Source organism: Spinacia oleracea, chromosome 4 (genome assembly GCF_020520425.1).
Source record: "Spinacia oleracea cultivar Varoflay chromosome 4, BTI_SOV_V1, whole genome shotgun sequence".
In the NCBI taxonomy this organism is placed as follows: domain Eukaryota; kingdom Viridiplantae; phylum Streptophyta; class Magnoliopsida; order Caryophyllales; family Amaranthaceae; genus Spinacia; species Spinacia oleracea.
The window spans coordinates 54,029,367-54,101,455 of NC_079490.1; the positions used below are offsets into that span (position 1 = coordinate 54,029,367).

Sequence of the window (72,089 nt, forward strand, 5' to 3'; positions counted from 1 at the left end):
TCCCCACACCAGGGATCACAAGGGAACCTATAGCCGTCGTGGTCAAACATAATTGCACTCCCTTTATGTCACGATAACCGGGTTTTGTCAGTTTTTCTCATTGTCGTTAAAAACTGAATGGCGACTCCTATATTACTAGTCAATTGGGTGTAAACTTACAGAAAATCCAATTACACTTGATTTGACAAAAAGAAACGTCACGCCAACGAGGGACGAGGTCACGTATTAGCCTCGTGCTTTTTCGACCCCCTCACAGATACTGTTTCTAAAGTTACCCCTCTAGTTAGTTAGTTTTTTGGTTCTCTAAGAAAATTCTCGGGGGTTGTATCAGAACCTAAAAAAGGTTACTCATTTCCTATAAAAGCGTCTTTGGAGAATCGTGAATTTGTGATGTTCGGCTTTGTCATATGCATGTGGATAAGAACTGAGAGGAGTCAAATACAATTGTGAATATAATGATATGGCTTACCTTAATACCGGTATTTGTGACTCATTTATTTAATAATATCGTATAAAGTACTCCGTATAGTAGTGAATGGACTTTAAGATGAGAGAGAAAAAGAAAAAAAAGACTCCTAAGAATTCAAGAGAGAGAGTAAACCTAAAAACTAGCCACTGTCTTGTTAACTTCGCCCCCCTTCGTTTTCCTTGCTCCCTACTATTGCTACCATGCCCTTTAGGCTTTAGATCTACTATTCTAAGAAATTATTACTGTCTATTACCTATGTTAATCATGGATTTATCCACTTTCGATTTCGCCCTTTTTCAAGAACAAGTTTGGGTTTTCGGTTGAGAATCTTTCTCAAACTTCTTCTGGTTCGTTTTATCTTCTCTAAAAGAGCTAAGCCTAATCTCATCGAAATCTACGAAGGTAATTATGACGGAAATCCTACTAATTTGGTTTTATTTAACGGTGAGTATCTTTTCCTCATATAGCTGGCCAATCGAAAAAATAAGAGGGCTTCAGAAATAGGCTCTAACTACTGCTTTTATTGAACTACTACAACCCCTTCGGATTCAAAACCAGGGAAGTGTCTAATCTTCGTTTTTACTGGTAGTCTTATTGTTTTAGTTTATTTAAATTATAATTTCTGGTTGCATGTTTACTTTTGGTTGTGTTGTTGATTGATCTTTCGTGTCGTGAGTTATACGCTCTTTAATTTGCAATTACTTGTTGTGTTCCTGATAATTTTCTTGTACTTGACCCCCAAGTTATTGTCTATCCTCCAAATTTTGCCCCTTATGTTAATGACCATAAATATAGGCCTTACTATTCCGGTTTCGATCACTCCACTTCCCTTTCTTTCCTTTATACAACCCTTCTAGCCTTGCCTAACCATAATTTTCATCACTTCTTGTCTCTTTCTTCATGTCTGATATTTCTCCTAAGAAAAACTATGCCGCAAATCTTAAGTCGAACCCTGCCGCGTTTCCCGCTGGACCTTCATCTCCCAATTAGGATTACCATATTATTAGTAGTATTATCTCAATATATCTAAGAATTGTTAGGTTAAAAATAGTTAGGTATTGTAATATATATATATATATATATATATGTATATTCATTAATTTAATAAGAAGAGGTGTCTCTTTGCGTCATATATATTTGTCATGGTATCAAGAGCAAGGTAAGAATTTTTTTTCCGCAAAATTGAGGAGAGAAACACGGTGAGTTTTGAGATCGTGTAATGGCGAAGGATGATGAGGAAACTCCGCCACCGAAGGATGAACTCGCGAAGGAATACTATCTAGGATAATCTGATGGTCCAGGAAATATAATTACACCAATTAAACTTAGAGGTTCCAAGAACTACGATGAGTGGTCTACATCGGTTCGTAGAGCTTTGATTTCAAAGAGAAAATTTGGCTTCATTGGTGGAGCAATCAAAGAACCAACCAAAAGACCCGGACAGACTTGCAGATTGGATTGTTGTCCAATCTATGTTGGTATCATGGATCACACACACGTTGGAGTAATCGTGGAGATCAATCGTAGGAGATTATGATAATGCATGAACTTTGTGGCTTCACCTGAAGAAGTGCTTCTGCGTGGTCAGCGGCACACGTGCTGCAAATTAAAAATAAGCCTCGGTGAATGCAAGTAGGGAGGTAATGAGACAGTAGCTGAATATTATGGTAAACTGTCAATTATCATGAAGGAACTTGTGAATTATGCAAGGGTACCTAAGTGTGATTGTGGAGGTTGAACGTGTGGTGTTGCAGCGCTGGTAGCAAAGATTAGAGAAAAGGATCATCTACATTATCTTTTGATTGGGCTTGACAAACCTTACGAAGCCATTCGAGCCCAATTACTAGGACAGACGCCTCTACCTTCTATAGATGAAGCATACCAATCAGTGACTAATATTGAGGATTTACGAATAAAGGAAGTGTTAGGTTATGATACATATGACAATTCATAAATCATGCGGAAAAACCATAAAGCCAGGAAAGCATATTATTTACACATAATCATTTAGCATAGTTTAGATGCATACTCTTTGTTGCGTGCCTTCCCTAGCTGCGCCCGAACCGAACAAGAACAAGTCTCTAGGACTCCAAGCGTCGTCCCTCCGTAGATAGTCCACAACACGTCCGGATCCGCCTTAAGCTTGATCAACTAGGATCGCCCTTAAGGTACTTAGAATTTTCGGCACTTTATAGGCAATTGTATGACTGAATTTTTGCTCTCAAAAATCACTTTTTAATACTTGAAATCTCTATACAAAATAATGACCCTAGGCCTTTATTTATAGAGGTATGGAAAGGGAATCGTAATCCTATTAGGATACGAATTAATTAAACTAGAATTCTAATAGAGTTCTTATTTTAATTAATTCATCCTTTTAGTTTAGGAATTTAATCATTAGTTGAAACCTGATAGCTTTAGGATTCGTACAGCACACCAACACACACGCACGCACAGCAGCCCACGAGGGGCGCCATGCGCGCGCGCGCAGCCCGCGAGCTCGCAGCCCATTGCTGCGAGGCCCACACGCTGCCGCAGCCTTGGCGCGCGCTGGGCCTGCCTTGCGGTGGGCCTGGCACAGCCTTGGCTGGTGCGTTGTGGCGCGCTGGCTTGCTGGGCGATGGCCCGGCTTCGTGCTGGGCCTTCGTCTGGCAGGCCTCGTCCGATGCTAATTCGTACGATACGCTTCCGATTAATTTCCCGATTCCGGAATTCATTTCCGATACGAACAATATTTAATATTTCCGATTCCGGAATTAATTTCCGTTTCGAACAAATATTTAATATTTCCGTTTCCGGAATTATTTTCCGATTCCGGCAATATTTCCGATTCTGACAATATTTCCGTTTCCGGCAATATTTCCGATTCCGGCAATATTTCCATTTCCGATAATATTTTCCGATATATACCATGTTTCCGTTTCCGGCAACATCTACGACTTGGATAATATTTATATTTCCGATACGATCCATATTTCCGTTTCCGGCAATATCATCGTTTTCGGAGCATTCATTTCTTGCCTGTGACGATCTCAGCTCCCACTGAAACCAAGATCCGCCGATTTCCGAATATCCATAGATGGAGTATTTAATGCCATTAAATACTTGATCCGTTTACGTACTATTTGTGTGACCCTACGGGTTCAGTCAAGAGTAAGCTGTGGATTAATATCATTAATTCCACTTGAACTGAAGCGGCCTCTAGCTAGACATTCAGCTCACTTGATCTCACTGAATTATTAACTTGTTAATTAATACTGAACCGCACTTATTAGACTTAACATAGAATGCATACATGGACCAAGGGCATTATTTCCTTCAGTCTCCCACTTGTCCTTAGGGACAAGTGTGCATTTCCTAATTCCTTTGTCGCTCGATGCTTGCTCTTGAACATAAGGTAAGAGTTGTCATCCTTATTGTGTCCAGAGGTGTTCCTCGGTTTCAGAGTTCAACTGATCAAATAAACAGATAATCATAGCCTATGATTCATCCGAGCACGGCCATGCATTTCACAGTTTCTAGCTCTCCGAGTGGCCTTGTACAACTTTTAAGCATCTCATCCCGATTTATGGGAGGACAATCCCAATCTTGCGATCTTGAGATTAGACTTCGTTTGATAGGTGATTACCTGAGCGTTGACTTTATAGCCTCCTTTTACGGTGCGACGGTTGGTCAACGTCAAAGCAACCAGTTCTCAAACAAGTAATCTCAAATCACTCAGGTATTGAGGATTTAGTGTCTAATAATTTTAATGAAATTTACTTATGACAGATTTTCATCTCTTACAGTAAAGTTTCATAGGTCTTGTCCGATACTAGTCTTCCCAAAGTAAGTATCTATGCAAATGATTATGACATTGCCATGTCCACATAGTTCAAGAAACAGAACTACTAGTCATCTTGCATTCTAATCGTCTAACGTTTTCTATGCGTCCAATTTTATAGAAAACTCCGACTAGGGACCACTTTCAATCTTTGACATTCAAGTTCACTTGATAGACATTTCTTAGTCACAGGACTGGTCCTGACAGTCTATCTTGAATATTTCGTCAAATTGAAGGGACTCATAATTTAATACTAAACCAAGATTAAATGGAATATGAAAATACATTTCATATATTATAAATGTTCAACCCCAATGTTTTACAACCATGGGCCTCGAACCCATCTTTAAAACAATTAGTGGAATTCAAAGCTATGCTTGATTTCCAGTGCTTCAATGTGAGTGTTGCTTCTCACTTGTTGCATAGGTTTAGTTATCATGCTTTGCCAATCTTAATATCCTTTTCATCGAATGTTCTTCGAAATAGATGATAAGATCTTTTGAGTATGTTTATTTTGTGATCTATTCTTTCTAGCTACAAGAGTGGTTCTACGCATTTTGCAATGAAGAACCATCAAGTCAGCAGACATGTGATCCACCCAGTTCAATGAAGAACTCTTTAACATAAACAACCCTGTTTTATTGCTTCTTAGGCAATAAGTACTTTTACTTCAACTGTATAGGTTGCTAGTGATGCTTTGTTTGGATTTACCTATCCAAGCAGTTCATAGATATGTGGAAGACTTTCGAACTGTATCTTAGAACATAAAAATTAATATTTTAATTTCCCACGCAACAACTCATGGTCTCCAATCCATGTTGCCATTTCAAAACACGATTCTTTATAGCTCGTCCTTTCCAATGGTTGACTTCAAAGGGATCTTTCTTGATCCTTTGCCAGTGTTTATGCGTGTAGCATCAATATTTAGCATATCTTTATTTCCTTGAATCAAGAACTAATTCTATGTACCTTTTTTAAGTACCATAAGTTTTTCTTGATCTCAATCTAGTTGATCTTTACTTAGATCAATAGAGATTGGTATATGTTCGTCATGCCTAAAGTCATACGATACATTTTTGGCGATCCTCATATTATATCATACATGATAAATTCTTTTGCAGAATAATTCTCAATTGAATTGTATTCATGTAACTTTAGCTCATTCAATTTCAGTAGATACTGAATCCAGCTAAATTCTTTGACATATAATATAGGTTAAGAATCTCACTTAGATCCTTTGATGCTTTAACTTAGTAAATGCTTATACATAGTTCAAACATTCTTTTACTTAGATTTATTCACATGGGTCGAATATCTCCAATGGAGTATTTCGTGTTTGATTTAGTAAATGCCATTACTTAATCCAAAACATTAATATAAGATCTTTGTAAATAGATCTTAATACCCAGTATGTTCTAAGTTTCGCCTTGGTCCATCATTGATGAATAATTTCAAACCTAAGTTATTAGCATTTGAATGTTATTTCACAATAGAGAGATATGTGTGTGATACACATAGGACCAATTAAGTTTTATGTACTCCCACTAAACTTCTTATATATCTATAAGAATCATGTACATTTTATGAAACTAAAATGCTTATTAGCTTCACTTAAAATACAGTTCCAATTCCCAATTGCTTGCTTAAATCTGTACTTACATTTTATAAGCTAGCTTTCCTTTTCAAGCATTTTTTTGGATCCACAAATCCTATGACATATCATGTACATAGTTTATTCCAACATTTGATTGAGGAATACGTTTTGTCATCCAATTGCCATATGTACCAATATGCAATCATTGCTTGAATTATAGACTTTAGCATTACGATTATGCATGAGGTTTCAACATAATCCATGCCATGAATTTGCTTGTAACCTTTAGCAACTAATCTAGCTTTGTGTGTGAACACAATTCCATGTTTGATGGTTTTTATCCTTAAAACAAACTTGCAACCAATAGGTGTGAAACTATTCTTGCAAATCAACAAAATTTCAATTTTGTCATCAAAACATTGGTTATGTTTTATGGCCTTTAACCATCTAAAACATTTGAGTCTATATATGGCCTCTAACCATTTTAAGGAATCTGGGTTTCGTCATAGCTTTCTTACAGGTCACAAACTCATTAATCTACATGATAATAGTTTGACTGTAAGTTGTAGGTTTCTTCACTATCTAATAGAAGAATTGCATAGTTTCCGTGACCTGAACTCCATGTTTCTTCACTATCTAATAGAAGAATCTCATAGTTTCAGTGACTTGAACTCTATGCCTACTTTGGTATAGAACATCAAATAATAGAATATCAATAGCCACTTGAAAGTCCTTTGAATATTCTGTTCTCCTTAAAGCACTTGTAAAGTCTTCTAAGAGATGTCTATTCTTTAAAGTCACTTCTAAAGTCTTTAAAGAATAAGTTCGGATTATCTGAAGCACTTCGAAAAGCCTCCGGAATGTCCGTTTATGTTTGTTGTTTGCCTCGAAGACTTTCGAGGTCTATTTTCTCCCACTTGTCATTTTGCAAACGAATCTCCAAAAGTACATCATTTCGAGCAAGCAAACATTATGTTCTCAAAAATTCGTGTTAGAAACAATACCCTTGTGTATCATTTGAATAAATCACAATGAAACATATATCTATATTTGGGCCTTAGTTTGTCGAATGACAAACACTAAGCTCCCACTGAGTTTTGCAACTCTCTAGATATATTTTATGAAAAGATATTCTTAAATTACTTTTCAATAGCTTTGACGAATTTGGTTTAGTTTGGTGGTAGTTGAGCATTTTGTTTTAGAAATTATAGGAAAAGTCTTTATGATCCATCATTGATCGAATCAAGTACTAATTGACTTCGATTATTCCAACTAAGATATGCCATATCTTATGGACCTAGATTGTGAAATTACAACACACAATCATTGATGATCATTCTTGACTTAAGTAATCATCAACATGATCTAACCTAGATCTTTATGATTTCTTGCCAAGTGGGATTTATACTTCTGAATATTTGAACGAGCCAAACAGATTCAAACTTATATCACATTGAGTAAATAAACCTATATTCACTCAAATCTGTGTGAAATAATAAAGTCATAAAATCGTTTTTAGCTTTGAACTCTATTGTCTAGGCGTTCTAACAATAGTTCATATTCTTTGTTACTTTCAACAAGTAAGACTATCTTGTCTTAAATTGATCTAGAAATCAACCAACTTTCAAAAGTCCATTAAAATAGAGCTTTTGAATGTTAACTTGTTGATATGGTCTAAGCAACAATGCCAAAGATTAGTGGAACTCAAATCAAGGGGTTAATTTGAACCTAGTAAAGTTCTTATTGTTTAAAGAGTTGTTTGTTTTAATCAAGCATATTGACTCAACCCGTAAATGACCATTTCATTCAAATAAACAAACAAACATTGTTTTTGTTCTTCTTGAATGTGAGTCTTTCTGTGTTCGAAGCAGAATTTTAGGTATGCTGATTATGGAACAAAATAGCCATTAAGTTCCAGCCTTTGAAAGGACTTAAAATAAACTAGATGACCCTACAACTAATGTAGCATTGCCATGCTTCATTTCCCACTTGTAGGTCATTAGTGTAGCCTAGCTTCCATTGTTTGAGTTATTACCGAAGTAAGAACCTCAAGCGGTATATGATACCAAGGAAGTTTGATTGCTAGGTCACTTCTCTTTAAACATAAACTTATAGGTAGAAACGGAATCGTAAATTCCTTTCATTTGTTCCTCGTTTTCCTATTTCTTGTACCCTTTCTTATAGTCTTAAGAATTGAATTCTTTAGTGTTGACTTTTATACTTTGTTAGACATGTCCAATGTCACTCCAACAAGGTTCTTACCATTTAATTTATGTTGAATATTCTGTTTCAACTAGATGATCTTACCAGAAGCTTCTAAAGTTCTCTAAGCATCGATCTATTCGAATGTCTAGGGACTAGACTCATTCGAGAATTAAATGGACAAAGATATTAGGTTGTTAACCATTGGTAAAGCTGAGTGTTTAATTCTTTATGATCTCAAAACTACCTTGTATTTTGAATTCACAAGCACCAATCGGTTTGCCATTCGATTTTGATACTCGAAAACAACCATAAAAGTCATTAAAAGAAACGTACATTTAAATTGCTCATTTTCTCTCATTTTCGTGAATCGTTCTTGGATTCATTACCAATCGAGGAAATTTACTGTTACCTTTCTAAAAGGATTTATTGCAGTGCAAGATATTTAATTATAAACAATAATTAAAACATTCATTGAAGCATGCAAAGTCTAAACATTTATCATGAATAATAACTTGAAAATTAAAGCAATCATGCAATTTAAACAAGTCATTAGCATTTTATTCGAATTATGTGTTCCGGCAGGTGTGAATAAAATGATTCCAAGACCCTAAAACCATTGAAAAATTAAGCACAGTTTGTCGACTCAATTCTAAAACATTTTAGGTGAGCAAAAGCCTTTTGCTAATAGTCTAGAAACTACTCTTGGTTGATAGGCACGTCTAAGAACTTATTAGGTAAACCTATCGATTTTGCCACGACATAAAAAGACTCCTTACTTATATCGTTGAGTTTCACCAAAACTAACATGTACTCACAATTATTGGTGTACCTTACCCCTTTAGTATCGATAAGTAACACCTCGCTATGGCGGAAAACTATTACTAAGATCGATGAAAAAAGGATATCCAAGTAAGTGTTATTTTGGCATGGCACCTTTTAACTCAATTTTTAAGTTTGGAACTTAAGGCTCTTACTATGTTGGTTAGATTTTAAGTGAACTAAAATCCTTAATCATGCAACATAATCAAGCTTTGATCTCATGCATTTTAAGACATATTTAAAAGCAATAAATAACTTAAAACATGCATAAGATAAATGTGATCTAGTATGGCCCGACTTCATCTTGAAGATTTAACTTCAAAGTCCGTCTTGAAAATCTCCGTGGGAGGCACCATTTTCTTCAAATAGAATAAATTATAATTAAAACTAATTACAACTATTTGATGGTACGCAGACCATATTTGAATTGAAAAACAACTTTGGTACTTTAGACCAATTACATTCAAATTAATGGTACGCAGACCATATTTTCTATCCTATTTGGGCCATACTAGTCACTTCATAACCTGCAAAACAGTACATATACAATATATTGAAGGAAATAATGCCCTTGGTCCAAGTATGCATTCTATGTTAAGTCTAATAAATGCGGTTCAGTATTAATTAACAAGTTAATAATTCAGTGAGATCAAGTGAGCTGAATGCCTAGCTAGAGTCCGTTTCAGTTCAAGTGGAGTTAATGATATTAATCCACAGCTTACTCTTGACTGAACCCGTAGGGTCACACAAATAGTACGTAAACGGATCAAGTATTTAATGGCATTAAATACTCCATCTATGAATATTCGGAATCGACGGATCTTGGTTTCAGTGGGAGCTGAGATCGTCACAGACAAGAAATGAATACTCCGGAAACGATGATATTACCGGAAACGGAAATATGGATCGTATCGGAAATATAAATATTATCCAAGTCGTAGATGTTGCCGGAAACGGAAACATGGTACGTATCGGAAAATATTATCGGAAATGGAAATATTACCAGAATCGGAAATATTGCCGGAAACGGAAATATGGTCAGAATCGGAAATATTATCGGAATCGAAAAATAATTCCGGAAACAGAAATATTAAATATTTGTTCGAAACGGAAATTAATTCCGGAATCGGAAATGTTAAATATTGTTCGTATCGGAAATGAATTCCGGAATCGGAAATTTAATCGGAAGCGTATCGTACGAATAAGCATCGGACGAGGCCTGCCGGACGAAGGCCCAGCACGAAGCCAAGCCATCGCCCAGCAAGCCAAGCGCGCCACACGAACAGCCAAGGCCACGCCAGGCCCAGCGCAAGGCCAGGCCCAGTAGGCCGTGGCAGCGCGCACAGCGCGCGCAGCGTGCGCAGGAGCTACGTGGGCTTGTAGCTCGCGTAGGCCTCGCTGCGTGGGCTGCTCGCACGCACGCGCATGGGCGGCCCATCGTGGCTGCCGTGTGTGTGTGCGTAAGTGTTTGTGTTCATGCACGATTCCTAAAACGTGCAGAGTTCGGTTAATGATTAAATTCCTAATTCTATTTGATAAATTAATTAATTAGAGTTCTTGTAGGATTCTAGGTTTAATTAATTTGTATCTGAATAGGATTCCAATTCCCTTTCCATACCCCTATAAATATGTGGCTTGGGCTCACAATTTATAACGAGTTTCAAAGTATTCAAAGTGAGTTTTTGAGAGAAAAATTCAGTCACACATCTTGCTCAAAAGTGCCGAAAATTCTAGTACCTTAAGGGCGATTCTAGTTGGTCAATCTTAAGGCGGATCCGGACGTGCTGTGGACTATCTACGGAGGGACGACACTTGGAGTCCTAAGGACTTGTTCTTGTTCGGTTCGGGCGCAGCTAGGGAGGGCACGCAACAAAGAGTATGCATCTAAATTATGCTATATGATTATGTGTAAATAATATGCATTCCTGGGTTAATGGTTGTTTCCGCATGATTTATGTAATATCATATGTATCATAACCTAACATATATACCATTCACCCATTCATTATCATGAATGGCCCACATAGCTGGTGAGTAAAACACATTATGCATCACATAAACATTTGCAGCAATTAATCAAGGGCACCAATAATCTACAAATTATTCAGTCCTTATTAATTCTAATCAAGTTGTTTTAACCTTAAGGATTTGTAGACCTAATCAAGAGTTTATGACTAAAAAGGGCTCCCACTCAAACCAATAAATTCATATGCTTTACTAGTTTTAAACATAAAAATGTATTTCTAGTCTAACCGGAAACATACAAATTTAATTAAAATTTAAAGCTCATATAAATTTATAATTGAATCCAAAAAGTTTAATTTAATTTCAGTCGTATTTAAATTAATTCATGATTTTAATTTTAGTAAAATAATTAGAATAAATAAACTTTATTATAATTACAATATTCAAAATTAAAATCCAAGAAAATATTTTATATTATTAATTTTAAAATTAATTAAAATTACGTAAACTGAAAATTTCAAATTAAAATTTCAAAACGATCTAATCGCAACGCAACAATCCCACGCAACGCACGCCCATGGGCCACACGCACACAGCCATCGCTGGCCATGTGCGCGCAGCCCATGCGCTGCGTCGCATCGCTGCTGCTCACCATCGCAAGGCATCACGCGAGCTGGTGCTCGCTGCGCGCGCCAGCGCTAGACGCACGAGCATGCTGCCGCAGCCCATCGCTGGGCGCAGCACTCGTCGCAACAAGCACTCGCACGACATCGCTGGGCGCAGCGCTTGTCGCATGTCGCAACAAGCACTCGCACGCCATCGTTGGGCGCAGCGCTCGTCGTACGCACAACAGCGCTCGCTACGCGCGAGCAATCGATGCTTGGCGCAGCACTCGTGGCACGCGAGCTTGCGCTCGCTGCGCGCGAGACTCCGCACGCTTGCGCGAGGCAGTGCGCCCTGCGGCGCAGCTCGCTTGCTGCCCACACGCGACTGCTCGTGCCTTGCTCTCGCCCTCACCCATTCGCCCATCGCACACAGCCCACGACACAAGGCAGGGCTGCTGCCTTGTGCTCGTGCACCATGGCCTTGCTCATTGCAGTCGTACCGCATGGGCGACGAGCTCCCTTGCTCGTCGTCACATGTCCGCACTATACAACACCCCTTAAGGGTAACACGTAGCGTCCATTGCTTTGTGCGTGCAAGTTATATGAGCGAATCGCATAAAATTTTAAAATTTATATTCAAAATTAATGACAAATTAATAAATAATATTAATTTCATAATTTTAGGGCGAAAAATCAAAAATTTATTATTCAATTGATTTCCGATTAACATGGATTCAAGTCTTGGTCATAAAAATTTAAAATTTAACATAAATTTACAATTTTTATGGTGGTTTTTAATCATAGGTATCTAATTAAATTATTACTAATTATGAAAATCAAATTAATTCTAAATTATTCCAATTTTCAACAAATTAATCATAATTACAAATTAGATTGCATAATTAACAAGGCTAGGCATTCAAACTTGTTAAACATATACAGTAGGTCAATCAAAAATTCAAGATTTATCAACAGCAATCGCAAATATTTAATTTAACATCTTAAATTTACGAAATTTTGCATTCGAAAAACTAAAACCTCCGAAAAGTCATAGTTAGGCTTCGAATTTGAGAATTCTGGGTTCGGCCGAAAAATATTTGTTTTTGTCAAAATTTTAGAATGCCTTTTACATGTGGAATTGACACAAAAATCACTCGATTTGGATGAGTAACGAAAAAACTGCCGAAAAACTGCGTACGTATAATTAAATAAACGCAATTTGCAATTAATTAACAATTACGAAAATTAATCACCCCTTTTAATTCTTTCAAATTTGTAATATTTAACCATGTTCATGCAATTTAGATTATGAAAATAATAAGAGGCTCTGATACCACTGTTAGGTTATGATACATATGACAATTCATAAATCATGCGGAAAAACCATAAAGCCAGGAAAGCATATTATTTACACATAATCATTTAGCATAGTTTAGATGCATACTCTTTGTTGCGTGCCTTCCCTAGCTGCGCCCGAACCGAACAAGAACAAGTCTCTAGGACTCCAAGCGTCGTCCCTCCGTAGATAGTCCACAGCACGTCCGGATCCGCCTTAAGCTTGATCAACTAGGATCGCCCTTAAGGTACTTAGAATTTTCGGCACTTTATAGGCAATTGTATGACTTAATTTTTGCTCTCAAAAATCACTTTTTAATACTTGAAATCTCTATACAAAATAATGACCCTAGGCCTTTATTTATAGAGGTATGGAAAGGGAATCGTAATCCTATTAGGATACGAATTAATTAAACTAGAATTCTAATAGAGTTCTTATTTTAATTAATTCATCCTTTTAGGTTTAGGAATTTAATCATTAGTTGAAACCTGATAGCTTTAGGATTCGTACAGCACACCAACACACACGCACGCACAGCAGCCCACGAGGGGCGCCATGCGCGCGCGCGCAGCCCGCGAGCTCGCAGCCCATTGCTGCGAGGCCCACACGCTGCCGCAGCCTTGGCGCGCGCTGGGCCTGCCTTGCGGTGGGCCTGGCGCAGCCTTGGCTGGTGCGTTGTGGCGCGCTGGCTTGCTGGGCGATGGCCCGGCTTCGTGCTGGGCCTTCGTCTGGCAGGCCTCGTCCGATGCTAATTCGTACGATACGCTTCCGATTAATTTCCCGATTCCGGAATTCATTTCCGATACGAACAATATTTAATATTTCCGATTCCGGAATTAATTTCCGTTTCGAACAAATATTTAATATTTCCGTTTCCGGAATTATTTTCCAATTCCGGCAATATTTCCGATTCTGACAATATTTCCATTTCCGGCAATATTTCCGATTCCGGCAATATTTCCATTTCCGATAATATTTTCCGATACGTACCATGTTTCCGTTTCCGGCAACATCTACGACTTGGATAATATTTATATTTCCGATACGATCCATATTTCCGTTTCCGACAATATCATCGTTTCCGGAGCATTCATTTCTTGCCTGTGACGATCTCAGCTCCCACTGAAACCAAGATCCGTCGATTTCCGAATATCCATAGATGGAGTATTTAATGCCATTAAATACTTGATCCGTTTACGTACTATTTGTGTGACCCTACGGGTTCAGTCAAGAGTAAGCTGTGGATTAATATCAATAATTCCACTTGAACTGAAGCGTCCTCTAGCTAGGCATTCAGCTCACTTGATCTCACTGAATTATTAACTTGTTAATTAATACTGAACCGCACTTATTAGACTTAACATAGAATCACTACTACAAAATAGAGAATAGAAAATGCTGAATAGAGGACGGTTAGGTTTGTTAAGCGTTGTCTAGGAGTATAGAGTACGCATTTCTCTCAAAACAGTTGTGTGAAAAAAGAATAGAGTACAGTTACCTTACCTAACCGTCTTATATTTTTTACCATAATAAAAAAATATATAAAATATAAAAATACTTAATAAAATATAAAATTGTTTTCAAGATAACTGTTTCATATTCTTTTACAAAACTATTTTTACAATAAAAAATAAACCTTAATTAAACCAAGTCAACCATTTATTTTAAAATAAAAAAGAAAATAACAAAGCAATTAAAATTTTAAGCAGTACTCCCAAAAGTTAGGCAGCAGATCGAAAATGAATTCCCAAAAGTTATGAGTTAGGCGCGCGAATTTAGAAAATTAACCCTAACACGTGCTCCAACCTCTACTCGCAAGAAAAACCGAAAACCTCTACACCGCCGCTTCTCACTCTGCCGTCGCTCCTCACTCTGCACCGCCGCTCTCTTGCACCCCTTTCCGGCCGCCTCCCAACCGCTGGTAAAACCCTCAGAAAAACACTCCAACCTATGCTCGGAAGAAAACCCGCAACTCCTCTGCACCGCCCCTCCTCACGCTGCACCGCCTCTCCCTTTCACTGCTTTCCGTCCTCCTCCCAACCTCCGGTAAAACCCGGCTGCCCCACTGCTGCCTTCAATTTCTAGGGTTAGTATGTGCTTAATTATGTTTCTCTTTAATTTTATTTAACCTATAACCTAAGGATTATGAATATTTGTTTGTTTGTAATATATGATTAAAGAATTCAGTTTGATAATTTCCAAAATAAAAAAGAATAAGAAATTGTTTAGTTCAGTTTGATAAGCGTTGAATATGTTTATTGGCCTAATTGGTGTTTTCTTTGACCTGAATTTAATTTGGAACCGTGTCTTGAATTTTACAATTGAATTTTGATGACTAGCTATTTTCTCGTATCAATAGGATGTGTTGGTGTTAATATTAATGCTCTTCTAAGGGATGATCCAGAGAAAGAATTTGTGCCTGAAACTAAGTTTGTACTTTCTACTGAGCAAGTCAATGATCAACCATTTCCCCATGTAACATTATTTTTTCAGTTAAATTGATCTAGTTATCATGTCAGGTTAATCTACAAGCTTTAAAACCAGTTAATCTACAAGTTTGCTGTTGCTCACAACTATCTATACCCGCAAAATAAACAGGTAGAAACTGAAATCCTAAAGAATAAATGAACTCATCAGAACTAACCAGAACTGATGCAAATCAACTAACATATCAAGTTATTAACTGAAATCCTAAAGACATAACTGATATGAACAGAACAGGTCAGAACTGATTGAGAATGAACTGATAAGAACTGATTATCGAGTTTGTATTAAAGAAGATGTCAACTCAAGTGCAGAATTGCCATGTCCCGAGGGGGAAATAAAATTTGTTTGTCAAAGCTCGGGTAGATTTTTAATATGGCCTTCTCATTTGGTTTTTCCGTTAAAGAAGGTACGTTATGTAAATTTTATGCATTACATATGACGATACTTATTTATTTCATTCAGCCTATAGTTTTTACATACTTTTTATTTATCTTCTTTTTCGTGTTAATGTATAACAAGGCTGCTGATAAACAAATAACAAAGGAATTCACCGCGCCATCTCCACGCTCGCCATCATCACAATCATCATGCACTCGAAAGTATACGATCACTCCAACTGATAGGTTAAAGTTGACTTCTAATTTGGTTAAAGTTTTCAAGGATGTAGCTATTGGAATGAAAAACAGCGGAAAAACCAAATCCTTCACGATCCCGGCTAGAGTGTTCCTAAATGATCAATGTGTTAGCCTTGATTATGAAGACATGCTTGATTGGTGCTTTCAAAGAGAGATAAGATCATCTCACATGTTGATTTTAATGATGTAAGTGTGTTGTACCCTTTCTGATTCCAAGTAAATGTATATATTGGTTTCTAAAAAATGATTTAATTGTTTTTTGATGTGCAAGGCATCTGAGTGAGATGGTTCTCAAAGATGGCATCTCTGGGCTATATAGATTTTGTGATTGCACCTATCTATCCCCGCTAAGACGTGTGGAAAAAGAAGACGATCGATGTGACTATTTATATAGGGTATTTGCGTGCAATGATGGCAAAAATAAATATCAACTATTCTTCTTGCCCTATATAGAAGAGTAAGTGAATTTTTCAGCTAATATTTTAATCAGTACTTTGCAACAGAAACAATAGTATCTATAATCACAGTACCTGACCCTACATCCCCGGACAATATGATATTTGTTTTTGTTTTTGTGTGTGTAGTCGGGATTGGATGTTGGTTGTTATTTGTCCATGGATTGCATTGGTTCAGTGGTTAGATCCACTTGGAGCACAAAATGAACCTCCCGAATTTGCTCAAACAATAATCAACAGGTATGTACTAAATTACTTATTTTTTCATATATTTTTCCTATTGTAGTATATTAAAATTACATAACTAAACTATTAACAATTACTTAAGGCAATCATCAAATTTAGCGCGGATTACCGAAAAGATATCCCAAAAACAAAGAAGAACCCTTTCATTAAGTGGCAAAAAATTGAGGTATGTGATATTTATTACAATTTCGTAACAATATTAGTTTGTTAATACGTTGTATTCTTAGGTGCTTAATTATGTTGTAAACTTTCTTGTATAATAGTGCCCTCGCCAACCTCCAGGCTTCAAGGAAAGTGGATATTATGTTGGTCGCTACATGATTGAAACAATAGAGTTGAGACATATGTTCATTCCTGAAAAGGTATTGCTTGCTTCTGATGCATTGCTTATTTTTTATTCTAGAATCTATTGCATCGAAACTCTCTTCCTATTTCTACTACATTTGCTGTATTTGAAGTATTTCTGGGGTCTTTGGATTGTTTGCTGGATTTTGTTTTATTCTGGAATAAAGCACTGTGTATATATTTGTTAGTCTTGAACTTGGGCTACGGGTTACTGTTGTTTGGTTGTGGACAATGTGCTTGGCTTTTAATGTCTGACATCTTTTATAAAATAGAAAATTGATCTTCTGATAATATAGTAGGGGCCATTCTTTTCAGCTCATGTGAAATCAGTTCTAGTAAAATTAGTTGATCATGTGATAAAAGCATTAGTGAATTAGCAATATTAAGGTGGGAATTTTCCGAAATTGAGGAAATGAAGAACTCTAGATGGTACAAATTTTAATTAGTAATTCGGATTTGATAAGTTAATCGTCTGGTGTAGTTGCATTTGTCCACAAGGTAGTTTGGCTACTGTCACTAGTGGTCTTTGCTGCTGGTGGTTCTGTTGGATCATCCTCTGAGTTCCTGTTCCTGGCCCTGGTGTCATATCTTCTCAACACTTTTCATCTCCGACCTGTAGTCTCTCTCAATTTGTTCCAGGATGGTTTTCGCATTGCAATTTTTGTTAATGAAGGTGATATCATTTCTCATACACCATATTGCCCAAAGAGTAGCTGTAAAGTAGGCAGTTTCGTTATCGTCACTCTCTTGTTTTTTCCTGAGCATCCGAAGCCAATTCCATATCCAGTCTGCTATAGGGATGGTGTTTTGGTTCTCAGTAACAATTATCTCGAGAACGAATGGTGTGAGTTTAACCCAAATATGCTAGGGATCTGAGCAAGCTGGGAGATAACATTAATTTTGCATGCACTTATGCTGATTATACTCCTCTAGGGTATGGATCCTCTTGTCATGGATTAGATGCTAATGGGAATATCTCCTATGCCTTTAATGTCTACTATCAGACCCAGTATCAAAAACTTGAGGCCTGCAACTTTAGAGGTTTGGCTAAGCTAACGACTCAGAATATCTCCACAGGAAATTGCAATTTGACCATCCAGATAGCTTCCTCTGGTCTGAGGACTGCTGCACCTGCGGCTTTCCTTTTGAATGTTGTGCTTATATATTTGTTCTTTTAGGTTTCATCTTATAGATATTTTGGATATACTTCTTTACATTATCGTTGTCTCTATATTCAGAGATTTTTTTGCCACAACTCGGCATATTCTTTTTCGATGATTCATGTATAGAATGTTGGCTGCAGAGTTGTTCATCGTTCTAGGGTTATGAAATACAGTAGCTTCCATCTTTACTCGGATCTTAGATACCTTTGTTATGCTAGGCTTACAGTTTGCTACGCAAATCAGAATATCTTGTTACAGCTCAAAGAATACTATTTCTGCTTGCTATCATGTTCTTTCTTACTCTTATATTTTAACTTAGTCTTGTAGTATTTTTCCAAAACTCCCACGTATTCTCAAACTACGATCGACGAGCTAAGGGAGAGGTGGATCTCATATGTTACCGAGTATCCCCAACCAAATAACGATGAAGATGAAGATGATGATGACGATGATCTAGTGTGACTTAAGCTAGCTCATCAAGGAGATGGTTGTTGTTGTTCCTGCTGCAGAAGCTGCTGTTGCTGCAGTATGTTCCTGCTGCAGACGCTGCTGTTGCTGCAGAATTGTTCGTGCTGTTGCGCGCTGTTGAGTTTGTGCTGTTGCTGTTGAGTTCCTGCTGTTGCTGTTGATTTTTTTTTTTTTTTTTACAGTGATATTGGATTTTTTTTACAGTGATTTATTTATTTATTTTATGAATGAATAATAGGATTTTGTTATAGAATGAACAATATTATTTTGTTATTTAATAAAATGATTTTTGGAAAGATCGTGTCGATATCATTTTTATTTTATCGTTTTAGATTTGGTTTACATACTGGAATTGTAATATCCTATTTTTAAATAAAAAATATTAATAAAAAATGCGTAGGCTGTTTTTAAATAATATTAAAAAAAAGGGTAGAATATAAAACGGTTGTGTAAGGAAACAACTTTCTATTTTAATATTAAACATGAAGTATATAGTACGCCTATGTACGGAAGATGTTCTAATCTCAATATTTAATAGGAAGAATAGAGGACGGTTATGTGCGGAAGGCGCGCTTTATTATAGAGTATAGGAGACGGTTATATACGTTAACCGTTCTATATTCCTTCTTTATTTCCTGATTTTAGGAAGGGAATAGAGGACGCTTATCTCTTATCGCTGTACTTTATAACTAGGTATATAAAACGCTTCTTTTACCCGTTTTATAAACTTTATAGCGCGTTGAGTTGGAGAACGCCTCTAAGGCGTCCTATAAAGTATATTTCAACAGTACTCTATCCCCATTTTTGTAGTAGTGAATGCATACTTGGACCAAGGGCATTATTTCCTTCAGGAAGGCCATCAACATGAGGGTAACATTATGACTTTCAAGACTGAGGTACGAGGTAAGTTGGGGTATCGAGATCATGCCACTAGATTTTGTAACCATTGCAACAGGGAAGGCCACGAGGATGAGACGTGTTATCAGCTAGTTGGCTTTCCTGAATGGTGGGATGATAGGAGAAAAGGAGGACGAGGATCTGGCCGTAACAATAGTAGAGGCGGTCATGAGGGCCGAGGTCGTGTAGGAGGCAATGGTGTCGCAGGGCCAAGTAATCAAGGGGCACTAGGTTGTGTGCGAGCTAACAAACTCACAAGTCAGGCACATCAAACTTATTTGGCTGCTTCTGGGATGACTGATGGGCTAGCAAGAGTATCCTCCACTCAAGTCCAGCAGATTATTGACCTGTTGACATCTAAAACCAATGCAAAATTGCAAGATATATGCAATAATAATTTATTATGGATCATTGATACCGGAGCATCAGATCATGTTACAAACGACCTCTCAATATTGATGAATGTGCGGACGATCCAAAATTGCCCTGTAGGCCTCTCAGATGGACAATTCACTAACTCGGATCAAATTGGTTCGGTGGAATTGAATGGAGGATTAATACTTGATAATGTGTGACGTAGTTGAGTGATGAATCAAATTGTGTGATTCAATTTACTAACAAAATATGTGTTATACAGGACCAGTTGACGAGGAAGATGATTGGCCTGGGTGAACGAATAGATGGACTTTATTTTTTTCTGTGGAACTCCATTGGTCAAGGTGTGTGCGGTTGAGACAGAATGTGTTGTCGAACTGTTGCATCAACGAATGGGGCATCCATTAGAAAGAATTGTGAAGCTTCTTCCTCCTGTGAGTAATGATGTTAGGATAAATAATAATGTATGCGATGTTTGTCCTCGTGCTAAGCATACTAGGAGTCCTTTTTACTGTTAGTGAAAATAAAGCTGGTGAAATGTTTGAATTGATACATTTAGATTTTTGGGGGCCCTATAAGACACATTCGTCTTGTGGTGCTCGATATTTTTTAACTATTGTAGATGATTTTTCTAGAGGAGTATGGATTTATTTGCTTCGTAATAAAACTGAGGTTGAAGAAGTGTTTATGAATTTTGTTGCAATGACTAAACGTCAATTTAATCAAGATATTAAGGTTATACGAAATGATAATGGTACTGAATTTAATTGCCTGCAAGGTTATTTTTTGAAAAATGGAATTTGGTTTGAATCATCATGTGTTGGAACTCCCCAACAGAATGGTAGGGTAGAGCGAAAACACCAACATTTATTAAATGTGGCACGGGCGTTACGTTTTCAGGCTAAGTTACCAAAGAAATTTTGGGGGGAATGTATTTTAGCGGCATGTTATTTGATAAATAGAATGCAAACTCCTTTGCTTAATAATAAAACGCCATATGAAATGTTGTTTGGTGAAATTCCGTCGTATGAGTTGATTCGTATTTTTGGATGTCTTTGTTACACACATAATCAACGGAGGTAAAGGGGACAAATTTGATTCTTGGGGTAGAAAATGTATTCTTATTGGATATCCATTTGGCAAGAAAGGGTGGCAATTGTTTGATTTAGAAACACGAGAATTCTTTGTGTCGCGTGATGTTAAGTTTCATGAGAAGGTTTTCCCTTATACCGAGGGTATGGGAGATGATGTTGTCGGAGTAATTTCTAATGAGGAATATGTGGTAGATTATGGGAGTGATGATGAGACAGTAGGAATAAGCAATAATGCATGAAACACAGGGGCATCAAGTGTTCCAGTAGAAGCGAGTGATGTACAAGTGTTGCAGGAGGAGTTAGACGAGGTGTCGCATGAAGCGCACGCTGAAGTGCAGCAAGAGGCGCAGATCACAACGCCTGCTTCGAGCCAGACAACAACTATTGGGCAGATGAGCAGCAATAGTACAGGAAACATTATGTCTGGTAGTACGACGATAGGCTCAGGAAGTGAGGAGGAGTTGGGGTGATGGAAGAGACAAAAATACCCTTCCTTCAAACTTCGAGATTGTGTAATGCATACTATACTGAAAAATAAAGTTCCATCAGAAAGTTCATCCTTGACATCATCCTGCTCAGGTACTCCCTATCCTATAACATATTTTGTTAATTATGAAAGATTTTCTGCGAAACATAGAAATTTTATTGCAGCTATTACAGAGGGAAGAGCCCCAAAATATTTTAAAGAGGCAATGAAATATGAAGCGTGGAGAGAGGCTATGGGTGCAGAAATTGACGCACTTGAAGGGCAAGGAACATGGGTCCTAGAAAAATTGCCTCCAGGAAAGAAAGCACTAGGGAGCAAGTGGGTGTATACGGAGAAAAGAGATGAGGATGGAAATTTAATCCGCAACAAGGCACGATTGGTGTGCTTCGGCAATCATCAGATAGAAGGTACAGATTATAATGAAACTTTTGCTCCAGTTGCTGAAATGTCAACAGTGCAAACTTTCTTGGCTGTTGCAACAGTGAAAAACTTGGAGGTGCATCAAATGGATGTACATAATGCTTTCTTACATGGTGATTTAGAGGAGAAAATCCATATGAAAATTCCACCTGGGTTTCATAAAGATAATACTTACATGGTTTGCAGAATAAAAAATGATTGTATGGATTGAAACAGGCACCCCGGTGTTGGTTTGAAAAGTTATCCATTGCTTTGAAGAAGTATGGGTTTAAACAGTCATATTCTGATTACTCGCTATTCACCCTTTCGAAAGGAGAGTGACAGGTGAGCGTTCTAGTACACGTTGATGACATGATTATTGCCGAAAACAATGTATTTGCATTAAATAGTTTTAAAGCATATTTGAGTCAATTCTTTATAATGAAGGATCTGGGTCATCTCACTAGTGGAAAAACAATCATTTGCATCACCATATTTGCCTCGCACATTTAAACATGTGACGCAATTAACAGTTATTAGCATTAAAATTAGCAATTTGTGTCGCATAATTACTAACCAGCGACGCAAATGACTCTAATATGTTTTCAGAGTCATTTGCGTCGCAGATTAATAGTAATGCGACGCAAAATTTTACCTTAAGTGCGTCGCAGAATTAGTAAATTGCGACGCAAATGACTCTAAGAGTCATTTGCGTCGCAGTTTACTAATTCTGCGACGCACTTGAGGTAAAAAAATTTCGGATTTTTAATTTTGGTTTCCCTCCTCCATCCCGCAATTCTCTACATACTGACCTAAGTCTTCTACAATTCCCTCCTAAACCAAATTAAGCCCAAACACTGAACCTCACTGGCGCTGCACCGCCGTCGGACCTCACTGCCGTCGTTCATTGCTGTCGTCGTTCCATCTCCGGCAGGCCTGCGTCGTTCTCGTCGTTCCATCCCCGTCGTTCACTGCTGAAAAACGCAAGTCTCCCGGGTTTTTTCGTGTTGAAAACGCAGCCCAGCCACCACGGCAGCTGCTGCTTGTATCGCCGCCGACCACCTCAGCCTGTCGTTGTGACGCCGCCGACCACGCCACCGCCCACTCCGCCGGTGCCCCTGCTCAGTTCGTCCCTCCTCTCTTAGGTACGATTTAAATTGTTTTTAAATATTAAAACTTTCAATAATTAGGTTTAAATTGAGTGTTTTGGATTTTATTTAGTTGTTTACATTTAAGATTGAATTTAAATTTTGATATTAAGATTGAAAGTTTGTGGATATTATTTAGTTAAATTTAAAATGAATTTTAAGGGTGCATTTTGATTTGAATTGTGGATATTATGATTGAATTTTAGTTGTACATGCATTTGAATTGAAATTTAAGATTGAATTTTAATTGTGGATATTATTTAGTTGAATTTTAATTGGGTACATTTTAGGATTTAGGTTTTGTTGAATTTTAATTGTAGTTTTTGATGAATTGGAATATGTTATTATAATAGTTGGTTTTGTTGAATTTTAATTGTTTATTACATTTAGGATTTGTTGAATTAAAAGTTATGAAATGAAGTTTTGGGTTTGTGTAGGTTTATGAGATGGTTTGTGTAGGTTATGAAATGAATTTAGGTTATGAAATGAATTTAGGTGATACATGAAATCATGTTTTGGGTTTGCTACAAAATTTTGGGTTTGTGAATTTGTGATGTGAAATGAATTGTACGTTATGGGAACTTGTTATTAGTTATGGTAGGTTTAGTTGGAAGCTATAAAGCCATGGATTTAAAATGATATGAATATCCTAGTTTATATTCTAACCTTCGACAAAATTTGGTCATATTATTTTTTCTTTAGTGGTTGAAAATGGATCGAAGTTGGATGTATGGTAGTAAACGATTTTCTACAAGGTTCTTACAAGGGATTCAAGAGTTCAGTAAGGTTGCCTTGAAACATCAATCAGAACATGAATCAAGTTTAATTCAATGTCCTTGTTGTGATTGCAATAATTCAAGGGGGTATCGGGATATTGATGATATTTTTGATCACATAATTCGTCGCGGTTTTAAGAGTAACTACACGACGTGGACATGGCATGGTGAGAGCATAGATCATGGGGCAAGCTCTAGTATGCCGAGCTCGAGTCAGCATAATCATTGTGATAATGGTGATAATGCATGTCCAAATGATTGTGTGTTGTATCGAAAGCAGTATGCAAATCTGCATGAGTGTCCAAGATGCGGATCGTCCCGTTACAAGATCGTGGATAATAATTCAACATCAACTAAGAAGAAACCTACTCCGGCTAAGGTGCTTTGGTATCTTCCAATTATACCAAGATTTAAGCGCCTTTTCTCAGAAGCGAAAACTGCAAAACTCTTGAGGTGGCATGCCGAAGGGAGGAAGAAAGATGGGTTAATGAGGCATCCTGCTGATTCTCCACAATGGAGGAACATTGATCGAAGGTACAAGGTCTTTAGTGAAGAAGTTCGGAATCTTAGGCTTGGTCTTTGCACGGATGGAATGAACCCATTTGGGACACTTAGTACCCAATATAGCACTTGGCCGGTTCTTCTCACCATATACAATTTGCCGCCTTGGTTATGCATGAAGCGTAGATACATCATGTTGTCTCTCTTGATCTCTGGGCCTAAACAACCCGGAAATGACATAGATGTGTATCTAGAGCCACTCATTGAAGATTTGAAATTGTTGTGGGATGAAGGGGTGTTGATGTTTGATGCATACACCAAAACCAATTTCACTTTACGTGCCATGATTTTTTGTACGATAAATGACTTTCCAGCTTATGGAAATTTGTCAGGGTATTCTGTAAAGGGAAAGAAGGCATGTCCAGTTTGTCATGATGATTTGGTCTCGAGGCGCCTAAAGTTTTGTGGGAAAGATGTATACATGGATTATCGGATGTATCTTCCCGAAGATCACCCCTTTCGAAAAGAGAAGAAAGCTTTTAATGGAGAAGTGGAGAAGAGAGAAGCTCCTACTCCCTTATGTGCGTGTGAGGTTTATGAACGGGTTAAAGACATTGAGACAGAGTTTGGTAAGCCTTATAAAGGTCAGTCAAGTGGTGGTTACAAGAAGAGGTCTACGCTTTGGGATCTCCCATATTGGAGACATTTGGAAGTTAGGCATTGTTTGGATGTAATGCATATTGAGAAGAATGTTTGTGATGCCATTGTTGGGACATTGTTGAATATGCAAGGGAAAACGAAGGATGGGCCTAAAGTTAGAAAAGGTATGGCTGCTATGGGTCGCTCCGAGTTGGCACCTCAAGAGAGGGGAAAACGCTGGTACCTTCCCCCAGCTTGCTTCACCTTGTCTAAAAAGGAGAAAGTTAGCTTTTGTGAGTCTTTGCATGGCTTAAAGGTCCCTGCTGGATACTCTTCAAATTTTCGTAGCCTTGTGTCCATGTCTGACTTGAAATTAGTTGGAATGAAATCTCATGATTGTCACGTGTTGATGCAACAATTGTTGCCGGTTGCAATTCGAGGAATATTGCCGCCACCAGTGAGGTATACCATTACAAGATTGTGTTTCTTTTTTAACACGATTTGTAGCAAGGTGATCAATCCAACAATACTGGATGATTTGCAGGCGGATGTACTTGAGACCATGTGTCGGTTTGAAAAGTATTTTCCGCCATCATTCTTTGACATGATGCCTCATTTGATTATTCATCTTGTTCGTGAAATTAAGCTTTGTGGGCCAGTTTGTATGAGGTACATGTATCCCTTTGAACGAGAGATGGGTACCTTGAAAGATAGAGTGATGAATCCGGCCAAACCTGAAGCTAGTATTGTCAAACGAACCGTTGCTGAGGAAGTTGCCGCATGGGTTGCTCAATATTTGAATAATTTGAAAGAAATTGGAGTACCAAAGTCTCGACATGAAGGGAGACTTGGGGGTCAAGGTACAATCGGCAGGAAAAGGATATCAATCCGTTCAGAAATGATGAGTAAGATTGAGTTGTTTGTGGTGCAAACTGTTAGTGAAGTCCATCCATATGTGGATGAGCACATGGAGTTTCTTAGAGAGCAATATCCTTCAAAAAATGGTCCTCAACTGATAACAGAGCATAATCGTTCGTTCCTCACATGGTTCAAGAGTCGAGTGATGGATCAAATCACCGAAACGCCTGAGGTTGTATCTGACACGTTGAGATGGTTGGCATATGGTCCTAAATGTCAAGTCATCTCTTATGAGGGGTACGACATCAATGGCTATTCTTTTTACACTAAGAGACAAGATGACAAAACGACGATGCAAAATAGTGGTGTTACGGCAATGGGCTTGTCTTCGGAATATGCTAGTGCGAGAGATAGAACACTTGTAGATAAGAAGTATTGTTACTATGGAGTAATTGAAGAAATATTAGAGTTGCAATATAAGGAATTTAAGATACCTCTATTCCGGTGCAAGTGGGTTGATATTAGTCGCGGTGTCAAAAGTGATGAACATGGGTACTTGACACTTGTAAACTTTAGTCGAGTCGGGCATCTTGAAGATCCATTCATATTAGCATCACAGGCAAAACAAGTCTTTTATGTTGTTGACCCTGCCGATCGTAGTTGGTCAGTTGTTCTTGAAGGCAAAAGAAGAATACTTGGGGTCGAGGATGTAGATGATGAAGAAGAATATGATGAACAGTTTAATGAGACTCCACCTTCCTCGTGGCATATTCCTCAAACAATTGATGATGTTAACATGAGTCTTACTCGTCGAGATCACGGTGAAGGATTTTATGTTGCAAAAGAGAAAGAGTGAGAGAGGTAAGCCGATTCCATGAACTTGATTTTGTAATTTTTATCGGTTTTGATTTTTAAAAAAGGGAAATTTTGATGGAGTTCCAAAGATTATGAGATTGTCATGACCTTTAAACGTGCATAAATGGATTTCAATGAGTCTTATAACCTTTTTCTAATCATATTAAACTTATAAGTGGTTTAAAAAGAGTCCTTAGGTTCATTTTAGGAAAACCGGGAGCGAAAATGCCATTTTAAGTCTACATATGACCTATAACGACCCAAACGACCTTTAACCGTGCATAAATGGATTTCAATGAGTCTTATAACCTTTTTCTAATCATATTAAACTTATAAATGGTTTAAAAAGAGTCCTTAGGTTCATTTTAGGAAAACCGGGAGCGAAAATGCCATTTTAAGTCTACATATGACCTATAACGACCCAAACGACCTTTAACCGTGCATAAATGGATTTCAATGAGTCTTATAACCTTTTTTTAATCATATTAAACTTATAAATGGTTTAAAAATAGTCCTTAGGTTCATTTTAGGAAAACCGGGAGCGAAAATGCCATTTTAAGTCTACATATGACCTATAACGACCCAAACGACCTTTAACCGTGCATAAATGGATTTCAATGAGTCTTATAACCTTTTACTAATCATATTAAACATATAAATGGTTTTAAAAGAGTCATTAGGTTCATTTTGGGAAAATCGGGAGCGAAAATGTCATTTTAGGCTTCATTTTCTTTCTTTTTAATTTTATTTTTATGAATTATATTATGAAATAGTTTTGAATTTGCATGAACTCTTGTTTACTTCGTATTGGTTGTTGAATGCAAGTCCCGGATCGATTTTAATGTGCAGATCAGTTCTGGTCTGTGCAGACCAGTTCTGGTCTGTGCAGATCAGTTCTGGTCTGCACAGATCAGAACTGATCTGCACAGACCAGAACTGGTCTGCACAGACCAGAACTGATCTGCACAGACCAGTCCTGGTCTGTGCAGACCAGTCCTGGTCTGTGCAGACCAGTCCTGGTCTGTGCAGACCAGTCCTGGTCTGTGCAGATCAGTTCTGGTCTGCACAGATCAGAACTGATCTGCACAGACCAGAACTGATCTGTACAGACCAGAACTGATCTATGCAGATCAGTCCTGGTCTGTGCAGACCAGTCCTGGTCTGTGCAGACCAGTCCTGGTCTGTGCAGACCAGTCCTGGTCTGTGCAGACCAGTCCTGGTCTGTGCAGACCAGTCCTGGTCTGTGCAGACCAGTCCTGGTCTATGCAGATCAGTTCTGGTCTGCACAGATCAGAACTGATCTGCACAGACCAGAACTGATCTGTACAGACCAGTTACCTGATCTGTGCAGACCAGAACTGATCTGTGCAGACCAGTTCTGGTCTGTGCAGATCAGTTCTGGTCTGTGCAGACCAGTTCTGGTCTGTGCAGATCAGTTCTGATCTGTTCAGTTTTGCATATTTAGGTTATATTGAACTTATAAATGGTTTTGAATGAGTCCTAGCTTAGGTTCAATATTGAACTTATAAATGGTTATAAATGGTTGCGAAAATGAAATTTTTCTAACATGTTGTTTTTTTCAAATAAAGGAACCTACCTCCTGCCGGCTATACTTGTTGATAAACTCAGAGAAAGTCTTTGTTGCCTTTGGTACTATACATCCGGAATTTACTCTTGGTCACCATAACAACCTCGTTGCCGATAACGTGAAGGTGAGCGTTGATGAATTTGAGCCCGCGTATAAAGAAGCTTCAGTCCCCGTGCCTTCTCAATTTATAAAGAAACTTGGACAAGCTCTTGGTACTTTCACTCAGTGGCCAACAAAATTGGTTTCTCTTGTGACGAGTCCTGAGGTAACTTATCATTATGCATCAAATTTGACTCGAAAATATTATATCATACACTTATGTTCACTAATATGTATATGGTTATTTGAAATTCATAACTCAGGTAAATGAGCCTGCAAGAAAAGAGCCTAACGAGAAAAGGGCTACAAGCAAAGAGCCTAAAGGGAAAGAGGTAATGGTTGAAAGTCAACGCGAGACAAAAGGGTCCAACACTAAGGCAAACAAACAAATTCTTCCCAAATTTAGCTCGCAAAAATTGGGAGTTCAGTGCAATTGTATGAAAACTATGGTTTCTAAATTAAAAGAAGGGGAGGATGTTAAGTTGCAAGCTAGTAAAAGGGCATTCAATTTTGACAACGACCGTGAACTTATTATCGCCGTTGAAGACATCAATCAACTTCTCTCGGGAGCATGGCTCAATATATCGATATTGCAAGTTCTTATACTGTGAGTTTCCTAAATTAAATTTTCTCTCCTAATTATTATATTTTCAATTGTCTTAACGTTATTGAGCTATGTAGGGCTTTATATGAGTCGTGGGATGAATTTGATCATTCTACCAATGCTTTGGGATTCATGTGCCCGGAGATGATCTCGGAAACCATGTTGTATAGTGATATAAATCGTGTTCTATTATACATGTCGCAATCCATGGCAACACTCAGTTCTAAGTCATTCATCTTATGTCCATACTTCGAAAAGTAAGAACATTTTAAATTTATTTTTCATATTATATTGTTGATTGTTGTTAATATTTTTTTTCTAACGACATAATTTTATTGTTTGTACGTAGGAGGCATTGGATTCTTTTAGTTATTTGCTTGGCTAAATCTCAGGTCTACATATTTGATTCTATGTAGAAGAAGAGAAATTTGATGATTAAGAACCAATTGAACCTGTAAGTAAAGTATTTTATGAATTCTTTGCATTTACATGATACAAAAATATAATAAAGTATATAGCTATAAGTCCCCTTTTGTCAAACGTGTAGGGCTTTTCGGACTTACAAGGCACAAAATGGAAAATCTAAAGGAACTAAATTGAATTGGATTGCGGCACAGGTATAATTAGTTTAATACTTACCTAAAGATCAAGTTTTTCAAAATTACTACGTATAATTTCATATAAAATTTACTTGTGTTGTTTTTTTTTAATCATGTAGTGTCCTCAACAACCGGGATCACTAGAGTGTGGCTACTACGTCATGCGTTTTATATACGATATATTTACAAAGCATCGTGATAGTCAAGATCTTACTACGGTATGTGATATACTTTAATAAATTGAAGTAGCTCTAGGCATAACTATTGATTGTTGACCTAATTATTTATATACTTGCATGTGTATTTTTAGGATTATTCAAGAACAAAGCCTTTTTCATTCGAGGAGATTAATGAGGTTAAAGAATTTTGGGCTGATTACTTTTTGACCAATTCCGATGTAAATCTAGCTAGCTAGTTTGTTGTAATATTGGTTTGTTAGGTTCGTTATCAACATGTTGGTTGAACGATATGATATGATGGATTGCCTTTTAATGGGGTTGTAAAACTATATTTGACAGGTGCATGTATTATAATTCCCGATTATTGGGAAGTGTTATATTACAAAGGAGATTCTGTCAAAATTTTCAACTATATTCCACTATTTTTTTTATGCATGTATATATAATACTGTGATCCAGATACATGAAATATGAAGTTGTTCAATAAAAAAAATGAAAAAAAAGAAGAAGAAATAAGGTCATTTGCGTCGCAGTTTAGTAAAACTGCGACACAAATGACCTTATTATTTTGAGTCATTTGCGTCGCAGTTTTACAAAACAGCGACACAAATGACTTTTTTTTGACATCCTGGATAGTCATTTGCGTCGCAGTTTAGTAAAACAGCGACACAAATGACTTTTTCTGGATGTAAAAAAAAAAGTCATTTGCGTCGCTGTTTAGTAAAACTGCGACGCAAATGACTCAAATTTGCGTCGCACAAAAGTGCGACGCAAATGACTTTTTCATTTGCGTCGCGGCCAGTTGCGTCGCACCAATATGCGACGCAAATGGGCTTAAATGACCGACGCAAATGACTGTTTTTCCACTAGTGTCTGAAATATTTTCTAGGATTGGAGGTTGCACGTAGCAAGAGTGGCTTTTATGTATGTCAGCGAAAATATGCTTTAGATATTATTTGCGAAACAGGTCTACTAGGTGCAAAACCCTCATATTTTCCAATAGAACAAAATCATAAGCTAGCACTTGCAGAGGGAAAGGAACTGGAAGATGTAGAGAAATATAGACGTCTCGTAGGCCGTCTAATTTACTTGGCCGTGACTAGGCTAGATTTGACATATTCTGTGCACATTTTATACAGACACCAAAGGAAAAACATTAGGAAGCAGCATTAAGAGTAGTGCGATACTTAAAGAAGTGTCCAGGTCAAGGCATTCTTTTACGTTCTGATAGTGCTTTGCGATTAGAGGGATGGTGTGACTAGGATTGGGCTAGTTGTCCTTTGACTCGTCGCTCGTTAACTGGATGGTTTGTATTACTCGGTCTTTCTCCGGTTTCCTCGAAGACTAAAAACATACAGTATCACGCTCATCAATAGAAGCAGAGTATCGTTCGATGTCAGCATTGACATGTGAGTTAAAGTGGTTAAAGCAACTACTTAGAGATTTGGGCGTGGAGCAAAAGCAAGGCATGCGTGTGTTTTGTGATAGTCAGTCAGCACTTCACATTGCACATAATCCAGTTTTTCATGAAAAGACTAAACATATTGAGGCAGATTGTCATTTCATACGAGATGCAATCAAGGAAGGTGTTATTTGTCCTTCGTATGTGTCAACAAAGGTGCAATTAGTAGATATTTTTACAAAGGCGTTAGGAAAAGCGCAGTTTGAATTTTTTCTTGACAAGATGAGCATTAGAGACCTACATGCTCCACCTTGAGGGGAGATGTTAAGCTATATTAGGAATATTAATATTATGTTACTATTAGGATTAACATAATATTTGTATTATCTTAAAATTAGGATTACCATATTATTAGTAGTATTATCTCAATATATCTAAGAATTGTTAGGTTAAAAATAGTTAGATATTGTAATATATATATTTATTAATAATAAGAAGAGGTGTCCCTTTGCGTCACATATATATTTGTCACTTAACTAAATCACCTCTTGACTGAGTATACAAATGTATTCCATCTGTATCACCTTTTGACTGAGGCTCAACAATTATACTTTATTGGTAATTGTGAAGACATATAGTGCCACAAAGTTTATTTTCCTACCTACCCTATAGTTTGAACCTTTGGAACCATTTCAATTTATTGAAATTTGGTACGGAGTATATTGTTTAAACAAGGATGCATGAGTAGGTTTCAACTTGTTATTTTTATTTTGTCCTTGTGGATTGGTACCCTATTTGTCGTCTGATATTCTTTTCCCAATACTCCATATCATTTACACGGGATTTCAGATTGCTGAAGCCGAGACGTAACCTCGTGTTGGAGATGCAATTACCAAATTAAGAACAAGAAGATTTATTTTCATTTCAATAACCACATGCTAAATACGGAGGATTACTCCGTAGTCCGTACCTTTGTATGCTCTGATGAGTCTGATATAGTGATAATCCACTTGCTAATTTAGGATCTGATATAGTGATATGTACCGACTACTGAGTACTCCACTTGCTAGTTTAGGATCTGATATAGTGATATGTACCGACTGCTGAGTACTCCACTTGCTAATTTAGGAAATAAGTCAATTACAAATATAGGATGAAAAAGTAAAAGAAAAGGACAACAAAGGAAAATTTTCTTCTTTTTTATTTCCTTTTTAGTGTGCTTTGGCTGTTTTGTGTGCTGGCATGGTCCCTTTTCCCCTGTACTTGTAATCCACGTTGCAATGTGCAAATATATTTGCTTACCCATGTCGTGAGGTACTCCGTATGACTTATAGAAGTTGAGCATCAATATCATTAATGGCCTAATTTATTTGAACAGCTGTGATTAGTTCATCCATGGTCTGAAACTAGATAGCTTAGCTTGGCCCACACCACATGAGTTGTTGTTGCCTATCATAGTTTCTTTTCTATAGTAAAGATTTTAGACCTTACTTTTAGAAGAATATGATGCTAATTTATTTAAAGCAATGGAAGATAAAAAGTAAAAATTTCCAAAGAACAAATACTCGTTATGAATTACTGATCGTAAATGGTTGGGTTAAACGGATTACGGGTTGTGAACAACTTGTTAGAAGTTATTGTTGGGAAATATAATAGAAAAGAGTGTAAAATAAAAGAGTTTCATATTGAAAGAACTCTTCATATTCTCCATGTTTATTTATTGGGGTGTGGTTGTAACTCTTGTTTGAGAAAGTGTGAGAGTTATACGGTTGGACACATAACACACACACACGCACGCGACGGCCAGGCCTGCCCGGGCACGGGCCTTGGGCCAAGTACTAAGTACAAAAACGGACAGAATCATGAAGGATGTAACGGCAACAATTAATGTTAATCAATCCAACGGTTAGGCAATCAATACAGATTCTCGTAACAAGGACTTAACCAAAACAACCTGGTACCAAAAAGAATAGGTAAGGCCAAAAAAACCCACCCACACGCTCGCGAACCGCATTCCCAAGCGCCTAAACAAACATATTTCCAGAAATTTGAAACACATATTCATTTCTCTCACACAAAATTGCTCTTGATTTTGGGCATATGTTCTGACTCCATCTGGTTTTGTGAGTGCACACAAAGTCGGCGTTGCGCTAATCCTGGAGGGCGACCGCATTCTTTTCTACTGCACCTAGAGGGAGCGCGGAATCTTCTTTTAGGATAGTGGATGTCCACGATTGTTCATCAACCAGATAAGTTTGTTCAAATTTTCGTATTATCACAAAAATCTAAAAGACGAATATGAATTCGAAATTTCTTATTCCTGACATGTCGAAAATATAACCTCTTGATGGCAAGCATTATAAACATAGGGCTGGTAGGATGAGATTTTATATGGAACAAATTTATGTTGCTTATGTGATTGGTGATGTTGTCGAACCTATTGATGAAAATGAATTGCATGATTTTGAGTTGAAATTTCTAAGGATGATAGGACGTGTAAGGGCATGTTGTTGCATCATTTGTCGAATGCATTGCTTGAAATCTATATGGGTTATAATCATGCTAGGAGAATTTGGGATGCATTAGATAAGAAGTATGGGACTAATGATGCTGGTACTAAACGTTATTGTGTTAGTAAATGGTTAGGCTTTCAAGTTGAGGATGATAAACCAATTATAGATCAGATTCATACTAATGAGAATGTGTGCATTCCAATGGCTACTGAAGGGCTTCAAATTTGTGATATTACTCTTGCTATTGCGTTGATTGAGAACCCCCCCCCCCCCATCACAGAAAGATTTTCGTAATCAGTTAATGCATAATAAAAGACCTTACCTTAAAGGAGCTTGTAGGTCACCTGAAAAACGAGGAGGAGTATCGTATTAAGGATAAGGGTAATTCTGTGTTTTCTTTCTGCTAAGGCTAGCCTTGTAGAACCCAAGCCTAATACATATTCTGATAAGTTCAAGGGAAAGGCAGTCCTTTCAAGCCTCAAGGGAAAATTCAGATCGAAGTATAAGTTGAAGGGAAATTGTATTGAATGTGGGAAGGCTGGTCACAAATCCAAGGATTGCATATCCAAGAAGAAGCCTGGTCAGAGTCAAGGCAACCTTGCTGAAGCTAATGAAGTTTCTGATCCTAACAATTTTGTTGCTGTTATTTCAAAAGCTAACTTGACAGGTAATGTTGCTCAATGGATCGTTGTTACTGGAGCAACGAGACACATCTTCACCAACAAAGACATGTTCACTACCTACGAGAAAATTGATGGTGAAAATGTCATCATGGTGTAGGGTTTTTTTTTTATTTTTTTTTATTTATTTATTTATTTTCTCTTGTAGTGGTATTTTTCGTATTTCGTATAGTTTGTACATTGAATTTTGTATGTAAGTTATGAGAGCTTGATCAATCTTGTTTAAGACTCACCAAAGTCCCTAACTTGTTCAATTTGTCAAGTGTGTGATCAACTAGATTTGACTTGATCTTCTCAATCCCACCCCTAAAAGGGGAGCCAAATTCTAGGTTCACACAAGTGATGTAATTGAATTTTGAACATAGAAAATCAAAGATCAAAGTATAGGAAAGTGCGCAAAATACCCCTACGACTTTCGAAATTTTGAACCTTGACGGAGTCGCCACCAAACAATATTAAGGGTCACATTTGGAAGGATCAAAGTTGACTCTTTTGGCCGGATAAGGCATTGAATCTTGAAACCGAACGTGTGAGATTCGGGTACGGGAACGAAGTGCTTATTTTGGTAGGCTTTAGAAACACATTCAAACACAAGACAAGGATCTTTTTGAAAAATCCTAATCATGGCACTAGGTTGGTTGAATCATGCATTTTAGAACGTTGAATTTGCTACTTTATGTGGTCACTTTTCTTTAAAGTTGATTTAAGAAACCTAAGGCCGGGTTGTTAAAAAATTATCCTTGTTGATGTAACCTTTTGTATTTTGTTCTATTTAGCATATTGGGGTATGAAAGCAATAAACACGTAAAGCATCATCACAAATAGAAAAGGAATTATTAAAATGCGTACAACATCGTTTAGGTGTAAAACCACATCACCTTGAAGAAGGAGAGTAAAGGGTGCGATATTGAAAGTGCGATATTGAAATTGTGATATTGAAAGTGCATTATTGAAAGTGCGGTATTGAAAGTGCGATATTGAAATTGCGATATTAAAATTGCGAATATTGAAAGTGCGGTATTGAAATGACGATATTGAAATTGCAGTATTGAAATGACGATATTGAAATTGTATTATTGCATTTGAAATCCGAACGACTTAATAATATGTGGTTTTTAGAGAATTGAATCTGTGTCGGAACTACAAAAGGCCTCAAAAGGAGTAATCTTGGAGGGGATTTCACTAGTAGAAAAATCCTTGAAAGTGGCTTCTTATAGGTGGCCCTTATCACACAAGGGCAACCTTGGAGGAAAATAAATAAAAAAAAAAAGATAAAAAATTTCCCTCCAGTTTCAGACAAGCGCAGCCTAACCTAAACACATACTCTCATTCTTTGCTCCCGTGTTTTCGCTACTCGCAGACTCTCCTCCTCAACACGTACAACTCTCATCTCCTCTGCCCCTTCTCCATCGGCGAGAAAATCACCGGCCGGTTCTCCTCTACAATCAGCCCAAAGCGTATACACAAAGCCAAAGCTCGTCTTATCGTCACTCTCATGGTTCTGTTCTCGTCGTTGGCGCTACCCTTATCAGGTCTTCTTCTTCTTATTCAATTAATTGTAAAATTTCCTTTGTTTATTTAGGGTTGTAATTCTTTGTAAATCATGTTTTATTTCCTGACTTTGGTTGAAGGTATTTCTAATTTTATCCAATTTGTTCCTATTATGAATGAATTTTCAATTTAATGGATTTTGATTAATCTGGGTTTACAGCTTTTTGCCGTAATTTTTATGTGATTAATTCGTTACTTTCTTTGTCATTAAGGGGAAAATGATTTGTGAGTGATAAATGCTGTCAATTTATGTTAAATAAAAAACAAAAAAAACTAATTTTTGTGGGAAATTTGCTGACTTTGTGTACAGGGAAATTAATGAGTTTTATAACTTGAAACAAGTGCAACAAATGCCAATAGAATGTCTATTTCTGCTTGATAAAGCTGTGATTCCTGAATGAATACGTGACATTCCAGGAAATTGAGTGTATGTAAGCTCTTTGGTGTTGAAATATCTTTATAGGGTTCAATCGACTGAATCAATTGAAGTTATAGCTCTCATGAAGATGCCTAATTGTTTTATAACTCCTTAAAAAGAGAAAGAAAAACTGAAAAAAAAAACTCAAACTCAAACTAAAAAGAGAAAGAGAAACCGAAAATTGTGTTTGAAATAACTAAGAATCGAAAATCTGAACTACTAATTCCAATTACTAGCTGCTATATTCTACTCGCTATTGCTGCGAACTCTATTCTATCCCTCACTAATGGTGCTTCCTCATAACGAAAATAAGAAGGACTTATAAGTTTCACATAAGTTTCCCTTGTTGCAAACAAGGGCAACTTATAAGCTTATAAGTTTTCCTTGTTAAGGCAACTTTTGATAATTTTACAAAAGTCACCCAGCCATAGGTGGCACTTATAAAGGGCAACTTATAAGCCTATTTTAAGGGCAACTTATGATGTTTTTTCCTCTAGTGTTTCATACTTGAAATCCCCCTCAAATTATCTTCCAAACGATCTTCAAGGTTATGTGGTTTTACACCTAAACGATGTTGTACGCATTTCAATAATTCCTTTTCTATTTGTGATGATGCTTCTGGCCCGACACAGATTCAATTCTCTAAAAATCTTAACTTTGGATGAGTTGCTCATCTAAAAGCATCATTGATTTTAAATATTGAAATAGAACTTGAACTTGAACTTGAATATTGAAATTAGGAGGCTTGGTTCTTAAAGAATTGACCTTTTCATGTTAAAAAGCTTCACCTTTAATATGCTCCATGATTTGAAATTGATTCTAGTTTAAAGAGAAGTTGATCTCATTTAAACATCATTGAATATGGAAAATAGAACTTGTATATTGAACATAGAAAGTTGGATGTTCATATGTTCTAGTTTGGAAAAGGGTTTGCACTTTTCCAAACATCCTTGAACTTGCACAAAGTTAGATTTTTTTGAAGATTTGTATGATGATTGTTGTAAGGAACACTTTCAAGAATGAAAGTCTCAACTTACTAGTCATGTTTTTTTTGAAAACAAAGCATAAAGATTAAAACTTGAAATTGTAAATGGAGTTTGGAAGATCATTTGAGGGGGATTTCAAGTATGAAATCCCCTCCAAGATTACTCCTTTCGAGGCCTTTCCTAGTTCAAGTGAGTACGGAAATCACAAGAACATCATTGGATTAGTTAACTTGTGTAGTGGAATACAGTTAAAAACATATTAACGCAGCCGAATAATCCCCAAAGCCAGGAACCGTGTATAAAGTACAAATTAAGCAAACTTACATTTATAGCGTGTTTTCCCTTGTTCAACGAATCACGAACACGAACAAGAACTCCAAATGTCGTTCCTCTACTTGGTTCACCGACATCTTCAGATCCTTCTTGAGATTCGTAGCTTAGACGTCACTCAAGATTTTTTAGCTTTTAGGGAAGAACAGTTTAAACGGAGGCTCAAAAGAGATTAGGGTTTCTCTTTTGATTTAGGTTAAAAATAATGTACGTAATTAGTTGGGTGTTTTTGTGGAAAACATAAGGAGAACTGGTGAGGTGTCATAACCCTAATGGTTATAACAAGACCGGCCAAGGCACAAGGCCTCAACCGGCCAGCTCACGCACAAAGCCCACGAAGCAGCATGCACACGGCAACGTAGCCATGGTCCTTGGCCCCCGCTGTTGCTTGTTGCTAGTGCTTTTGTCCACAGGCGCCCAGCCACAGCCCGGCGAGCCTTTCTCGCGCGCTGGCGAGCTGCTGCGCTTTTTGGGCCTTGCGCGCTTGCGCGCTTGGCCCGATGTGCCGGCAGCCTTGCCATGCTCTTATCCGCGTCCAATGCTATAGTACTTGACGAATCACTGTCTAACGATACGATTATTCGTTTCGCCTAGATCACGAATATTCGCGATACTATATACGATTCTGATCCAACGTCTTATCGTATAGTTATGTTTTTCCGCAATATTTCCCGGAAAGCTATTAAATGAATTTCCGATTCATTTAATCTGATGATCTATTACATGCCAATGGTTCAGTCAAGAGTAAGTTGTGAGCCTAATATAGATTAGAACTCACTGATCGGAAGCATTGCTCCAGCTAGCTGTTCCGATTACTTGATCTCACTGAATTCAATGTTCGTAATTAATCTGAACCTTGGTATTAGACTAATGCACCTTGGGTAAAGGACATATTTCCTTCAGTCTCCCACTTGTTATTCAGACAAGTTTGCATTCACATTCCTTTGTCGCTTAGTGTTATTTGCTAAACATAAGGTAAGATCCAAGCCATCCTTATTAGGTCCAGAATTATTTCTCGGATTACTGATTTCAACTATTAAACTTTTACAGAAGGTTAAGCCTTAACCATTCTGAGCACGACCATGCATTTTCACAGTATCTAACTCTCCGAGAGGCCTTGTTACACAACCACACCATATCTTATCAAAGATAGGAGGACAATACCTGCAATCTATGAACACTCACTTTGATTCATTGTACGCCCAATAATTGCTTTTATAGTCTCCTTTTACGGTGCGACGTTTAGCGAGCATTAGAGGGAACTAATATTCAAACGAGCAATCATAATTACTCATGTTTTGAGGAATGGTTCTGATCACCATTAATAAGAACTACTTATGACATGACTTTAATCTCTTAAAGTGTTCTCCTGGTCAATCCGATACAAGTTCCAATAAGTATCCATTCAAAAGATTTTGACATCCAGTCAATCTAGTTAAAGATACCGAACTACAAATCTACTTGCAATCTAATCTTCATTAGTCATTGGTCGTCCACCTTTCAATGACCTGGATTAGGGATCCTTTGTGACATCAATATTCAAGTTCACCTATGGGTGTTTCTTTGTCGAAGAATACATCTTCACATCCCATTTGAATGTTTTGGATCACTTGGACTTTTCACTTAAAACTAAACCAAAATTAAATGAATATGAAAAAAAAGAGTTTCATAAATATTAAATGGTTAAACCAATTGTTTTAAACACAGATCTAACAGATGTTCTAAAACAAAACTTAGAAAATCAAAGCCATTCTCCAACATGCTTGATTCCCATGGTTGCTACATGTGTTTTGTGCTTCACTGGTGGCAACGGTTTAGTCAATGGATCCGCGACGTTGTAGTCAGTTCCAACCTTGAAAATCTCGATTTCTTTCCTTTAAACGATTTCTCGAAGTATGTGAAATCATCGCAATACGTGCTTGGACTTCTCGATCTGCTGGCTCCTAGGATCCTTTGCCTGGGCAATGGCTCCGCTATTGTCGCAATACAAAGCCATTGGTCCTTTAATGGAGGGGACAACCCCAAGTTCTTCGATGCACTTCTGAATCCAAACAGCTTCCTTTGCTGCTTCTGAGGCAGCAATGTACTCGGCTCCAGTTGTAGAATCCGTAATAGTGCTTTGCTTAGCACTTTTCCAGCTTACTGCTCCGCCATTGAGGCAGAACACAAAACCAGACTGTGATCTGAAATCATCTCTGTCGGTTTGAAAGCTTGCTTCCGTATAGGCTCAAACAATCAACTCATCTGTACCACCATAGACAAGAAAATGATCCTTTGTCCTTTTCAGGTACTTTAGGATATTCTTGGCAGCAGTCCAATGCGCCTCACTTGGGTCTGACTGGTACCTGCTCTTTGCACTGAGTGCAAACGAACATCCGACCTTGTACAAATCATAGCATACATGATGGATCCAAAAACCGAAGTGTATGGAATTTTATTCATCCTTCTAGGCTCATCAGATGTCTTGGGACACTGAGTCTTTCTTAGGTATATTCCATGTGACATGGGTAGATGGCCTCTCTTGGCTCCCGTTATATTGAACCTAGCTAGCACTTTGTCAATGTAAGTGCTCTGGCTTAGTCCAATCATCCTCTTAGATCTATCCCTATAGATCTTGATGCCCAATATGTACTGTGCCTCTCCTAAATCTTTCATTGAGAAACACTTTCCAAGCCAAGTCTTTACAGACTCCAGCATAGGAATGTCGTTTCCAATAAGCAATATGTCGTCTACATACAAAACTAGGAATGCAATTTTACTCCCACCGACTTTCTTGTGTACACAAGATTCGTCCTGATTCTTTATGAAGCCAAATTCACTGACTTCTTTATCAAATCGTATATTCCAGCTCCTTGATGCCTGCTTTAACCCATAGATGGATTTCTTATGCTTGCATACATTTCCTTGATTCTTTTGATCAACCAAAGCCTCTGGCTGTGTCATAAACACAGTCACTTCAAGATCACCATTCAAGAAGGAAGTTTTGACATCCGTTTTCCATAATCATTAAACGCGGCAATCGAAAGGATTATCCGAATAGACTTAAGCATAGCAACTGGAGAAAAGGTTTCATCGTAGTCAACGTTGTGAACTTGCCTGTAACCTTTTGCTACCAACCTAGCCTTGTATATGTGTACAATTCCATCCTTGTCTTTCTTCAATTTGAAGACCCATTTGCATCTGATAGGTGTAAACCCATCCGGCAAATCAACCAAATCCTAGACTTAATTTTTAGACATGGAGTCTATTTCAGATTTCATGGCCTCTAACCATTTTAAGGATCTTGGGCTCGTCATAGCTTGCTTGTAGGTCATAGGTTCATTACTATCTAATATGAGAACTTCTAAGTTTTTAGTCAAGAGACGCCTGTCCATCTGTCCGACTGAACCTTAGTTCTATGTGACCTACGAGGGGCAACAACGTCTTGAGGAACTACTCCCACTTGTTCTTCTAAAGGCCTTGGAGGTTCTTCACCTTGAAATGCTTCTAAAGAGTTCTTGGTTCATTTTTCGTCTCGAATCTCTTCGAGGTCTATTATTCTCCCACTTGTCATTATGGAAATATGATTTCTTTCCAAAAAGACACCGTCACGAGCAACGAATACTTTTTTCTCTGACTTGTTGTAGAAGTAATACCCCTTAGTTTCTTTTGGATACCCAACGAAGAAACATTTGTCAGATTTTGGTTCGAGCTTGTCCGAAATTAATCGCTTGACATATGCTTCGCAACCCCAAATCTTCAGAAAAGACAACTTTGGAAGTTTCCCAGTCCATAATTCGTATGGAGTCTTTTCAACAGCTTTTGACGAAGCACGATTCAGTGTGAGTACTGCTGTTTGTAACGCGTGTCCCCAAAATTGTAAAGGAAGTTCGGCTTGACCCATCATTGACCTGACCATATCGAGTAAGGTCCTGTTTCTCTGTTACGACACTCCATTCCATTGAGGTGTCCCCTGAGCAGTCAATTCAGAAAGAATACCGCATTCTTTTAGATGGTCATCAAACTCGTGGCTAAGATATTCACCTCCTCGATCTGAGCTTAGAGCTTTGATTTTCTTACCATGTTGATTCTCTACTTCATTTTGAAATTCTCGAAATTTCTCAAACGATTCAGACTTGTGTTTCATTAAGTAAATATAGCATATCTACTGAAATCGTCCGTAAACATTATGAAATAGCTGAAATCACCTCTAGCTTTCATACTCATAGGCCCATTTACGTCGGTATGTATTAGCCCTAGTAGTTCGCTTGCTCTTTCTCCCACTTTTGAGAAAGGTCGCTTTGTTATTGTGCCAAGTAAACAACACTACTAGAAAAAGGGTTTTTAACGACAAACTTTTTCGTCGTTATAAGTCTCAAAAGTCGTCGTTAAAACCTTTAACGACGAACAAAGTTCGTCGTGATTTTTGTCGTAATAGCTTCCGACGTTATTAGTATTAACGTCAACGTTCGTCATAAATTTTATACGACGAAATTATTGTTCGTCGTTATTTATTAATGACAAAAAGGTTGTTCGTCGTTATTTATTAACTACAAAAAGGTTGTTCGTCGTTATTATGTATTCAATGACGTCAAACAAACAACAAATAGCGACCAACAAAGTTGACGTAAAAAGAGAATCAAATGGACGCAATAATTTTAATTACCGTCCAACAACGACAAAATATTTCGACGTTAATGTGACTAAAATAAATACATAGTTTGTCGTAAATATGAAAAATATATATAACCTGCGATTCATTCAAAACCATAAAAAGTGTATAGAATAATATACTAAATTTATATTAATTAACGTAATCAATCACAAAAGATTTATAATAAACAAATTCAATGTGAGTCAAAACAACAAAACTAATAACATCAAATATCTATAACTTGGTCCATACTAAGAATTAAATCTCAATGATTCCTTGTTCTTTAAAAAAAAGTAAGAAAATTTGCACCAAATATCTAGAACTGATCGATGTATAGCAGCTTCGACCTATGTTTGCATTTCTGATCCAGCTTGTGAAGTTGGAATAGTAACATTAAGTTGCGACACCAATGCATTTTGAAACATTTTCATTCTAGACTCAACCAAGCTAACACGTTCCCTCATTTCATTGTTCTCGGCTTGTACTTCCTCCACGTGATTTGCAAGAAATTCATTCTGTTTGTTGGCAGCATTCAATTTAGTTTGAAGCTCTACTCTACTGGGTTGTGGTCCCCTTACATCTTTAAGCTTTATTCCTCCTCCAAAACCCACAACCCGATCCCGAGATTTTGATTTAAAAACCTATTGTACTACCTAGAAGAACACAAAGAAATTACATTAGTTCACGAAGAATACATTTCCACATGAAGAACTATTATTGGTATACCCTGCCCAGATAAGGTAAGCAAAGATCGGAAATTATACCTGAAATTATTTGAAAAAATAAAGGACACAAACACTTGAAAAAAAATAAATAAGATTACGTACTGAAAGGGAGGAATCGATAAAGAGTGGTCTTGCTGCAAGAATTGGAAGAATCGCTGTTTGCATAAATAAAGAAAAAAGAAGTCGCAGATTAGAATCTCTACCATACATATAACTATACAAGCGGCAATTTATATGCATAAATTTACTTCATATAGCACTGAGATCAATATCTGAATCCCTATTACAACATCATAGGACCCTTTTGTTAGGTTATGATACATATGAATAAACATAAATCATGCAGAAAAACCATAAATCCAGGAAACATATTATTAACACATAATCATTTAGCATAATTCAGATGCATACACTTTGTAGCGTGCCCTCCCTAGCTGCGCCCGAACCGAACAAGAACAAGTCTTTAGGACTCTAAGTGTCGTCCCTCCGTAGATAGTCCACAGCACGTCCGGATCCGCCTTAAGCTTGACCAACTAGAATCGCCCTTAAGGTTCCTTAGATTTTCGGCTATTTGGGTGCAAGTGTTTGGCTGATTTTTGCTTAAAAATCTTACCTTTGAATACTTCAAAATCGTCTATTAAATATGTGACCCTAGGCGTATATTTATAGAGTTTATGGAAAGGAATTATAATCCTACTAGGATATGGATTTATTAATTAGAATCCTATTTGAACTCTAAATAATAAATTTAATCTGTTAGGATTAGGATTTTAATCATTGCACGAATTCCGATAGGATTAGGATTCGTTACGAACACGAGTGTCGCACGACCACGAGGGACGCACGCACCCGCGCAGGCCTTGCGGCCCACACGAGTGGGCGCTGCCTCGCAGCCCACGAGCATACGCTCCAGCGCGCGCGCCTACGACCTTGCTGGGCCTGGCTTCGTGCTGGGCCTTCGTCTGGCAAGCCTCGTCCGATGCTAATTCGTACGATGCGCTTCCGATTAAATTCCCGGTTCCACAATTCATTTCCGATACGACCAATATTTAATATTTCCGATTCCGGAATTAATTTCCGTTTCGAACAAATATTTAATATTTCCGTTTCCGGAATTATTTTCCGATTCCGATAATATTTCCGATCCTGACAATATTTCCGTTTCCGGCAATATTTCCGATTCCGACAATATTTCCATTTCCATTAATATTTTCCGATACGTACCATGTTTCCGTTTCCGGCAACATCTACGACTTGGATAATATTCATATTTCCGATACGATCCATATTTCCGTTTCCGGCAATATCATCGTTTCCGGAGTATTCATTTCTTGCTTATGACGATCTCAGCTCCCACTGAAACCAAGATCCGTCGATTCCGAATATCCATAGATGGAGTATTTAATGCCATTAAATACTTGATCCGTTTACGTACTATTTGTGTGACCCTACGGGTTCAGTCAAGAGTAAGCCGTGGATTAATATCATTAATTCCACTTGAACTGAAGCGGCCTCTAGCTAGGCATTCAGCTCACTTGATCTCACTGAATTATTAACTTGTCAATTAATACTGAATCGCATTTATTAGACTTAATATTAAATGCATACTTGGACCAAGGGCATTATTTTCTTCAGTCTCCCACTTGTCCTTAGGGACAAGTGTGCATTTCCTAATTCCTTTGTCGCTCGATGCTTGCTCTTGAACATAAGGTAAGAGTTGTCATCCTTATTATGTCCAGAGGCGTTTCTCGGTTTCAGAGTTCAACTGATCAAATAAACAGATAATCATAGCCTATGATTCATCCGAGCACGGCCATGCATTTTACAGTTTCTAGCTCTCCGAGTGGCCTTGTACAACTTTTAAGCATCTCATCCCGATTTATGGGAGGACAATCCCAATCTTGCGATCTTGAGATTAGACTTCGTTTGATAGGTGATTACCTGAGCTTTGCCTTTATAGCCTCCTTTTACGGTGCGACGGTTGGTCAACGTCAAAGTAACCAGTTCTCAAACAAGTAATCTCAAATCACTCAGGTATTGAGGATTTAGTGTCTAATAATTTTAATGAAATTTACTTATGACAGATTTTCATCTCTTACAGTAAAGTTTCATAGGTCTGTCTGATACTAGCCTTCCCAAAGTAAGTACCTATGCAAATGATTACGACATTGCCATGTCCACATAGTTCAAGAAACAGAACTACTAGTCATCTTGCATTCTAGTCGTCTAACGTTTTCTATGCGTCCATTTTTATAGAAAACTCCGACCAGGGACCATTTTCAACTTTTGACATTCAAGTTCACTTGATAGACATTTCTTAGTCACAGGACTGGTCCTGACAGTCTATCTTGAATATATCGTCAAATTGAAGGGACTCATCATTTAATACTAAACCAAGATTAAATGGAATATGAAAATATATTTCATATATGATAAATGTTCAACCCCAATGTTTTACAACCATGGGCCTCAAACCCATCTTTAAAACAGTTCATGGAATTTCAAAGCTATGCTTGATTTCCAGTGCTACAATGTGAGTGTTGCTTCTCACTTGTTGCATAGGTTTAGTTATCATGCTTTGCAAATCTTAATATCCCTTTCATCGAATCTTTTTCGAGATAAGATGATAAGATCTTTTGAGTTTGTTTATTATGTGATCTAGTCTTTCTTACTACAATAGTGGTTCTACGCATTTTGCAATGAAGAACCATTAAGTGAACATACATGTGATCTACCCAAGTTCAGTGAAGAGCTTTTTAACATAAACAACCCTGTTTTTATTGCTTCTTAGGCAATAAGTACTTTTACTTCAACTGTATAGGTTGCTAGTGATGCTTTGGTTGGATTTACTTATCCAAGCAGTTCACAGATATGTGGAAGACTTCCCAGCTGCATCTTAGAACTTAGAAATTAATATTTAATTTCCCACGCAACAACTCATGGTCTCCAATCCATGTTGCCATTTCAAAACACGATGCTCTATAGCTCGTCCTTGCCAATGGTTAACTCCAAAAGGTCTTGCTTGATTCTTTGCCAGTATTTATGCGTGTAGCATCAATATTTAGCATATCTTTATTTCCTTGAATCAAGAACTATTTCTATGTACCTTTTCAAGTACCATAAGTATTCTTGATCTCAATCTAGTTGATCTTCACTTAGATCAATAGAGATTGGTATATGTTCGTCATGCCTAAAGTCATACGATACGTTTTTGGCGATCCTCATATTATATGATACATGATAAATTCTTTTGCAGAATAATTCCCTATTGAATTCTATTCATGTAACTTTAGCTCATTCAATTTCAGTAGATACTGAATCCAGCTAAATTCTTTGACATATAATATAGGTTAAGAATCTCACTTAGATCCTTTGATGTTTAACTTAGTAAATGCTTATACATAGTTCAAACATTCATTACTTAGATTTATTCACATGGGTCGAATATCTCCAATGGAGTCTTCCGTGTTTGATTTAGTAAATGCCATTACTTAATCTTAAACAATATTATAAGATCTTAAATAGATCTTAATGCCCAGTATGTACTAAGTTTCGCCATGGTCCATCATTGATGAATAATTTCAAATCTAAGTCATTAGCATTTGAATGTTATTTCACAATAGAGAGATATGTGTGTGATACACATAGGACCAATTAAGTTTTACGTACTCCCACTAAACTTCTTATATATCTATAAGAATTATGTACATTTTATGAAACTAAAATACTTATTAGCTTCACTAAGATACATTTCCAATTCCCAATTGCTTGCTTAAATCTGTACTTAGATTTCATAAGCCAGCTTTCTATTCAAGCATTTATTTGGATCCACAAATCCTATGACATACCATGTACATAGTTTCTTCCAACATTTGATTGAGGAATACGTTTTGTCATCCAATTGTCATATATACCAATATGTAATTATTGCTTGATTTATAGACTTGAGCATTAAGATTATGCATAAGGTTTCAACACAATCCATGCCATGAATTTTCTTGTAACCTTTAGCAACTAATCTAGCTTTGTGTGTGAACACAATTTCATGTTTGATGGTTTTTATCCTTAAAACAAACTTGCAACCAATAGGTGTGAAACTATTCTTGCAAATCAACAAAATTTCAATTTTGTCATCAAAACATTGAGTATTTTTTATGGCCTCTAACCATTTAAAACATTTGAGTCTATATATGCCCTCTAACCATTTTAGGGAATCTGGGTTTCGTCATAGCTTTCTTACAGGTCACAAACTCATTAATCCACATGATAATAGTTTGACTGCAAGTTGTAGGTTTCTTCACTATCTAATAGAAGAATCTCATAGTTTCAGTGACTTGAACTCTATGCCTACTTGGGTATAGAACATCAAACAAATAGAATATTAATAGCCACTTGAAAGTCTTTTGAATATTCTGTTCTCCTTGAAGCACTTGTGAAGTATTCTAAGAGATGTCTATTCTTTAAAGCCACTTCTAAAGTCCTTAAAGAATACGTGTTCGGATTTTCTGAAGAACTTCGAAAAGCCTCCGGAATGTCCGTTTATGTTTGTTGTTCGCCTCGAAGACCTTTCGAGGTCTATTTTCTCCCACTTGTCATTTTGGAAACGAATCTCCAAAAGGACATTATTTCGAGCAAACAAACATTATGTTCTCAAAAATTCGTGGTAGAAACAATACCCTTGTGTCTTATTTGAATAAATCACAATGAAACATATATCTAGACATGGGCCTTAGTTTGTTGAATAACAAACACTAAGCTCCCACTGAGTTTAGCAACTCTTTAGATATATATATTTATGAAAAGATATTCTGAAATTACTTTTCAATAGCTTTGACGAATTTGGTTTAGTTTGGTGGTAGTTGAGCATTTTGTTTTAGAAATTATAGGAAAAGTCTTTATGATTCATCATTGATCGAATCAAGTACTAATTGACTTCGATTATTCCAACGTAGATATGCCATATCTTATGGAGCTAGATCGTGAATTTACAACACATAATCATTGATGATCATTCTTGACTTAAGTAATCATCAACATGATATGACCTAGATCTTTATGATTCCTTGCCAAGTGGATTTTATACTTCTGAATATTTGAACTAGCCAAACAGAATCAAACTTATATCACATTGAGTAAATAAACCTATATTCACTCAAATCTGTGTGAAATAATAAAGTCATAAAAACCTTTCTTTAGCTTTGAACTCTATTGTCTAGGCGTTCTAACAATAGTTCATATCTTTTGTTACTTTCAACAAGTAAGACTAGTTGTCTTAAATTGATCTAGAAATCAATGAACTTTCAAAAGTCCATCAAAATAGAGCTTTTGAATGTTAACTTGTTGATATGGTCTAAGCAATAGTGCCAAAGATTAGTGGAACTCAAATCAAGGGGTTGATTTGAGCCTAGTAAAGTTTTTATTGTTTAAAGAGTTGTTTGTTTTAATCAAGCATATTGACTCAACCCGTAATTGACCATTTCACTCAAATAAACAAACAAACATTGTTTTTTTTTTTCTTGAATGTGAGTCTTTCTGTGTTTGAAAACAGAAATTTAGGTATGCTGATTATGGAACAAAATAGCCATTAAGTTCTGTAGACACCTACTTTTGTCCCCATTCCCGAAAGGGATGGTTCGATGATGAGAACATAAATCTCCACTTGACAACGCATCTCCTATAAAATAACGAATCTCAATTCCCCTTTTCATTTCACCGAAACCTGCTATTTATAGAAACTTGCTATTTATGGAAACCTGCTAAAAATAGTAACTGCCGCAATGGGTAGTTGTTAAAAGTGGCAAGTCATAAAAGATAGAAACCTGTCAGAATTAGGTGTTGCACTCCAACATAAAACCTAAATGAGATAGAAATTACGAGAGAATCCTATTCCTAATACGATTCGAAAATAAGAGTTACGTATTAATTAAAATCCTAACGAGCCTAGAGTTCGTAACGGGCCCAGATGCATTCCATCATAAAATTAATACGCACTAAAAGACTCGATTAAAGTCTCACACACTCCGGATTCTAAGAATCCTAATCTGACAAAGAAACGGCCCAGACCCTATTTTCAACGCCTGGCTCCGGGCGCCGAAGATCGCTGAAAATACCTGGGACGTGTTCTTTCCTAATTCCTCGTGGAATAGAGTTCTACGATTCTATCTTTCCACAAACTCTTTTCTATAAATAGGGCCCTAAGTTCGACGTGAAAATATACAACAACACACAATTATTATTCTGAGTATTGACTCTAAACCCCTAAGCCTAAGCCTCACGCTGCAAAACTGATCACGCGTTCTGTCGCAATCGATCCAAACATCGAACAGAACGTATCCTGTCCTATAATTTGAGATTCGTTAAATAAAAGGAGAAATAGCAAAGTCAAAGTGGTTAGTTTTCTGAGAACCGTGACGCACCTCTCAAGGGTGCGTCGTAATGTGTCCCTTTTCCATGATTTAATTTCTTTCCTCGCCCTTTTATGAACTGTTAAACTAATTAAATCTGATTGTTCTATCACGCCTAATAAAGATAATATGTTGGGAAATTGGATTATCATGCTAGGTCCCTTAATACAATCTAAATCAGATAATCGCGTTCGATCTAGTACTATATGTTGCATATTGTTAAAATCAACTCAGATTAGTTTGATAAATAACGCATGTCCCTTCAATTATTTATGCTGAGCTAGTAAGGATATCCTGCCTCTGGAGTTATCGAAGAGCGAGTACTCCTCTCGGTAGTTACAGTCCCCCGAACCCTCAATCTCTACCTTGCGGGTGTATGTTGAGAGATCCCCATACCAGGGATCACAAGGGAACCTACGGTCGTCGTGGTCAAACATAATTGCACTCCCTTTATGTCACGATAACCGGGTTTTGTCAGTTTTTCTTATTGTCGTTAAAAACTGAATGGCGACTCCTATATTACTAGTCAATTGGGTGTAAACTCACAGGAAATCCAATTACACTTGATTTGATAAATAGAAACGTCACACCCACGAGGGACAAGGTCACGCATTAGCCTCGTGCTTTTTCGACCCCCTCACAAGTTCCAGCCTTTGAAAGGACTTAAAACAAACTAGATGACCCTACAACTAAGTAGCATTGCCATGCTTCATTTCCCACTTGTAGGCCATTAGTGTAGCCTAGCTTCCATTGTTTGAGTTATTACCGAAGTAAGAACCTCAAGCGGTATATGATACCAAGGAAGTTTGATTGCTAGGTCACTTCTCTTTAAACATAAACTTATAGGTAGAACCGGAATCGTAAATTCCTTTCATTTGTTCCTTTGTTTCCTATTTCTTGTACCCTTTCTTATAGTCTTAAGAATTGAATTCTCTAGTGTTGACTTTTATACTTTGTTAGACATGTCCAATGTCATTTTATCAAAGTTCTTACCATTTATGTTGAATATTCTGTTTCAACTAGATGATCTTACCAGAAGCTTCTAAAGTTCTCTAAGCATCGATCTATTCGAATGTCTTGGAACTAGACTCATTCGAGAATTAAATGGAAAAAGGATTTCAGGTTGTTAACCATTGGTAAAGCTGAGCGTTTAAACTCAATGCTTTATGATCTCAAAACTACATTGAATTTTTAATTCACAAGCACCAATCGGTTTGACATTCGACTTTGATACTCGAAAAACACCATAAAAGTCGATATAAGAAATGTACATTTTAAATTGCTCACTTTCTCTCATTTCCGTGAATCGTTCTTGGATTCACTACCAATCGAGGAAATTTACTGTTACCTTTCTAAAAGGATTTATTGCAGTGCAAGATATTTAATTATAAACAATAATTAAAACATACATTGAAGCATGCAAAGTCTAAACATTTATCATGAGTAATAACTTGAAAATTAAAGCAATCATGCAATTTAAACAAGTTATTAGCATTTTATTCGATTTTATTGTTCCGGCAGGTGTGAATAAAATGATTCCAAGACCCTAAAATCCATTGAAGAATTAAGCACATTATGTATTTAGACTCAATTCTAAAATCTTTTAGGTAAGCAAAAGACTTTTGCTAATAGTCTAGAAACTACTCTTGGTTGATAGGTACGTCTAAGAACTTATTAGGTAAACCTATCGATTTTTCCACGACATAAAAGGACTCCTTACTTATATCGTTAAGTTTCACCAAAACTAACATGTACTCACAATTATTGGTGTACCTTACCCCTTTAGTATCGATAAGTAACACCTCGCTATGGCGGAAAACTATTACTAAGATCGATGAAAAAAGGATATCCAAGTAAGTGTTATTTTGGCATGGCACCTTTTAACTCAATTTTTAAGTTTGGAACTTAAGACTCTTACTATGTTGGTTAGATTTTAAGTGAACTAAAATCCTTAATCATGCAACATAATCAAGCCACAATCTCATGCATATTTAAGACATATTTAAAAGCAATAAATAACTTAAAGCATGCATAAGATAAATGTGATCTAGTATGACCCGACTTCATCTTGAAGCTTCAACTTCGAAGTCCGTCTTGAAAATGGATTGGAAACTCCGTCTTGAATTTCACCGTGGGAGGCGCCATTTTCTTCAAATAGGATAAGCTATAATTAAACTAATTACAACTATTTGATGGTATGCAGACCATATTTGAATTCAAAAACAAATTTGGTACTTTAGACCAATTACATTCAAATTAATGGTACGCAGACCATATTTTATATCCTATTTGGGCCATACTAGTCACTTCATAACCTGCAAAACATTACATATACAATATATACCTTTCACCCATTCATTATCATGAATGGCCCACATAGCTGGTTAGTAAAACACGTTATGCATCACATAAATATTTGCAGCAATTAATCAAGGGCACCAATAATCTACCAATTATTCAGTCCTTATTAATTCTAATCAAGTTTTGTAGACCTAATCAAGACTTTATGACTAAAATTTCTCCCACTTAAACCAATAACTTTATATGCTTTACTAATTTTAAACATAAAAATGTATTTCTAGTCTAACCGGAAACATACAAGTTTAATTAAAATTTAAAGCTCATATAAAATTATAATTGAATCCATTAATTTAATTTATTTCAGTTGAATTAAACGAATTTAAATTGATTCAAGGTTTAATTTTAGTAAAATAATTAGTATAAATTAAAATTTATAATAATTATAATATTCAAAATCAAAATCTTGAGAAAAAAATTTAAATTATTAATTTTAAAGTTAATTAAAATTATTTCCGAACTGAAAATTCAAAATTAAAATCAAAATGTACCAATCGTCGCAAGACGAGGAGCTTGGGCTTGCGCTTAAGCCCCATCAAGGCACGAGGCAGCGCGCCCCGCTCGATCGATCGTTGCACAAGGCACACACAGCCACATGCCACATGCAGCCACACACCACACGCACACGTAGCCATTGATGACCACGCTGCGCGCAGCCTTGTGCTGTGTCGCGTCTGCTGCTGCGCAGGCCAGCGCGCCCCGAGCGAGGGATCCCTCCCTGCTTGCACATTCTGCTTGCTTGCTGGGCGATCCAGGCGCGCTGTGGCGCAGCACCATCGCTGCCCACACGCGTCTTGCTCGTCGCTCGTGCCTTGCATCGTCGCCCTCGCCCATCGCATAGCACACACGGCCAACACCTTTGCCTCTCGCGCGCGCCATGCTATGTTGCTCGCTGCATTCGTACCGCACGGGCGACGATCTCCCTTGCTCGTCGTCGCGTGCCTGCACTATACAACACCCCTTAAGGGTAACACGTAGCGTCCATTGCTTTGTGCGTGCAACATTTATGAGCGTTTTTCATAAAAATTTAAAATTTTTTAATTCAAAATTAATGAAAAATTAATAAATCATATTAATTTCATAATTTTAGGGCGAAAAATCGAAAATTTATTCATCAATTAATTTCCGAGTAATATTGATTCAAATCTAGGTCATAAAAATTAAAAATTTAACATAAATTAACAATTTTTATGGTGGATTTTAATCATGGATACCTAATTAAATTATTAATTAATTATGAAAAACAAATCAATTCTAAATTATTCGAATTTCAACAAATTAATCATAATTACAAATTAGGTTGTATAATTAACAAGTCTAGGCATTCATAATTGTTAAACATATACAGTAGGTCAACCAAAAACTCAAGATTTATCAACAAGAATCGCAAATACTTAATTTAACATCTTAAATTTACAAACTTATGCGTTCGAAAAACTAAAACCTCCGAAAAGTCATAGTTAGGCTTCGAATTTGGGAATTCTGGGTTTCGGCGAAAAATACTAGTTTTGTCAAAATTTTAGAATGCCTTTTACATGCGGAATTGACACAAAAATCACTCGATTTGGATGAGTAATGAAGAAACTGCCGAAAACCTACGTACATATAATTAAATAAACGCAATTTGCAATTAATTACGAAAATTAATCACCCCTTTAATTCTTTGCAAATTTGTAAAATTTAACCATGTTCATGCAATTTAGATTATGAAAATAATAAGAGGCTCTGATACCACTGTTAGGTTATGATACATATGAATAAACATAAATCATGCGGAAAAACCATAAAGCCAGGAAACATATTATTAACACATAATCATTTAGCATAATTAAGATGCATACACTTTGTAGCGTGCCCTCCCTAGCTGCGCCCGAACCGAACAAGAACAAGTCTTTAGGACTCCAAGTGTCGTCCCTCCGTAGATAGTCCACAGCACGTCCGGATCCGCCTTAAGCTTGACCAACTAGAATCGCCCTTAAGGTTCCTTAGATTTTCGGCTATTTGGGTGCAAGTGTTTGGCTGATTTTTGCTTAAAAATCTTACCTTTGAATACTTCAAAATCGTCTATTAAATATGTGACCCTAGGCCTATATTTATAGAGTTTATGGAAAGGAATTATAATCCTACTAGGATATGGATTTATTAATTAGAATCCTATTTGAACTCTAAATAATAAATTTAATCTATTAGGATTAGGATTTTAATCATTGCACGAATTCCGATAGGATTAGGATTCGTTACAAACACGAGTGTCGCACGACCACGAGGGACGCACGCACCCGCGCAGGCCTTGCGACCCACACGAGTGGGCGCTGCCTCGCAGCCCACGAGCATACGGCCTTGCTGGGCCTGGCCTTGCGCTGGGCCTGGCGAGGTTGTGGCCTTCGTGTTGGGCGCGGGCCAGGCTTCGTGCTGGGCCTTCGTCCGGCAAGCCTCGTCCGATGCTAATTCGTACGATGCGCTTCCGATTAAATTCCCGGTTCCGGAATTCATTTCCGATACGACCAATATTTAATATTTCCGATTCCGGAATTAATTTCCGTTTCGAACAAATATTTAATATTTCCGTTTCCGGAATTATTATCCGATTCCGATAATATTTTCGATTCTGACAATATTTCCGTTTCCGGCAATATTTCCGATTCCGGCAATATTTCCATTTCCATTAATATTTTCCGATACGTACCATGTTTCCGTTTCCGGCAACATCTACGACTTGGATAATATTCATATTTCTGATACGATCCATATTTCCGTTTCCGGCAATATCATCGTTTCCGGAGTATTCATTTCTTGCTTATGACGATCTCAGCTCCCACTGAAACCAAGATCCGTCGATTCCGAATATCCATAGATGGAGTATTTAATGCCATTAAATACTTGATCCGTTTACGTACTATTTGTGTGACCCTACGGGTTCAGTCAAGAGTAAGCTGTGGATTAATATCATTAATTCCACTTGAACTGAAGCGGCCTCTAGCTAGGCATTCAGCTCACTTGATCTCACTGAATTATTAACTTGTCAATTAATACTGAACCGCATTTATTAGACTTAATATTAAATGCATACTTGGACCAAGGGCATTATTTCCTTTACCTTTCACCAAGGAGCCAGCACACACAAGCCATCAGGGCTTACACTCAACTAGCCATCAAGGCTTACAAACACACTACAAAGTCAAGATTTATGACATCCAACTGCAACCGCCTAACAAGTTATCAGATAATATGACCACTTGCAGTGATTTTTATGTTTTAAGAATCAAAATGCTTTCTAACACATCAAGTCAAAGTTCAAACCGGTGAAGTTAGAAAAACTAATATTTAGAGGTGTAACAGTTAAAGAGATTTAATAGAAATGAACAAGAAAAATAGACTGCATGAGATGCCTGTTATTATGAGTGGGGGAGTGGAGCAGAGATGAGTTGCTAGTTCCAGTTTGCAGTAGCCAACATCATAAGTTATTTAGTGGTATCACTGATTGTTGACCAACAGTAACCACTTAGATGTTAAATAGAAGAGTTGTCAAACCTGGACAAGAACTTTTAGTTTCAGCACAAGTATTTTACCCTATCCCACCCCTACCCCAAAATAATATATGCTCCTCAAACACTATGTATTTGGTACAGTCAGCAACAACAGACCAGAAATTCTGCCTCAGTCAGATGGCACCTCCAGTTTATCAAGTTCAACACAGCAGCCAGGGTTTAAGTGGTGGATTGTAATCGCGTTCTAACAAGTTATCAGATAATACGACCACTATATAAGCCCCCTTGCTGTAGAAGCACACTAGTTATATACTTCGTAGATTAGATGATTTCTAGTATGATGGCAGTGAATTTCTTGTTCCTTAGATATGTCACCAATTAAATTATGATTCAAGAAATTACATGTACTGCTAAGTATTCGGTATTAGGTCCTGGTTTCATTTCTCTCAAAACTACTCAAGACCAAAAGTGCAAATCCTATACAGTGGCAAATAATCATATCACTTGAAGATAACACAAAACGTCCAGTTGCAGAACATATTTTTCATTGTTGGAATGTAACTGTCCAGCTTACTACAGGGACTATACTAACTACTTATCATTTCAGTATTTTTTCCAGGATGATCTTATAAAATTCTCAAACTCAAAACTGAATGGATGAGAAATGAAAGATGAAGAGTATTTACCTCAACTTGAGAAAGTGATGGATCCTTTGCCATTGTTTCCCGAAGTTCTTCCTATAACATAGAAAAAACAAGATTATTAACATTAACAAAAGAAACGGGCCAACAAAAATCAAGCATTCAATGGACATACATATTTTTGCGTTGTCTACGCATTTGGAAGTTGAGTTCCTTTCTTTCGAGTGGAGTAGAACACATCAACCAAATTCGGCTTCTTCCCTTTATTTCCTCCCTTGCATAACAAAGAAAATAATCAGTTGTCATGTGAATTTAATTCCAAACTTCCTGAACCTATGAAATTATGTATTAATAATCATTGTTTCTCACCAAATCATACCAAATGACTTGCCTAAAAGGCTTGCTCCCAGTTCGAGGCATTAACTCTTTAAGATACTGAGCCCGATTATTAGAGTTTATGGCACTTCTTTCCTGAAATTTGAAAAAATTATATTTTCTGACACATTATAAAGGAAAAGGGATTATAGTTAAATGATTTTACCTTAAATTCTCGCTTTGAAAAAACCTCCTTAATAAGCCACTGCCACTCACTCTTATTAAGCGCATCAGGTGGCGGAGCGTTGTATGCAGCTTTTAAAGTGAGTTTCTTATTAATGATTTTATACCTTACCAAGTCTGCCCTCCATTTTCTCCACAACTCCTTCATATGGTCCAAAACATGCTCCTTGTAGGCCTCCATATTTTCATTAGTAAAGGAATCCTAGAATTAAGTAAAAAAAAAAAACAAATCAAAGAGTGAAATGTCAGACTAAAAATGGAAACCCCAATAACATAACCAAATCCATAAAAATCATGTTACCGTGACTGCAACCCACATGTGTTCTTTTTCTTTGTCTCCAATATCTCCCCATTTGTGCACTTTGACAGGACACATATTAGTATTTCGTACTATAATACTAAGATGTCTCGCAAACACACTGTGATTATCCCCTACTGCCCGATTGTTAAAGAATTGAATTTGCAGCTTCTCATTAGGTTTTAGTCTGTTTACACTTGTTTCTTCCCCTCCTTTTATCATTATCAGCTTTCTTCTTTGTAGTAGATTGACCACCACCTTCAACCAAAAAATTTAAAAACATAAAATGATTAACATAAAAAAAAGACTAATTCAAAGGAATAAATTGAATGTTAAATTATTACCATCTGCATCCTCTTGAATAGTGTTGGTCGGAGATATCTCTATTTCATTATCATTTACATTATCATGAATGTTCTTACCAGGATCATCACCATGATCATTATCATTGACATCCTCATGAATTCTCGTATCAAACTCATCACCATGTTCATTATCATTGGCAGCCTCGTTCTCAACCTCGTTCTCATCAAAAGCATATTCTACAAAGTCTCTTTCGAATTGTATATCTTCATCTAAATAATAACTTTCTGCATTAGGACCATAACAACGACGACTGGAAACCATTAATGTATCAACAAAAGACATATCATTTCTGTTTAATATGACAGAATCAGTGCGAGCTTCAGAATGAGCAAGATGGCATTTCATTGACGGTAAAAAATTGTTAGCAGGATGACTAGGGAGGTTACTCTCCTTTCCAATGGAGGCATTGGTTTCAGCATTTGGTTTGGAAGAATACAAATCAGCTAACCTCTTACCACGACCCCTTGCCATCATAAGAGGTGGTACGTACTCGCGTTTAGATCTTACCATAGAAGATTGTTGTGCAGACCCATTGGGAAGAACATTTTCTCCTGCATTGTTCATTGGTCAAAGTCAAGTCATATTATACAACCAAATAACTAAAACCCACAAAATTGAAAATAAAAAACTAACAAAACCATCAAAGTTAACCAAAGTCAACTTTGGTCAAAATCTAATTTGTCCAACCAGAAAAACAACAACAAAGCAAAGCCGACACTAAGCAAAACCAGAATGCCAGATATTAAATGTGCTAGCTGACGACTGAACCTTAACACTTTGCACTCAGCTGGCACAACACAATAGTCATCACAGAATCGGATCATGATTAACCTTCTAATCTTCGATGCATACTGCTGATGTGCAACTTACGAGAAAATGAGGCTTCTAATACTGTTATTACATGGAACAATAAAGCTTTTGATAAGAACAACAATGGAGTTGAACTTGGAACTTTTGGTTCAGCTACCATCACCATATACTCTGATTACTTTTGTGCATCTGAGATTACTTTTGAGGTATCTTCTTCAACTCCCTCTCAAATCAAAGGGCATATTGGTGATTTCCTAGAACTAAGAGGTTACTGTGTCGTGTCTGTGAATTGTGATGGGTGCAGAATACAGTAGTGGCATTTCAAAGGATCAGTTGATTTCATTTTTGGCAATGCAAGATCATTATATCAGGTAATTCTAAATTCTAAATACAAAAAATCCCTTTTGAATTTAGACGAGAAACCCCTCTTTTACATCCTCTACTGAATAGACAGACAAAATGCAACTTTGAATGATACTGAATAGACAGATAAAATGGTTAAGACTATAGCCAGCTTACAGAAACAACTGGATATTCATATATATATATATATATATATATATATATATATATATATATATATATATATATATATATATATATATATATATATATATATATATATATATATATATATATATATATATATATATATGTAGGACTAGTCTTTTTTTTTTTGGTAAAATAGAGATATTTTATTACCAAAAGGGAAGAAAAAAACACCAACACAACAACCAAACAACGCAAAAGAGACGAAAGCTACGGGAGCACAACCCGCAACCCTAGCAGCAAACAACAATAAAGCAACCGCAACATGACACAAAAATTAACCAGAAGCATATCAACACACGCTGAACCAGGAACTAGAGCACTAGCCAGCAGCAAACAAACCACACTCATCAGAAACACTAGCTGATCTAAGCAACCAGGCTGCAGTAGACAACAGCAGCGACCCTGCCAACAACACAACCTGCATTCCAGAACAAGCCAATAGACTGACTGCACCTCAACACCAGATCCAGGGAGAATACCAGGAATAAGACAACACAAACAAAACTGAATGCAGAACAACAGAACAACTAGTTAAAACTCCATGTAAACATGTATAATAATTTATACAAACCCCATACACAAAATTCTTTTAGTTTAACACCAAATTGTTTCAGGCGTATTGTCCTAATTATGATTCATTTTCAAAAGAACAGGATGAAATGGAGAAGCATTGGACAGAAACAGAAGCACTAGAAACACCAAAAACATCAACATTGGACAAAACATGGATGAGGACTAAAATGATGTTTCAGAAGCGGAAATTTGGGTTTATGACAAACATAGCAACGAGACAAAATGCTTTAGTCAGCAGTACTGAATACATTGCTGAAGTATCAAGTTCGTATTTACCCTGACAATAAATTCTAACAAAGAGACAAAATGCTTTAGTTTGTAAAACACAGTAACATAATGAAGTCATAAAAATAGTTTTAAGGTGGGCAGGACTGCAGCAGAGCAAACAGCAGAACGGTTGCACAGAAAATGGCCTACAGATTAACAACGACAGCAAGCTGTAGCACCAGAAGCAGTGCATCAATACACTTGCAGATCAGTAATAAACCCATGTCTATTCTAAATACCAAAACCAATCTATAGTGTGTTTGAGGTGGGCGTTGAGTCTGGTCATAAATGTCATATGGTGGTCAGAATAATCCGAGTACTTGGTCATTTGTATGCAAAAGAAGTTTTTCGCACCGATGACTAGCATGGCTTTTATAGCATCATTTTCATCTGGTCATTCTTACACATAAATGCAGAGGAAAGTAGCACTGCAGCAGAGTACAGCAACACTGCAGCAGATTACAGCAACACTGCAGCAGAGCAAACAGCAGAACTGTTGCACAACAACTGCCCTACACAACAGCATACTGGCCATATTCCGGAAACCAAGACCAAGACTGAATCTAAGGCATATATATCTTTGTACAGAAATAGTGTCAAAGCGTATAAGAGAAATCTATACAAATGCAAATCGCAAGGACGATCTCAGCATTGACTAAAACAGTCCAATAGAATTCAACTCAAAAATAAAATCAATTTCTCACAAATAAATTATCAACACTAGTGGAAAAAACCCCTGTTGTAGCCCCCTTGTTGAGGGGGGCATACATAAGCGCGCCTCAATAGCCACTTAGTTAACGCGGGTCAAATATTTTACTAACAGGTTGGGGCGGGCTTTTGTGGTGTTCTCTTCTACAGAAGCTGTTGAAGGGGGCTTTTATTGCCCGCCTCAATAGGCAGAATCTGTTGAAGGGGGCTTTTAATTGCCCGCCTCAATAGACAATAGCTGTTGAAGGGGGCTTTTAATTGCCCGCCTCAATAGGCACATTAAATTTTAAAACAATTAAAACACCGCCAAAGAAGATAAGATCTCTCTATCCTCACCGACAATCCCTTCACATCGTCTCTGCGAGTCCGCACCTATCCTCACCGCGCGGCTCCACCACCACCATCATCACCACCACCTTCCTCACCGCGCAGCTCCACCACCACCATCTGAAGGCGAGTTGCCCCCGACCGTCGTCTTTCCTACCTCCGCGCGACTCTGTTTCACACAATCGATCTGTCAAGCTAGGTTAGTTTCTATTCGCAATTATTTGGTAATAATCCTCTTTTTTCTTGTGCAGTTTCCACTTCATTTCATTTTTGTTTGATTTCCCTTGTTCATCGACCTGTATTTTTTGTGAAATATTATTTATTGCTAAAATTAGGTCTTTCATTGTAAACTGTAAAAGAGGATTGAATTATTTATCGGGTCATTGTAATCGAGTTTAGTGTTTATTCAGTTTTTTTGTTGATGTTGTATGACAGAAATGGTTGCGACATTTTGAGTCTCACAAAAAAGATTGCCTTTCCATTAAGCAGCATTCTGTGAGGAAGGGTTTCCTGATTCCATTTGCGATCTTCGTCATTCCTACAATATTGCTGTTATTGAGGTAATTTCAATTTCCACCTACCACCATTTTTATCTTAAATCTTGTTAACTTGTATGATTTTGTTCCTTTTGATTTCTTTAATTTGGGGTTATTGTTTTTGTTGCAAAATTGACTGTGAATTATTATTTTCTTCCACTTAGGTTTTGGGTACACTGATTTTACTAGGTATTAAGGTTGACTACTTGATTGGTGATATGGGTTTTGTGACTAAATGATGAAGGCCTCTTTTTTGGTGATGGTTTATGTAAGCTATGTGAGTAGCTCGATCCAAAGTATGCAGATGAAATGAAGTGTTTGAACTTTTAAGTGGAGCGAATCGATATGAATCTGTTGAAAATATGTCTGCATAAAATATACTTTAGTGTTTGAGAATATGTTAAGTTTTGAAATATTTTGCCTTTTCGTTTTTATAGGTTCTGTTAACTTTTGAAATAGTTTGATAGAGAAATTTTGTTGGTGTAGTTAGAACTATATATCTTTTGCTTTGACATTTAAGTTAGATTCAAGGTCTGTTCCAAATGTGTAGAGCATTTAGAGAAGTTTTTTTTTTGTTTTGATGTTAGTAATCAACTAATCACAAAAGCGTGGAGCAAATGACCTTGCTGTGGCGTTGAGTTTACATTTGAATTTGATTTTTTGAACTTTATCCTAATGATAATAGTATGTTTTTTTATAGTTTCTTTTAAGTAATAAAACCCTCCTTGCTACTCTATCTTGTTTTTACCTGCTTGCACTGGTGTATACTTGTAATGTTAATTCTTTCATGTAATTATCTGTTTTGAGTTCAATTTTTTCTTCTACAAGGTTAATCTAGTTCTGAAATTGTTCTCTGTCCTTCACAGTTCTTTTTCCTTTTTTCCTTTCTCTAGCGTAGCATTTAGTCATTTACTGTGCATGTCTTTTTCCTTGTTCATTAATGTCTTTATTGTTTATTTTTCTGTTCATTCTCTGTTGTATGGCATGGTAGGCATCCTTGGTTTCCGTTTCCTAGTTTAATCTTGACTTTTTTAACAGCTGATTAACAAGCATTTTCTGCGATTTTAAGCTTGGAAAATCTCCTATTGAAATTTATTATAATAATTTTTTTGTTATAACCGACTTTTTCACGCCAGTTCAAACGATTAATTTATTGTTGCTGCATTTTATTTGATTTATTTCCGTGTAAAAATTACTTGAGCAGATTGTAATGTTTGGGTTTTTCGTTGTAATGTTAGGGTTTTGTCAGTGGAATAGATGATCATTTTCGATGTATATTTTAATCTGTTTGCCTTTTATTTTTGGTCCTATGCTGTTGAAGTTATTGAGCAGATTTTTTTCGTGGGTATGCTGCCTGTTGGACTATACTCTGGCCGATTTTATTTCTTTCATTACACTAATGTGCAAATGGGTTTATTTACACTGAATGCGGGTTTCGTAACTAATTTAAAATCTAAACATGAGCATCGCTATCTATTGATTGAGTTCTGGAGGATGGTTTTTACAGATATTTTATCTTTGGATAAGATTGCATCATTAGAGAACAAAGATCCTATGCCAAGCTAGTTTATACTTAAATCGATTTTAGTTTATTCCTGTGAAATCCTATGTGAAGCTAATAAATGTTAATGTTGACACATATTCCTGTTTTGTTTGGTTTTAAAATTGAGATGAGGTCTTACCATTTTTCTGATGTATAGTTCTTGTGTCAAAATTAAGAATTTGTCGCTTGATTTATCTAATTATGTGTAAAACCTTGTGTTATTAGAAATGAGTCGTTGTAGACACCTACTTTTGTCCCCATTCCCGAAAGGGAAGGTTCGATGATGAGAACATAAATCTCCACTTGACAACGCATCTCCTATAAAATAACGAATCTCAATTCCCCTTTTCATTTCACCCGAAACCTGCTATTTATAGAAACCTGCTATTTATGGAAACCTGCTAAAAATAGTAACTGCCGTAATGGGTAGTTGTTAAAAATGGCAAGTCATAAAAGATAGAAACCTGTCAGAATTAGGTGTTGCACTCCAACATAAATCCTAAATGAGATAGAGATTATGAGAGAATCCTATTCCTAATATGATTCGAAAATAAGAGTCACGTATTGATTAAAATCCTAACGAGCCTAGAGTTCGTAACGGGCCCACACGCATTCCGTCATAAGGTTAATACGCACTAAAAGACTCGATCAAGTCTCATACACTCTGGATTCTAAGAGTCCGAATCTGACAAAGAAACGGCCCAAACATCAATTTCAACGCCCAAACCTGGGCGCTGAAATTGCCTGGATCCTATTTTCAACGCCCAGAGCTGGGCGCCGAAATCTTCGGCGCCCAGGCCTGGGCGCTGAAATTACCTGGGACGTGTTCTCTCCTAATTCCTCGTGGATTAGAGCTCTATAATTCTATCTTTCCACGAACTCTTTTCTATAAATATAGCCCAAGTTCGACGTGAAAAAAGGACACAACAACACACAATTATTATTCTGAGTATTGACTCTAAACCCCTAAGCCTAAGCCTCACGCTGCAAAACTGATCACGCGTTCTGTCGCAATAGATCCATATATCGAACAGAACATATCCTGTCCCATAACTTGAGATTCGTTAAATAAAAGGAGAAATAGTAAAGTCAAAGTGGTTAGTTTTCTGAGAATCGTGACGCACCTCTCAAGGGTGCATCGTAATGTGTCCCTTTTCCATGATTTAATTGCTTTCCTCGCCCTTTTATGAACTGTTAAACTAATTAAATCTGATTGTTCTATCACGCCTAATAAAGATAATATGTTGGGAAATTGGATTACCACGCTAGGTCCCTTAAAACAATCTAAATCAGATAATCGCGTTCGATCTAGTACTATATGTTGCATATTATTAAAATCGACTCAGATTAGTTTAATAGTTAACGCATGTCCCTTCAATTATTTATGCTGAGCTAGTAAGGATATCCTGCCTCTGGAGTTATCGAAGAGCGAGTACTCCTCTCGGTAGTTACAGTCACCCGAACCCTCAATGAAGGAAATAATGCCCTTGGTCCAAGTATGCATTCAATGTTAAGTCTAATAAATGCGGTTCAGTATTAATTAACAAGTTAATAATTCAGTGAGATCAAGTGAGCTGAATGCCTAGCTAGAGGCCGCTTCAGTTCAAGTGGAATTAATGATATTAATCCACAGCTTACTCTTGACTGAACCCGTAGGGTCACACAAATAGTACGTAAATGGATCAAGTATTTAATGGCATTAAATCTATGGATATTCGGAATCGACGGATCTTGGTTTCAGTGGGAGCTGAGATCGTCACAGGCAAGAAATAGAAATATTGCCGGAATCGGAAATATTGCCGGAAACGGAAATATTGTCAGAATCGGAAATATTATCGGAATCGGAAAATAATTCCGGAAACGGAAATATTAAATATTTGTTCGAAACGGAAATTGATTTCGGAATTGGAAATATTTAATATTGTTCGTATCGGAAATGAATTCCGGAATCGAGAAATTAATCGGAAGCGTATCGTACGAATTAGCATCGGACGAGGCCTGCCAGACGAAGGCCCAGCACGAAGCCGGGCCATCGCCCAGCAAGCCAGCGTGCCACAAACGCATCAGCCAAGGCTGCGCCAGGCCCACCGCAAGGCAGGCCCAGCGCGCGCCAAGGCTACGACAGCGTGTGGGCTTGCGGTAGTGGGCTGCGAGCTCGCGGGCTGCGCGCGCGCGCATGGCGCCCCTCGTGGGCTGCTGTGCGTGCGTGTGTGTTTGTGTGCTACTCGAATCCTAAAGCTACCGGGATTTGTCATATGATTAAATCTAATCCTAAAAGATTTAGTTTATTTAATTAGAGTCCTAGTAGGATTATAATTAAATAAATTAGTATCCTAATAGGATTCCAAATCCTTTTCCATAACTCTATAAATAGGTGCCTAGGGTCACATATTTATATCGAGTATTCAAGTATTCAAAGTGAGTTTTTGAGAGCAAAATTCAGTCATACAATTGCCTATAAAGTGCCGAAAATTCAAAGTACCTTAAGGGCGATTCTAGTTGGTCAATCTTAAGGCGGATCCGGACGTGCTGTGGACTATCTACGGAGGGACGACACTTGGAGTCCTAAAGACTTGTTCTTGTTCGGTTAGGGCGCAGCTAGGGAAGGCACGCAACAAAGAGTATGCATCTAAACTATGCTAAATGATTATGTGTAAATAATATGTTTTCCTGGCTTTATGGTTTTTCCGCATGATTTATGAATTGTCATATGTATCATAACCTAAAACTCAATCTCTACCTTGCGGGTGTATGTTGAGAGATCCCCACACCAGGGATCACAAGGGAACCTACGGCCGTCGTGGTCAAACATAATTGCACTCCCTTTATGTCACGATAACCGGGTTTTGTCAGTTTTTCTCATTGTCGTTAAAACTGAATGACGACTCCTATATTACTAGTCAATTGGGTGTAAACTCACAGGAAATCCAATTACACTTGATTTGACAAAAAGAAACGTCACACCCACGAGGGACAAGGTCACGCATTAGCCTCGTGCTCATTTCGACCCCCTCACAATCGTTGTTGGATGTACGGTGACCATACTACGGTGGAATACTTGAGTGGGGTTGAGGAGTTCCTTAGATGTGCTTTAGCACACCAACGAAGTACGAAAGCCGCAAAGATCTATTGTCCTTGTCGTGATTGTGACAATGTAAGGCGGTTAGCTGATATTGATGAAATTGAGGATAATTTATTTCGTCGTGGGTTTAAGCAAGACTACCATGTCTGGTTTTGGCATGGTGAGAAAATACTTGATCGTCCAAGTTCTAGTGTGAATGAATTTGATGTTCTGGCAGAGAGTGATGAGAGTGATTCTGATATTTCTGAGAATAATGAGATGGATGATGGTGAGTAAGAAGATAATGAAATAAATGAAATGATGGATGCGGTGAAAGATCACTTGAATGAACGACCTCACATACTCGAGCAGGTATTAAAGGCTGCTGAGACGCCTTTGTACCTTGGGTGTACAAAATTCAAATTGTTAGAATGTGTGGCATCACTTTCCAACTTGAAAGCGGAGAGTGGTTGGACCGAAGAAAGTTTCACGAAATTATTGAAACGACTAGGTCTTTGGTTTCCCGATGGCAAAGACATTCCCACCTCTGCCTATTATACCAACAAATTGACGAATCCCTTAGGCTTAGAGGCCGTCAAGATAGATGCTTGCCCACATGATTGTATTCTTTACAGAAAAGAGTATGAAAATTTGGATAAGTGTCCAACGTGTTCTATGTCGCGTTACAAGTGTAAAGGGGCCAATTCAGCTAAAAGGGGACCGCCCGCCAAGGTATTGTGGTATCTTCCGATCATACCAAGGTTTGAGCGCTTGTTCTCCGTAAAGAAGAATGCTAAGTATCTGAGGTGGCATGCGGAAGAGAGGAAGAAAGATGAATTCCTTAGACATCCGGCTGATTCTCCTCAATGGAGAATTATTGATAAGAAGTATCCTGAATTTGGCAAGGAGGATAGAAATCTAAGACTTGCTCTATGTACAGATGGGATGAATCCATACGGCTCTCTGAGTAGTCAGCATAGCACTGTTAGGTTATGATACATATGACAATTCATAAATCATGCGGAAACAACCATTAAGCCAGGAATACATATTATTTACACATAATCATTTAGCATAGTTTAGATGCATACTCTTTGTTGCGTGCCTTCCCTAGCTGCGCCCGAACCGAACAAGAACAAGTCTTTAGGACTCCAAGTGTCGTCCCTCCGTAGATAGTCCACAGCACGTCCGGATCCGCCTTAAGATTGACCAACTAGAATCGCCCTTAAGGTACTATTATTTTCGGCACTTTTAGGCAAATGTGTGACTGAATTTTTCTCTCAAAAAAAAACTCACTTTGAATACTTGAAAACTCGTCGTAAATATGTGACCCTAGGCACCTATTTATAGAGTTATGGAAAAGGATTTGGAATCCTATTAGGATACTAATTTATTTAATTATAACCCTACTAGGTCTCTAATTAAATAATCATTATCTAATAGTTTTAGGATTTAATCATATTTCGAATCCCGATTGCTTTAGGATTCCCGCACAAGCATTGCACGAGCACCGTACACCCGCGCAAGCCTTGCGGCCCACGCTAGGCGCACAGCGCTCGGCCCACTGTTGCTGTGCTCTCGCGCGCGCACCCCAGGCCTTGGCTGGGCCTGGCCTTGCGCTGGGCCTGGTCGAGGCTTGGCACGCGATGGTGCGTGTTGGCTCGCTGGGCGATGGCCTGGCTTCGTGCTGGGCCTTCGTCTAGCGGGCCTCGTCCGATGCTAATTCGTAAGATACGCTTCCGATTAAATTCCCGATTCCGGAATTCATTTCCGATACGAACAAAATTTAATATTTCCGATTCCGGAATCAATTTCCGTTTCGAACAAATATTTTATATTTCCGTTTCCGGAATTATTTTCCGATTCCGATAATATTTCCGATTCTGACAATATTTCCGTTTCCGGCAATATTTCCGATTCCGGCAATATTTCCATTTCCGATAATATTTTCCGATACGTACCATGTTTCCGTTTCCGGCAACATCTACGACTTGGATAATATTTATATTTCCGATACGATCCATATTTCCGTTTTCGGCAATATCATCGTTTCCGGAGTATTTATTTCTTGCCTGTGACGATCTCAGCTCCCACTGAAACCAAGATCCGTCGATTCCGAATATCCATAGATGGAGTATTTAATGCCATTAAATACTTGATCCGTTTACGTACTATTTGTGTGACCCTACGGGTTCAGTCAAGAGTAAGCTGTGGATTAATATCATTAATTCCACTTGAACTGAAGCGGCCTCTAGCTAGGCATTCAGCTCACTTGATCTCACTGAATTATTAACTTGTTAATTAATACTGAACCGCATTTATTAGACTTAACATAGAATGCATACTTGGACCAAGGGCATTATTTCCTTCAGTCTCCCACTTGTCCTTAGGGACAAGTGTGCATTTCCTAATTCCTTTGTCGCTCGATGCTTGCTCTTGAACATAAGGTAAGAGTTGTCATCCTTATTGTGTCCAGAGGTGTTCCTCGGTTTCAGAGTTCAACTGATCAAATAAACAGATAATCATAGCCTAAGATTCATCCGAGCACGGCCATGCATTTCACAGTTTCTAGTTCTCCGAGTGGCCTTGTACAACTTTTAAGCATCTCATCCCGATTTATGGGAGGACAATCCCAATCTTGCGATGTTGAGATTAGACTTCGTTTGATAGGTGATTACCTGAGCGTTGCCTTTATAGCCTCCTTTTACGGTGCGACGGTTGGTCAACGTCAAAGCAACCAGTTCTCAAACAAGCAATCTCAAATCACTCAGGTATTGAGGATTTAGTTTCTAATAATTTTAATGAAATTTACTTATGACAGATTTTCATCTCTTACAGTAAAGTTTCATAGGTCTTGTCCGATACTAGTCTTCCCAAAGTAAGTATCTATGCAAATGATTATGACATTGCCATGTCCACATAGTTCAAGAAACAGAACTACTAGTCATCTTGCATTCTAGTCGTCTAACGTTTTCTATGCGTCCAATTTTATAGAAAACTCCGACCAGGGATCATTCTCAACCTTTGACATTCAAGTTCACCTGATAGACATTTCTTAGTCACAGGACTGGTCCTGACAGTCTATCTTGAATATTTCGTCAAATTGAAGGGACTCATCATTTAATACTAAACCAAGATTAAATGGAATATGAAAATACATTTCATATATGATAAATGTTCAACCGCAATGTTTTACAACCATGGGCCTTAAACCCATCTTCTAAAACAGTTCATGGAATTCAAAGCTATGCTTGATTTCCAGTGCTACAATGTGAGTGTTGCTTCTCACTTGTTGCATAGGTTTAGTTTATCATGCTTTTCCAATCTTAATATCCTTTTCATCGAATGTCTCTTCGAGATAGGATGATAAGAACTTTTGAGTGTGTTTAGTTTGTGATCTATTCTTTCTAGCTACAAGAGTGGTTCTACGCATTTTGCAATGAAGAACCATCAAGTCAGCAGACATGTGATCTACCCAAGTTCAATGAAGAACTCTTTAACATAAACAACCCTGTTTAATTGCTTCTTAGGCAATAAGTACTTTTACTTCAACTGTATAGGTTGCTAGTGATGCTTTGTTTGGATTTACTTATCCAAGCAGTTCACAGATATGTGGAAGACTTTCCAGCTGTATCTTAGAACATAGAAATTAATATTTTAATTTCCCACGCAACAACTCATGGTCTCCAATCCATGTTGCCATTTCAAAACACGATGCTCTATAGCTCGTCCTTGTCAATGGTTAACTCCAAATGAATCTTGCTTGATCCTTTGCTAGTGTTTATGCGTGCAGCATCAATATTTAGCATATCTTTATTTCCTTGAATCAAGAAATATTCCTATGTACCTTTTCAAGTACCATAAGTATTCTTGATCTCAATCTAGTTGATCTTCACTCAAATCAATAGAGACTGGTATATGTTCGTCATGCCTAAAGTCATACGATACGTTTTTGGCGATCCTCATATTATATCATACATGATAAATTCTTTTGCAGAATAATTCCCAATTGAATTCTATTCATGTAAGTTTAGCTCATCTAGTTTCAGTAGATACTAAATCCAGCTAAATTCTTTGACATATAATATAGGTTAAGAATCTTACTTAGATCCTTTGATGTTTAACTTAGTAAATGCTTATACATAGTTAAAACATTCTTTACTTAGATTTATTCACATGGGTCGAATATCTCCAATGGAGTATTTCGTGTTTGATTTAGTAAATGCCATTACTTAATCCAAAACAATATTATAAGATCTTTGTAAATAGATCTTAATACCCAGTATGTACTAAGTTTCGCCATGGTCCATCATTGATGAATAATTTCAAATCTAAGTCATTAGCATTTGAATGTTATTTCACAATAGAGAGATATGTGTGATACACATAGGACCAAATAAGTTTCACGTATATATATCTATAAGAATTATGTACATTTTATGAAACTAAAATACTTATTAGCTTCACTAAAATACACTTCCAATTCCCAATTGCTTGCTTAAATCTGTACTTAGATTCTATAAGCTAGCTTTCTTTTTCGAGCATTTATTTGGATCCACAAATCCTATGACATACCATGTACATAGTTTCTTCCAACATTTGACTGAGGAAGATGTTTTGTCATCCAATTGCCATATGTACCAATATGCAATCATTGCTTGAATTATAGACTTGAGCATTACGATTATGCATGAGGTTTCAACACAATCCACACCGTGAATTTTCTTGTAACCTTTTAGCAACTAATCTAGCTTTGTGTGTGAACACAATTTCATGTTTGATGGTTTTTATCCTTAAAACAAACTTTGCAACCAATAGGTGTGAAACTATTCTTGCAAATCAACAAAATTTCAATTTTGTCATAAAAACATTGAGTATGTTTTATGGCCTCTAACCATTTAAAGCATTTGAGTCTATATATGGCCTCTAACCATTTTAGGGAATCTGGGTTTCGTCATAGCTTTCTTACAGGTCACAAACTCATTAATCTACATGATAATAGTTTGACTGCAAGTTGTAGGTTTCTTCACTATCTAATAGAAGAATCTCATAGTTTCATTGACCAGAACTCTATGTTTCTTTACTATCTAATAGAAGAATCTCATAGTTCCAGTGACTTGAACTCTATGCCTACTTGGGTATAGAACATCAAACAATAGAATATCAACAGGCACTTTGAGAGTCCTTTGAATATTCTATTCTCCTTGAAGCACTTGTAAAGTCTTCTAAGAGATGTCTATTCTTTAAATGCCACTTCTAATGTCCTTAAAGAATAAGTTCGGATTTTCTGAAGCACTTCGAAAAGCCTCCGGAATGTCCGTTTATGTTTGTTGTTCGCCTCGAAGACTTTCGAGGTCTATTTTCTCCCACTTGTCATTTTGGAAACGAATCTCCAAAAGGACATTATTTCGAGCAAACAAACATTATGTTCTCAAAAATTCGTGGTAGAAACAATACCCTTGTGTCTCATTTGAATAAATCACAATGAAACATATATCTAGATTTGGGCCTTAGTTTGTTGAATAACAAACACTAAGCTCCCACTGAGTTTAGGAACTGAAAAGATATTCTGAAATTACTTTTCAATAGCTTTGACGAATTTGGTTTAGTTTGGTTATATTTGAGCATTTTGTTTTAGAAATTATAGGAAAAGTCTTTATGATTCATCATTAATCAAATCAAGTACTAATTGGCTTCGATTATTCCAACTAAGATATGCCATATCTTATGGACCTAGATTGTGAAATTACAACACACAATCATTGATGATTATATTTGGTCTCAAGTAATCATCAACATGATCTAACCTAGATCTTTATGATTTCTTGCCAAGTGGATTTTATACTTCTGAATCTTTGAACTAGCCAAACAGATTCAACTTATATCACATTTGAGTAAATAAACCTATATTCACTCAAATTCATGTGAAATAATAAAGTCATAAAATCTTTCTTTAGCTTTGAACTCTATTGTCTAGGCGTTCTAACAATAGTTCATATCTTTTGTTACTTTGACTAGTTGTCTTAAAATGATCTAGAAATCAATCAACTTTCAAAAGTCCATCAAAATAGAGCTTTTGAATGTTAACTTGTTGATATGGTCTAAGCAACAATGCCAAAGATTAGTGGAACTCAAATCAAGGGGTTGATTTGAACCTAGTAAAGTTTTTATTTTTACAGAGTTGTTTGTTTTAATCAAGCATATTGACTCAACCCGTAATTGACCATGTCATTCAAATAAACAAACAAACTTTTGTTTTTGTTTTTCTTGAATGTGAGTCTTTCTATGTTTGAAAACAGAAACTTAGGTATGCTGATTATGGAACAAAATAGCCATTAAGTTCCAGCCTTTGAAAGGACTTAAAACAAACTAGATGACCCTACAACTAATGTAGCATTGCCATGCTTCATTTCCCACTTGTAGGTCATTAGTGTATCCTAGCTTCCATTGTTTGAGTTATTACCGAAGTAAGAACCTCAAGCGGTATATGATACCAAGGAAGTTTGATTGCTAGGTCACTTCTCTTTAAACATAAACTTATAGGTAGAAACAGAATCGTAAATTCCTTTCATTTGTTCCTCGTTTTCCTATTTCTTGTACCCTTTCTTATAGTCTTAAGAATTGAATTCTCTAGTGTTGACTTTTATA

At 37.1% G+C, this 72,089-nt stretch overlaps 2 protein-coding genes across 2 annotated transcripts; both read left to right on the forward strand.

Moving 5' to 3' along the window:
* The first annotated feature begins 15,525 nt into the window (after positions 1-15,525).
* Positions 15,526-30,125, forward strand: LOC110793725 (uncharacterized). The gene is made up of 10 exons (XM_056843736.1): positions 15,526-15,709; positions 15,823-16,124; positions 16,210-16,395; positions 16,523-16,633; positions 16,722-16,805; positions 16,903-17,001; positions 29,285-29,389; positions 29,483-29,552; positions 29,654-29,752; positions 29,845-30,125. The coding sequence occupies exons 2-6, from the start codon at positions 15,979-15,981 to the stop codon at positions 16,958-16,960; spliced, it is 585 nt and encodes a 194-aa protein (XP_056699714.1). The 5' UTR covers positions 15,526-15,709; positions 15,823-15,978; the 3' UTR covers positions 16,961-17,001; positions 29,285-29,389; positions 29,483-29,552; positions 29,654-29,752; positions 29,845-30,125.
* LOC130472516 (uncharacterized) lies at positions 23,023-28,373 on the forward strand. The gene is made up of 2 exons (XM_056843735.1): positions 23,023-26,650; positions 28,234-28,373. The coding sequence occupies exon 1, from the start codon at positions 23,727-23,729 to the stop codon at positions 26,643-26,645; it is 2,919 nt and encodes a 972-aa protein (XP_056699713.1). The 5' UTR covers positions 23,023-23,726; the 3' UTR covers positions 26,646-26,650; positions 28,234-28,373.
* Positions 30,126-72,089: the final 41,964 nt, after the last annotated feature.

Excerpts from the sequence above, each read along its gene's own strand:
- LOC110793725 (XM_056843736.1), top strand. The coding sequence starts at position 15,979 with ATGAAAAACAGCGGAAAAACCAAATCCTTCACGATCCCGGCTAGAGTG. Across the intron at positions 16,396-16,522 it reads TTCTTGCCCTATATAGAAGA|TCGGGATTGGATGTTGGTTG; the intron begins GTAAGTGAATTT and ends TTGTGTGTGTAG. Across the intron at positions 16,634-16,721 it reads GCTCAAACAATAATCAACAG|GCAATCATCAAATTTAGCGC; the intron begins GTATGTACTAAA and ends CAATTACTTAAG.
- LOC130472516 (XM_056843735.1), top strand. The coding sequence starts at position 23,727 with ATGGATCGAAGTTGGATGTATGGTAGTAAACGATTTTCTACAAGGTTC.